The sequence below is a fragment of the Salvelinus fontinalis genome, chromosome 12 (genome assembly GCF_029448725.1).
Source record: "Salvelinus fontinalis isolate EN_2023a chromosome 12, ASM2944872v1, whole genome shotgun sequence".
In the NCBI taxonomy this organism is placed as follows: domain Eukaryota; kingdom Metazoa; phylum Chordata; class Actinopteri; order Salmoniformes; family Salmonidae; genus Salvelinus; species Salvelinus fontinalis.
In genome coordinates this window covers 17229934-17302022 of record NC_074676.1, presented here as the reverse complement: position 1 = coordinate 17302022, position 72089 = coordinate 17229934, and the positions used below count along the sequence as shown (strand labels likewise).

General features: G+C 42.3%; 2 protein-coding genes and 1 pseudogene across 5 annotated transcripts in view; 1 reads left to right on the top strand and 2 right to left on the bottom strand.

Moving 5' to 3' along the window:
* Nucleotides 1-17309: 17309 nt before the first annotated feature.
* On the bottom strand, nucleotides 17310-20562 carry LOC129866505 (uncharacterized). The gene is made up of 4 exons (XM_055939288.1): nucleotides 20308-20562; nucleotides 19666-19872; nucleotides 18507-18698; nucleotides 17310-18230 (listed from the first exon to the last, which is right to left on the bottom strand). The coding sequence occupies exons 2-4, from the start codon at nucleotides 19856-19858 to the stop codon at nucleotides 17902-17904; spliced, it is 714 nt and encodes a 237-aa protein (XP_055795263.1). The 5' UTR covers nucleotides 19859-19872; nucleotides 20308-20562; the 3' UTR covers nucleotides 17310-17901.
* Nucleotides 20563-25478: 4916 nt separating this feature from the next.
* Nucleotides 25479-62217, bottom strand: LOC129867697 (1-aminocyclopropane-1-carboxylate synthase-like protein 1; annotated as a pseudogene).
* A 1633-nt stretch (nucleotides 62218-63850) lies between these two features.
* Nucleotides 63851-72089, top strand: part of LOC129866912 (furin-like) — a 190476-nt gene continuing 182237 nt past the window's right edge. Inside the window, exon 1 of one of the 4 annotated variants that reach the window (XM_055939940.1) lies at nucleotides 63851-64167. The gene's annotated coding sequence lies outside the window, so the exon portion shown is untranslated. Of the gene's footprint in view, nucleotides 64653-72089 lie in introns of all 4 variants that reach the window. The other 3 variants (XM_055939939.1, XM_055939938.1, XM_055939937.1) reach the window with 3 other exon arrangements.

The window sequence follows — 72089 nt, the reverse complement described above, 5'->3', positions numbered from 1 at the left end:
CATTAATCATCTCATATGTATATGCTATATTCTATACTATCTGTTGCATCTTAGCTTATGCCACTCTGTCATTGCTCATCCATATATTCATATTTATATATTCTTATTCCATTCCTTTTCTTAGATTTGTGTGTATTAGGTATTTGTTAGATATTGCTGCACTGTGGGAACTATAAGCACAAGCATTTCGCTACACTCGCAATAACATCTGCGAACCACGTGTATGTGACAGTAAAATTTGATTTGATTTGATCAGTGTAGTGGGCAAATCGTTGGCCACAGGAGAAAAGTGTGAAGAGAGAGGGAAAAACCAGTCATCCTGGTTGTCTGAGTGTGAAAAGAGCAGCATTGTCTGTCAGCTCCAGCCCCCAGGCCCATCAGGCACCCCAACCCCTGATTGTCTCCTTATCTGGTCTCCACTCTCCTGGAGGAAGAAAAACAGAGCTGCTCCCACACATAGATCTGGTTATTATTTTTCTGTCCTTTAACTAAAACATCCATTATGGGAAATGCTAGGACGACCGTGCCCTTTTCAGCAGCGACTGTGTCATAGCTCAGACGGGGGATAATGGCCCTGTGATTCAAGCCGATTCAGGACTGATTAAGAGTGACAGATCTTTAAACCAATTCACAACCTATTTATGTGAGGAGGAGAGCGAGAGAAATATGGGGGCAGGAGAGGGGGAAGGAGAGGTCCTCTAACTCAGTTGGTAGGGCATGACACTTGTAACACCAGGGTAGTGGGTTTGATTCCCGGGACCACCCATATGTATGCACGCATTACTAAGTCGTTCAGGATAAAACTGTCTGCTAAATGGCATGTATCATTATATATATATTGAGGGAGATGTCAATTGAAAGATGTCCGGTCAAGTTGGAGAGAGAAATAACAGGCAGGAGGAGAAGTAGTGGGAGAGCACAGAGAGGTAGAGATGGTTGTCTTCTGGAGGCTGGCAGGTCTAATTGGAGAGAGAAATGACAGGCAAACACAACATGACTCACAGAATCAGTCGTTATCAATACAGCGCCACAATAAAGTTTGATTTGGCTGCTAGGGGGCAAGGAGACCCCAGCTTCGTTAAAATCATTGACAACTACTTGTCGTTTTCATTGTTAAGTAAATGGTATAACTATTTGGTTTTAATATCACCTCTTGAAGAGCATAGTCAAAACTACACATTTTCGATTATTCCACATTTAGCGCTATCATCAGAGTTATACAGCAAGTAAGAGCATGCTTTTTGTAATCAGTAAACATCAATTGATCATGTATTTTCATATACGTGAGGGTAGCCAGATCCATTTGACATGTAGTTAGCTAGCTAAGCAAACAACATGTGAGATTAGGCTTGACATCGGCAAGTCATCGTCCTGGTAAAGTTGTCAGTCATACTACAGTCATCACCACGATAGATGGCAAGCAAATCAAACAATATTTGGATGTAGCCAGCTAGTTTATCCCCTGAAAGTTAGCTGTTAGTTTCAAATGATCATCTTATCAGTGGAACTGTGTTATTTATTACAGCTTCTTTGGTGTTGTTAGCTATCTCTTTGAAAGGGATGTATGTTTGTGAATCATTGTGCATTTAAACTTTAGATCACACTTACTTTGTGTGCTGAATGTGAATTGTTTTTTTGTAATGGGAATTAATTTCGATTGGGAAATGCATAGGATAATAGTTGTGGTTTTGTATTCCTATGATTGGAACCTAGTGGCCTTTTATGTCTGAGTGAATGGGCTGCTTATCCTTTAATGTCATGCTGTGTGTGACTGCTATCTTTCTATTGGCCCTATGTGTTTTACAAAAGTGCATTCTCCTACATGGAGTGCGCTGGCATTACGGTCGCTTTCCTTTCAGCATCACAAGCCTGTGACACACATCCTTTGATGTATCACTGTTATCGCTTTGGTAATTGTGTGATAGTGATGGCATTAGGCTACCATTCCTGAGCGGTATGACGGCTGCGTGGTCCCATGGTGTTTATACTTGCGTACTTGGCTGATTTCTTTTGATTTTCCCATGTTGTCAAGCAAAGAGGCACTGAGATTGAAGGTAGGCCTTGAAATACGTCCACAGGTGCACCTACAATTGACTCAAATGATGTCAATAAGCCTGCCAGAAGCTTCTAAAGCATGACAACCCTTTTCTGAAATTTCCAAGCTGTTTAAAGGCACAGTCAACCTAGTGCATGGTAACTTCTGTCCCACTGGAGTTGTGATACAGTGAATTATAAGTGAAATAATCTGTCTGTAAACAATTGTTGGAAAAATTACTTCTGTTTATGCACAAAGTAGATGTCTGTCCAAACTGACTTGCCAAAACTATAGTTTGTTATCAAGATTATCAAGAAATTTGAGAAGTGGTTGAAAAATGAGTTTTATTGACTCCAACCTAAGTGCATGTAAACTTCCGACTTCAACTGTATAAAGACTGTTCCCCCCGTTCTTCCCTTACTAATAGTGAGCGAGCAACTTTCAAACAATTCGCCCCACTCTTCCCTACAGATGAATCAACAAAATTCTGGCAAAAGCAACAATGTTTGAGGATATTTTTCAATTAAAGTAAAGAACAGTAATGTTAAGTGTAAATTAGGAGGCCCAGGTTTCAATAGGTGATAAGATATTCATGTTTCATGAAAGGAGTGTATATATATTTGGCCTGGTGAAGCAGTTTTATGCACCATCTGAATGGAAGCTGATAATTACTATGAGTTTTTTACCCAGCTGGTCTCATCTGGTCTCAGGAAGAAATTATGAGTCCTCATGGTCCGAGACCGAGTAAAAATGTATCTGACACGGAGACAAGGCCAAGACACTCAATATGTGGTCTAGAAAATGGTGTCTAGAGACCAGACTCAAGACCGGTCTCGGTCTGGAGTACTACCACACTGCTCACATTGAATAAAGGCATAACACCTGCTTAGGAAAGTGTTTTGAGATAGATCCGGAGCCATTGATACTCTGTTGTTTTTCATATCAACATGTTAATATGTTTATCTGACTCCAAACTGAAAGGGTAATAAGGGAATGTGGAGAGATAGGATTGCAAATTGCTTGTTTATAATGTTGATGATAAAAATGCTCTTCTTTCTCTTTCCTGTACTGCACTCTCATTCTCTCTTTCCCATCCTCTACCTCCCTCACTCATTCTAATACGAACAGCTTTCCATTTCCCCCTGTGAAAGACCTGCAGAACGAGGGAGAGACAAAAGGAGCCAGACAGCCGCAGAGAGAGAGAGGCACAGAGAGAGGCACAGAGAGAGGCACAGAGAGAGAGAGAAAGAACACTTTATTTATTCAGTTAGATAGTCTAACGTGGCTTGAATAGATTTGATTTGTGGAAGCTGCCTTTGGGATCACGGGAGCCTGAACTAAATGACTATCGCCCTGTAGCACTCATTACTTCTGCAATCATGAAGGGCTTTGAGAGGCTAGTTAAGGACCATATCACCTCCATCTTACCTGACACCCTAGACCCACAACAACAGAACCACAGACAACGCAATCGCCATTTCACTGCACACTGCCCTATCCAACCTGGGCAACTGGAATACCTACAGTGGGGCAAAAAAGTATTTAGTCAGCCACCAATTGTGCAAGTTCTCCCACTTAAAAAGATGAGATAGGCCTGTAATTTTCTGGTGTCCTTTGACAGCTCTTTGGTCTTGGCCATAGTGGAGTTTGAAGTGTGACTGTTTGAGGTTGTGAACAGGTGTCTTTTATACTGATAACAAGTTCAAACAGGTGCCATTAATACAGGTAACGAGTGGAGGACAGAGGAGCCTCTTAAAGAAGAAGTTACAGGTCTGTGAGAGCCAGAAATCTTGCTTGTTTGTAGGTGACCAAATACTTATTTTCCACCATAATTTACAAATAAATTCATTAAAAATCCTACAATGTGATTTTCTGGATTTTTTCCCCCTCATTTTGTCCGTCATAGTTGAAGTGTAACTATGATGAAAATTACAGGCCTCTCTCATCTTTTCAAGTGGGAGAACTTGCACAATTGGTGGCTGACTAAATACTTTTTTGCCACACTGTATGTAAGAATGCTGTTCATCAACTACAGCTCAGCCTTCAACACCACACTTGCTCAGAGCCTTGGGTCTGAACCCCTCCTTGTGCAACTGGGTCCTGGACTTCCGGATAGGTCGACCCCAGGTGGTGAACGTATGCAACAACACCACCCCCAAGCTGATCCTCAACACAGGGGCTCCACAGGAGTGCGTGCTCAGCCCCCTCCTTTACTCCCTTTTCACCCATGACTGTGTGGCCATGCACATCTCCAACTCAATCATTAAATTTGCTGATGACACAACAGTGGTAGGCCTGATTACCAACAATGACGAGACAACCGTGCCAGGAAAACAACCTCTCACTCAACATCAAGAAAACAAAGGAGCTAATCGTGGACTACATGAGACATCAGAGAGAGCACACCCTCATCCACATCAACAGGCCCACAGTGGAGAGGGTCAAAAGCTTCAAGTTCCTCAGCATGCACATCACTGAAAAGGCATGACAGCGCATCTTCAACCTCAGGGGCTGAAGAAATTTGTCTTGGCTTGTAAGACCCTCACAAATTCTATTTAGAGCATCCTGTTGGGCAGTTTCAACTCCTGGTACAACAATTGCACCTTCCGCAACAGCAGGGTTCTCTACAGGGTGGATAATTAAGCCACCCAAGCCACAGCCTGTTCAACCAAAAACCATATAGAAGGCCGAGACAGTTCAGGTGCATCAAAGCTGGGACCAAGAGACTGATAAACAACTTGTATCCCCAGGACATCAGACTGTTAAACAGCCACCACTAAATGGCCTCCACCCAGTACCCTGCCCTCTGCCCAGTACCCTACTCTGCCCCTCAGTCACTAGCTGGCTAGCACCACGTACTTTACCCTGCACCTAAGGGACTGCTGCCCTATGTACAGTACATTGAACACTGGCCACTTTAATAATGTTCACATACTATTTATATATCTACTGCTGTACTATTTGTTAGTAGTGTGTGCTTGTTGACATTTACTGCTTTGAATGACAGTATCTAGGAACATTTCATTGCACCTGCCTTAACACCTACTAAACTGTGTATTCAACCAATAAAATGTAATTTAAATCATTATCATTTCAAGTTATTGCATCATCATTATCAAGTTATTACCTACCCAAAAATATTATAAGACTCCCCTTTACATTCCGCAGTAAACTATAAGTGTGAAAAGTTAGCGGAGGACACATTTGAGACAGAACAGTGGAAAGTTTCACCTGAGGTTATCATTCTCATCACCTCTTTCTACTAATCAAATGTTTCATACAAGGAAATGTCTGTATTGATATACCTCCCTTCTCCTACAACAGCTCTTTACACTATTCTAAATGACTTCCCTACACAAAACAGTAAATGCTCAAAAGTTTCTGCCACCGGATCTCTGTACCTCTCTCTCTCACCACCACATCTCTCTTTCCCCAACTCTCTCCTCCTCCCTCCTTCAGATACTGTACCTTTGTCAATGTGAACAACAATGTATAGAAAGTGTGTGACTATACTTCAGCAGGTATAGGGCAGAGCCCATTATTTCAAACAGGCCTATAGATGTAGGATCTTAATTTGATCAACCTTTTGTTGCCACTCTTTTCCACTCTTAAGGCTCGGGGGCAGTGTTCGGATGACTGACGTTCCCAAAGTAAACTGCCTGTTACTCAGGCCCAGAAGCTAGGATATGCATATAATTAGTAGCATTGGATAGAAAACACTCTAATGTCTGTGAGTATAACAGAACTGATATGGCAGGCGAAAACCCGAGGAAAATCCATCCGGACATTTTTTTTGAGGTCACAGGCCATAACAATGCTAGCCTATGAGAAAAACAAATAGATAGGACCCAGATTGCAGTTCCTATGGCTTCCACTAGATGTCAACAGTCTTTAAACAGGGTTTCATGCTTGATTCTTGAAAAACAAACATGTAGTTGTAGTTTATATCCAAGGTGTCCCTCATTAGAAAAGTAGTCTTGTTGCGTGCGTGAATAAGGTGCGCGCTCTTTGTTATTTTTCTTCCCTATTGAACATACTATTCTTCGTCGTAAATGTTATTGTTTATTTAGATATTAGAGTACCTGAGGATTAATTTGAAAAATTGTTTGACTTGTTTGGACGAACTTTACCGGTAACTTTTTGGATTCGTTTGTATGCATGTTGAACGAGTGGATTACTGAAATCAATGGCGCCAACTAACTGACTTTTTTGTATATAAAGAGGGACTTTATCGAAGAAAAAAAAAACATTTATTGTGTAGCTGGGACCCTTGGGGTTGCAAACAAAGGAAGATCTTCAAAGGTAAGTGATATATTTTATCGCAATTTGTGATTTTGTGACGCCTGTGCTGGTTTGAAAAGGTATTTTGATGTGGGGCGCTGTCCTCAGATAATCGCATGGTATGCTTTCTCCGTGAAGCCTTTTTGAAATCTGACAACGCGGTTGGATTAACAAGATGTTAAGCTTTTAAACGATTTAAGACACTTGTATTTTCATGAAAGTTTAATATTACGATTTTTGTATTTTGAATTTCGCGTTCTGCAATTTCACCAGAAGTTGTCATAGTGGCACGCTAGCGTGACACCGAACCCAAAGAGGTTTTTAACATTTCAGACTTGATTTGCAGAAACAATTTTTTTATCAATCCCTACAAAAGAAATGCATTCATTATAATCCACATAATAATCCACAATAATTTACATTTCTTGTTGCTGCAGGATTATTTTCCTGCTGTAGGAAACTGGCTCAAATTTAGGCCCTACATCTGTATGAGTAACTTCACGCCACGCGTCTCCAAAGCAAGCACACTCTATATGCAAAGCAGCGGTACGCAGTTAAAGAAACTGGCACTGAGTGATTATATTTGTAATTTAATTTCCTTGGTCGCCAGGAGATAAGGGACGGAAGCGACTGCAGTTGTCCAGGGATGAATAGAGAGATGACAATGGAGCCACAGCCTCATTGTCTGGACAAAGATGTCCAAGAGGAGAGACAAGGATACACACAAACACACAGGCATGCAAAAAATGATACAGACACAAACACACAGGCTAGGGCTATACAAAAAGACACACACACACACACACACACACACACACACACACACACACACACACACACACACACACACACACACACACACACACACACACACACACACACACACACACACACACACACACACACACACAGACAAATAGACACACAATCCCAATGAGACAAAGACACAGTATAAAGGCCTTCAGTATATGCACTACCCACGTACACTCACAACACACATACATACCTTCACACATATAGACATATGACTGTGACCTTTGACTAACAATCTCAGATTTTTTTTCTTTTTTTCTTGAGCTCTCTTCCTTTCTCTATCCGGCTGAAGGGAATGTAATCAGCAGGGGTGGTCTGGACAGGACGGAACGCTAGTCACAAAGAGCAAAGGCGCACTTAACATTCACCGGGAGTGACGGACAGTTGGGGTCCTTTCTGGGAGAGGAACAAGAAGGGAGAGACTGAAGGAAACCAGGACACCGAATTTACTCTCCCCACGTCCCTGTCCACCTTTTCCTCCTTTTTTCTCTCTCTCTTACTCTCTCCCTCCTTTTCTCTGGAAGACCAAAAATCTTCTGATATTCCCATTAGCATACAATCACTATTTACAATGAATGACTAAAATGTAAATTGCAATGGAATTGAAGGTAGAGAGCTGATAGAGAGATCATAATTTTACATTAGAGCAGAGAGAGACAGAGAGAGGAGGAGGGAGGAGAGAGAGAGTGAAAGAGAAAGATGGGAGGGAGGCTTTTTATCAAGACAGGTCTGTGACACAACACAATTCAAACCTTTTGCAGACTACAACTTCAAATGTTAAACCATCTTCGGTCTCTTTCTCTCTCTCTCCTGCTGTCTTGTCTTTCTGCATTTCCTCTCAGTGTCTCTGCTCTAAACGTAACAGTATTGAACTGTCAGAGAAATTACAAATATTCAGAGTGAATTATAGAAACCACAGAAAAATACAACTGCAGTGAGCTCCGATTTTCCTGCTTTATTTAATAAATCATCATCCTCCAAGACATAGCCAAATAAAACCGCCTTCTGACTCCTACCAAATATTCAGAAATATTTTGGGGTATACTTCGTCAGGGTGTCTGTAACAAATCAAAACACACACAAACATGTGCACACACAAACATCCACACACACACACAAACATACACAGACACGTGGCATGAATCAATTTCTGTAATTTCATTACTCATCAAATGACAGCAAAAAAAGAAGATATAACCCCCAATTTCAAGGAGCCCACATATCACGTTACACTAGCACCACCAAAAGGCCATACAACACTAACCATTCCTCTCCCTCTGTCCCTCTCCCTTCTTTTTCATAACCACGGACGTACAACACTAAAAATCAAATTAATTATGTTTTGCCTTGGTAACCGGGGTCCAGATGGTCACCAAAAATGTATACAACTTTTTATTTCGTTACTTCTTTTTTTTCAGAGGGGGGGGGGGTTACAGGTACACTTTTCTTTAAAGCATATAAAGATAACCTCTGAACCATTGCCCCCCTCAGTCCCCATCCACCCGCCCGCATCCTCCCTCCGCACCTGGAAACCTTGATTCCCCCACCCAATCCATCCATCCATCCCCTGAGTCTCCCCTTACATTCCCCCCAATCCCCCCCATAATAACCAGAGACCCATCCCTCCCCGTACCACCGCTTCCCTGTGGGCCTGAAAGCAAAGAAAGTAACAAGTAAAAATAATTATTTATATTTGTTTTTTATGTGTGAGTCAAGAATACACGGAGTGTACAAAACATTTGGAATACCTTCCTAATATTGAGTTGTACCCCTTTTTTGCCCTCAGAACATCCTCAATTCGCCAGGGCATGGATTCTACAAGGTGTCGAAAGTGTTCCACAGGAATGCTGGCCCATGTTGACTCTAATACTTCCCAAAGTTGTGTCAAGTTGGCTGGATGTTCTTTGGGTTTGGGGACAATTCTTGATAAACGCGGAAGCAGTCGAGCATGAAAACCCCAGCAATGTTGCAGTTCTTGACACACTCAAACCAGTGCGCCTGGCACCTACTACCATACCGCGTTCAAAGGCACTTCAAACTTTTGTCTTGCCCATTCACCCTCTGAATGGCACACATACACAATCCATGTCTCAATTGTCTCAAGGCTTAAAAATCTTCCTTAAACCTGTCTCCTCCCTTTCATCTACACTGATTGAGATGGATTTAACAATTGACATCAATAAGGGATCATATCTTTCAGTCTATGTCATGGAAAGAGCATGTTTTGTACACTCAGTGTGTTTATCATGGCCTAAATTGTTCCTTGACCAGCACCATTCATTCTGGCCGTCGATATTTAAAATGTAATAACTTCTAATAGTAACTGTATCAAATCAAATCGTATTAGTCACATGCGCCGAATACAACAGGTGTAGACCTTACAGTGAAATGCTTACTTAAGAGCCCCTAACCAACAACGCAGTTTTAAAAAAATATGGATGAGAACAAGAAATAAAAGTAACAAGTAATTAAAGAACAGCAGTAAAATAACAATAGCGAGACTATATACAGGGAGGTACTGGTACAAAGTGCATGTGCGGGGGCACAGGTTAGTTGAGGTAACATGTACATGTAGGTAGAGTTATTAAAGTGATTATGCATAGATGATAACAACAGAGAGAAGCAGCGGTGTAAAAGGGGGGGCATGCAAATAGTCTGGGTAGCCGTTTGATTATGTGTTCAGGAGTCTTATGGCTTGGGGGTAGAAGCTTTATAGAAGCCTCTTGAACCTATACTTGGCGCTCCGGTACCGCTTGCCTTGTGGTATCAGAAAGATCAGTCTATGACTAGGGTGGCTGGAGTCTTTGACAATTTTTAGGGCCTTCCTCTGACACCATTGGTTAAATGGGAGAGAGTGAGGTGGTGGCCATCTTATAGCCAAAAATGTTTTGCCTGTTAGCAGTAATCTTCTCTAATTGATTGAGAGATTCAAGCGGCTATCATCATTAAGTAACAAAACCGAATGTTGTAACTTTGTCCCAGAAGCATTTAACTGCATGGCACTCCCATGTCATATGAAGGAATGTGCCTGCCTGATTTAGGGGACACAGTGAACAGTTGGGAGTTAGGGCCAATTGTATTATAAAATGTATCCTTGGTGTTAAATAAATGATGTGAACAAACTTAAAATGATGTATACATCATTATGATTCAGATTATAGAATGCCAAGGTCATATTTTTCCATATTCTGTTCAATTTAAAGGGTTGTTCAGATTCAATTATATCTGTGGATATAATTGAATCAGCAGCGGGCTCCGGACTGAAGACCATTGTAGAGGGTGCCACTGGATGGAAGGGCAGCTCCGGACTGACGGGCGACTCTGGCAGCTCCGGACAGGAGGGCGACTCTGGCAGCGCCGGACAGGAGGGCGACACTGGCAGCTCCGGACAGGAGGGCGACACTGGCAGCTCCGGACAGGAGGGCGACACAGGCAGCTCCGGACAGGAGGGCGACACAGGCAGCTCCGGACAGGAGGGCGACACTGGCAGCTCCGGACAGGAGGGCGACTCTGGCAGCTCCGGACAGGAGGGCGACTCTGGCAGCTCCTGACGGGCGGCTCTGGCAGCTACGGACTGACGGGCGGCTCTGGCAGCTCCTGTCTGACGGGCGGCTCTGGCAGCTCCTGACTGTCGAGGCGCACTGTAGGCCTGGTGCGTGGTGCCGGAACTGGTGGTACCAGGCTGGGGACACGCACCTCAGGGCGAGTGTGGGGAGGAGGAACAGGACGTACTGGACCCTGGAGGCGCACTGGAGGCCTGGTGCGTGGTGCCGGAACTGGTGGTACCGGGCTGAGAACACGCACCTCAGGCTGAGTGCGGAGAGGAGGAACAGGATACACAGGACCGTGGAGACGCATTGGAGATCCAGAACATAGAGCTGGCTCAATATGTCCTGGCTGGATGCCCATTCTAGCCCGGCAAACGCGAGGAGCTGGAATAGAGCGCGCCGGGCTATGAATGCAAACTGGAGACACCGTGCGCATTTCTGCATAACACGGTGCCTGACCAGTTACACACGCCCCACGGTAAGCACGAGGAGTTGGCTCAGGTCTCCTACCTGACTCAGCCAATCTCCTTGTGTGTGTCCCCCCCCAAAAAAAATATTGGGGCTGCCTCTCGGGCTTCTGTGATTAGCCGTGTACCTACATATTTTCGCTGTTCCTCTATTTTCCAGTATTTTTCCTTGTAGTATCGTCGTTCCCCTTTCGCTGCTTCTAACTCCTCCTTAGGACGGCGATACTCCCCCGGCTGTGTCCAGGGACCTGCTCCATCCAATATTTCCTCCCATGTCCATGATCCTTTTCTGTCCAGTATTTCGTCCCAGGTCCATTTTTCCACAACGCGCTGTTCCTTCCTATCACGCTGCTTGGTCCTTGGTTGGTGGGTTACTCTGTCACGAACATCGTAGTGAGGAGACCAAAGCGCAGCGTGATGTGAATGCATACTTTTACTGTAAGACGAATGAACACGAAGAACACTAAACAAACTAACAAAATAACAAAACAAACGTGAACGCTATAAACAATGTGTGCAGACATGCAACTTCACATAGACAATAACCCACAAACCAAACTGGAAAATGGCAACCTAAATAGGATCCCCAATCAGAGACAACGATAAACAGCTGCCTCTGATTGGGAACCAATCTAGGCCACCATAAAAATACATATGTCTAGACTAGACACACACACCTAGACATACAAAAAACCCTAGATAAGACAAAAACACACATACCACCCTCGTCACACACTGACCTAACCAAAATAATAAAGAAAACAAAGAATACTAAGGTCAGGGCGTGACAGTGGACCATACTTTTTAAATGGCTAGCTCAGAATATGAGCTTTCCAAAATTTGTGTATATATTATAGAGATCAGTACTTTCGGGAGCCCACATAATTTATTTATAAATCCCATCATTAGATGGTTCGGGAGTTGGGTTTCCCAAGGAACTCCATAGGCCAGCATACAGTGGCTTGCGAAAGTATTCACCCCCCTGGCATTTTTCATATTTTGTTGCCTTACAACCTGGAATAAAAATAGATTTTGGGGGTGTTTGTATCATTCGATTTACACAACATGCCTACCACTTTGAAGATGCAAAATATTTTTTATTGTGAAACAAACAAGAAATAAGACAAAAAAACAGAAAACTTGAGCGTGCATAACTATTCACCTCCCCAAGGTAAATACTTTGTAGAGCCACCTTTTGCAGCAATTACAGCTGCAAGTCACTTGGGGTATATCTCTATAAGTTTGGCACATCTAGCGACTGGGATTTTGCCCATACTTCAAGGCAAAACTGCTCCAGCTCCTTCAAGTTGGATGGGTTCCGCTGGTGTACAGCAATCTTTAAATCATACCACAGATTCTCAATTGGATTGAGGCCTTGGCTTTGACTAGGCCATTCCAAGACATTTAAATGTTTCCCCTTAAACCACTCGAGTGTTGCTTTAGCAGTATGCTGAGGGTCTTTGTCCTGCTGGAAGGTGAACCTCCGTCCCAGTCTCAAATCTCTGGAAGACAGAATAGGGGTGACACTGACATGGCACGGACAGAGATGGTCGCCTCACTTTGTGTTCCCGTAGTCCAGAAAAGACTATGAGAGGCACACAGTACTACATAAAGCAGTGACTACATTCCACATCAGGTAGCTGATGCAAGGAGTAGAATCAGATTGAAAGAAAACTGATAAAAATACATCTTATGGAACAGCGGGGACTGTGAAAAGACACACACACACACACGCCTTAACCTAAAATGTATGAAATCTTTTTTTTTTCATCAATCTACACACAATAGCCCATAAAGACAAAGCGAAAACAGGTTTTTAGAAATGTTTGCAAATTTATTAAAAATAAAAAACAGATACCTTATTTACATACTGTAAGTATTCAGACCCTTTGCTACTAGACTCGAAATAGAGCTCAGGTGCAACCGTGGTAATGTTGGCTTCAGTTTCGATCAGCTAATTGCCAACTACTGTATGTGTGGCGCCATGTTTCCTTTCAATGGAAGGAAAGTGTAATTACACATATAATTACACATGTAGGCCTACACTGTAATAAGGACCCCTTAAAATGAAGTGTTACATAGATAGGCATATACAACGATACACTACTTAATCCTTTTATCTTTGCAATTTCTTGCACAACTAACAGTTTACACACATTTATTTTGGTATTCCACCCCTGAAAACATAATTTGCCTGTTGACATTCAAGTAGAGAAGGAGAGTCTAATTTCACCCAAGATTATTTGTTTCACCGTTTCCTCTCCACACCTCCAATTACCTTTGACCTTGTTCAAAAAGAGGCGAGGAAAACCAATTGAGATTCTCCCATACAAGCGCATTTCCATGTGTCCTCTCCTTGCCTCCGCTCCTTGATTACCTTTGTCCTTTTTCAAAAAGAGGTGAGAAAAGGATAGAGGAGAGGAGGCAAGCAACCAATTGAGATCATACTTTATTTGTGAGCTTGTGAACTAGAGTTTCAACCAAGCATGGAAAACGCCCTTTTATGGTAATAAAAACACCTAATTTGCTGTAGGATTTGGAGATGTTGACACTGGGCCATGACAGTTTCTAAAAGAAAGTGCACTGGCAAATCTGTTCAAATATCTGTAGAGGTGTAGGCAGAATGTTTCAATATTTTGCATGCCACCTATTGTGTTCCAAACACCGGCTGCGCATTCTGCTAGATTCCATCGCATGCCTTGGTATGGCTCTGAGTATAAATAGGCTATGATGTCTCACTCCTATCGCACAGCAATAGGCCTAGCCTACTGTAGCTTACCCATACTGTCAAATATTTTAAATAGGCTACCATCTATTTACTTTTGAGCATGCTTGACTATTGAATCCCCATTGGATAAATGGTAGCCTAATTTATGATGTGGAGAGAATAAATCAGTCATGTTATAAAATGATAGACTGCAAGGCCTGGCACGACTCCAAAACCATCATTACCTTTGCTGATGACACAACAGTGGTAGGCCTGATCACCGACAACAATGAGACAGCCTATAGGGAAGAGGTCAGAGACCTGGCCGTGTGGTGCCAGGACAACAACCTCTCCCTCAACGTGATCAAGACTAAGGAGATGATTGTGGACTACAGGAAAAAGAGGACCGAGCATTCTCATCGACGGGGCTGCAGTGGAGCAGGTTGATAGCTTCAAGTTCCTTGGGGTCCACACCACCAACAAACTAACATGGTCCAAGCATACCATGACAGTTGTGAAGCAGGCACGACAAAACCTATTCCCCCTCAGGAGACAGAAAAGATTTGGCATGGGTCATCAGATCCTCAAAAGGTTCTACAGCTGCACCATCGAGAGCATCCTGACTGGTTGCATCACTGCCTGGTATGGCAACTGCTCGGCATCTGACCGCAAGGCACTACAGAGGCTAGTGAGAACGGCCCAGTACATCACTGTGGCCAAGCTTCCTGCCATCCAGGACCTCTATACCAGGCGTGTCAGAGGTAGGCCCTACAAATGGTCAAAGACTCCAGCCACCCTAGTTCTAGACTGTTCTCGTTGCTACCACACGGCAAGCGGTACCGGAGCGCCACATTGCCCCCCCTCCCCTCTCCACACCACTGCAACTCTATGTTGTCATCTATGCATAATCACTTTAATTAACTCTACCTACATGTACATACTACCTAAACTAACCGGTGCCCCCGCACATTGACTCTGTACCGGCACCCCCCTGTATATATAGTTATTTTTTTTACTGCTCCTCTTTAATTACTTGTTACTTTTATTTTTTATTCTTATCCGTATTTTTTTTAACTGCACTGTCGGTTAGGGGCTCATAAGTAAGCATTTCACTAAGCATTCACCTCTTGTATTCGTGCATGTGACTAATACATTTGATTTGATTTGAGATAGTATATCCTGTAATATAACTATGATTTAGGCATTTAATTAAAGTAAAATAAACGTTTTAGGCTACATGTTGGTATGCGATGTCCTTACCAGCAGCAAAGTTTTATAATTAGGCCTACATTTTAAGGTTTTTATTAGCCTACCATTATAATAACAACTCAAACAACTGAGTCTCCAGCTTCAGTGATTTTTGCAATTCATTCCTGTCATTAGCAGCAAAGAACTGGAAGGAAAGGCGGCCAAAGGAGGAATTGGCTTTGGGGGTGACCAGTGAAATATACCTGCTGGAGCACATGCTGCAGGTGGGTGCTGCTTTGGTGACCAGTTAGCTGAGATAAGGTGGGGCTTTACCAAGCAAAGACTTATAGATGACCTTGAGCCAGTGGGTTTGGCGACGAATATGAAGCGAGGGCCAGCCAACGAGAGCATACAGGTCACAGTGGTGGGTAGTATATGGGGCTTTGGTGACAAAACGGATAGCACTGTGATAGACTGCATCCAATTTGCTGAGTAGAGTGTTGGAGGCTATTTTGTAAATGACATCGCCGAAGTCAAGGATCGGTAGGATAGTCAGTTTTACGAGGGTATGTTTGGCAGCATAAGTGAAGATTGCTTTGTTGCGAAATAGGAAGCCGATTCTAGATTTAACTTTGGATTGGAGATGCTTAATGTGAGTCTGGAAGGAGAGAGTTTACAGTCTAGTCAGACACCTAGGTATTTGTAGTTGTCCACATATTCTAAGACAGAACCGTACAGAGTAGTGATGCTGGACGGGCTGGCAGGTGCGAGCAGCGATCGGTTTAAGAGCATGCATTTAGTTTTACTTGCATTAAAGAGCAGTTGGAGGCCACGGAAGGAGAGTTGTACGGCATTGAAGCTCGTCTGGAGGTTAGTTAACACAGTGTCCAAAGAAGGGAGTTTGTGCTACAGGATGCAAATTTATGTTTGAAAAAGCTAGCCTTTGCTTTCCTAACTGCCTGTGTATATTTGTTCCTAATTTCCCTGAAAAGCTGCATATCGCAGGGGCTATTCGATGCTAATGCAGTACGCCACAGGATGCTTTTGTGCTGGTCAAGGGCAGTTAGGTCTGGAGTGAACCAAGGGCTAAATCTGTTCCTGGTTTTACACTTTTTGAATGGGGCATGCTTATTTAAGATGGTGAGTAAAGCACTTTTAAGGAATAACCAGGCATCCTCTACTGACGGAATGAGGTCAATATCCTTCCAGGATACCCGGGCCAGGTCGATTAGAAAGGCCTGCTCGCTGAAGTGTTTTAAGGAGCGTTTGACAGTGACGAGGGGTGGTCGTTTGACCGCAGACCCTTACGGACGTAGGCAATGAGGCAGTGATCGCTGAGATCCTGGTTGAAGACAGCGGACATGTATTTGGAGGGTAGGTTGGTTAGGATGATATCTATGTGGTGCCCATGTTTACGGATTTGGGGTTGTACCTGGTAGGTTCATTGATAATTTGTGTGAGATTGAGGGCATCAAGTTTAGATTGTAGGATGGCCGGGGTGTTAAGCATTTCCTAGTTTAGGTCACCTAACAGCATAAGCTCTGAAGATAGATGGGGGGCAATCAATTCACATATGTTTCCAGGGCACAGCTGGGGGCAGAAGGTGGTCTATAGCAAGCGGCAACGGTGAGAGACTTGTTTCTGGAAAGGTGGATATTTAAAAGTAGAAGCTCAAATTGTTTGGGCACAGACCTGAATAGTAAGACAGAACTCTGCAGGGTATCTCTGCAGTAGATTGCATCTCCGCCCCCTTTGGCAGTTCTATCTTGTCGGAAAATGTTATAGTTAGGGATGGAAATTTCTGGGTTTTTGGTGGCATTCCTAAGCTAGGATTCAGACACGGCTAGGACATCCGGGTTGGCAGAGTGTGCTAAAGCAGTGAATAAAACAATCTTAGGGAGGAGGCTTCTAATGTTAACATGCATGAAACCAAGGCTTTTATGGTTACAGAAGTCAACAAATGAGAGCGCCTGGGGAATGGGAGTGGAGCTAGGCACTGCAGGGCCTGGATTAAATAATAATATTTTCTTGCAATACAATTGATCAACCACTAGTTATGCATGAGCTGAGCGTGGAGATATGCACACTTTTCCGTCAAGATCAAAATGTATAAATACAGACCTTTGCAGAAAAACTGTCTCATCCAAAGTTTTGAGTATTTTTTGTGTGCACGCTCCTTTGATAAATGAGGTGTCTGGCGGAGATACTAGTTAAAAGAGATTAATAAATAATTCAGTAATACATTAACAGTGGCAATTTATTCATCCGTTTTTAAAAATGTACAACTTCAAGAATGTATTACACACTTATTTAACTTATGAAGATATTCAAATTCACACTTAGATTGAAATTAGACGTAGGCCTATTATGAATGTTCATTAGTTTAACTGTAATGTACCGCTTTGTGAAAATATTACATCATTGGGCCTAATTCATCTAAATTCTATAAGAAGTGGTCCTTTTCATCTGAACAACCCCCCATTTATTTATTTTATAGTTGAATACTTATTCTTTTCAACATACAAACCTTAGTAATGCTCACCGCCTGAGGGCGCTACTGTAACAAATATTTCCTTAATAAGGAAGGAGAACCTTGCTTGGCAACAAACAACTACAAAGAAAACTAATACAGCATTGGCATTTTGTCTCATATCACATTCTCAGAGTGTGTCTGGGAGCATTCTCCTACAGGGGAGCAGTCAGTCTCTGATCCCGACAGGCACGAGAAGCTTCTCTCCCTGGTGCTGCTAGTGTGAACAGGACATCTATCAGCTGTATGTCCAGTCCTGTCCAGTCCTGCAGTCAGCTCAGTCTCTGAGCCTGAAAAAGGCTTCACTAATTCTCTGTCTTCCATTTCTCCTCTCATGGTACTGACATGTACATCTTCAGGCTTCTCTCTACGTCTTCATGACTGTCGTCTTCTTGACAATGTTGATGGCTCTCACTGAATGAGTGTTTGGCGTGCGGTACCTCAGAGGCACGCCGCCACCCCTCGGTGGCCTTCATGAGGTCCGTCCGGATGTCCGGGACCACACATTGCTCCACCAGGAAGACCACGGGCAAAGCAACCAATAGCAGGGCCCAGCCCAGGGCGCCCATCCAATAGGAGGAGCCCAGGCAGGTGAAGTCATCGTTGATCTCCACCCAGTGCTGGTAGGTGAAGAGGGACCAGCTGAGGAGGAAGAAAAATCCTAGAGAGAGAGGTCAGTCAGGTCATTGATCAAGGTCACAACAGCAGGCAATGGCATCTAGGAGTTGATACCAGCAACCTTTCAGATGCCAGCTCACTTCCAGACAAATTTTTCGATTTGGACCCTGGATTTGAACTGGCAACCCTCGCTTCTCTAACTGCTAGGCTCCCTGGCACCCCATCAGCAGGAGGTGGACTTAGAGCTCCTGCCCCAATACTTTACACATGAAGTGCACCCTTACTTCTTTTCAAGTCTGTGGCCCGGACCCATACTGACCTGTGGGTCCCAAAACGAGGAGCAGCAGGACAGTGGGGTAGAGGGCCTGGCCTGCCATAAGTAGAGAGCGTGTGTTGGAGTAGGAGCGCACCGTCTGGGACGTCCAGCAGAGGGCGAACACCAGACACAGAGCCCCAGAACTCACAGCCATGAAGAAAGACAGCACCCCAAACACTTGCTCTGCCTCCAGGGCTGAAGACACACACATACACACACGAAGACAGAGAGGGATTAAAATATGTAAATAGTGACAAGATTTTCAACCTGTCTACATCTGCATGCTATTTCTGAGTTCAACACAGAGGAGAGGGCAATAACAGGCTGTCAACACAATGGCATGTATTGTCAATTTGACTGCTGATCTATCACTCACACTGTCATTCGTTGATGTCATACTAAACAGAAAAAACAGTAAGAGCCAGTTGATGTAATCAGACACCCTAGATGCCACAAACCACAGTTAACAGCTAACCTAATAAACCTACCAGGGAAGTGGTTTGGAGCCCTAAATGCTAATTAGGGGGGGGGAGCCTGCACACAGCTGCTGCTGTGTGTATACAGTATGTGGTTGAAGGAATAAAGCAGGGGAGCAGCATGTACTTTATTCAACTTTTTCTTTCTTTACCATCAGATATTTATTTGGCCCAGCACTGGAGAAATTTGGGGTGTGTGTGTATATAACCTACTTTACACACTCTTTCAGCCCTAAACATTGAACATCCCCCATCTCCGCCTCCTCCTGTTCTCTGAGAATGTGGATGATTGCTACAGGAGCAAGTCCACACCTGTTCACATCACTGCAATCCTATTGTGCATATCTTACTGCTTAGCTGTTTCCCCTCAAGTCATGTTCACTGTGTTCTGAGGAAAAACTCCAAAAGGGCCAAATGCACAAGGCCAACCTCAAGTGTAACTAAACATTTTATCAACACTCACAGTTAAGCTTTCCTTGTACATCTGCTACCTTTAGCATTCCATTAGGTGCAATTTGCTTTGGTTTCATGTAACACACACTTTGAATTAGGAACAGCTGGTATTACCGTACTTGATTTAAATGAACTAAATTGTGTAATCATGTCACTGACATTAATACACCCTGAGTACACAGGGGTGTATTAAATAGATGGACGCTGATGGTCAATGCAGCTTCTTGACTCACTGTTAAAGATAATGCCCCTGGTCTGGTCATTGTCAGTGTTGGTGCTGTTGTCGCCATTAGTCCACAGTCCCTTGTCATTGAGCCAGCGAGGGGTCCACACAGAGTAGGCAACACACAGACACCCTGCCAGTCCCACACACGACTCAGCCAGCCTGAACCGACTCACCGAGTCTCCCACCTCAAACACCTTCATACTGACTCAGAGGGCTGAGAGAACAAGGAGACAGGGATAAAAGAAGAGAGGGAGAGAAGGGGGTGGTGTTATGAGACATTCACAAGTACATCTACTACAGTATAATTCTGTTCAGGAATAGTTCAAAGTTTATAAGGTATATGGGGTGGCAGGTACCCTAGTGGTTAGAGCATTGGACTAGTAACCAAAATGTTGCAAGATCGAATCCCTGAGCTGACAAGGTAAAAATCTGTCGTTCCGCCCCTGAACAAGGCAGTTAACCCACTGTTCCTAGGCCGTCATTGAAAATAAGAATTAGTTCTAAACTGACTTGCCTAGTTAAATAAAAGTGTAAAAAAATGTGTATAAATAACTGAAATTCAAATGGTGCCATAATGAAACATGTACAGTAAATCAGCTTCATGATAACATTAGCAACAGTCAGATTGTATAGGAAATGTTCCTCTTACCTTTTATTTTGTGCTATGAAGCTTTGTGTAAATTCCTCTTGGCATAGGTAAAATAGGAGCTAGTCAGACGTGTGAGAGGGACTAGTGTACAATGAGCTCAGTGCTACCAAACACACTGATACAGTGACACGCACTGCCAGTGTACCACAGGAACACACACACACACACACACAGAGATGGAATATGACACTGTAAATATTTCCCTCCGTGTTGCGCTCCACTTCCCCACTACAGTGGAAACCCCCCTGCTCAGTGGTTGAGTTCCCCCAGAATCCCCTGGCTGTGACACAACGGCTGTGCCGTTAGAAAAGTGAAAGCAGATCTGTCTCGCTCTACTATCTTCACCGAGGCAGTGAATGGATGACAGTCAAATAACTTATTTTTTCAAATCAAATGTTATTTGTCACATACACATGGTTAGCAGATGTTAATGCGAGTGTAGCGAGATGCTTGTGCTTCTAGTTCTGACCACGCAGTAATATCTAACAAGTAATCTAACCTAACAATTTCACAACAACTACCTTATACACACAAGCGTAAAGGAATGAATAAGAATATGTACATAAAAAGACATGAATGAGTGATGGCCGAACGGCATAGGCAAGATGCAGTAGATGGTATAGCGTACAATATATACATATGAGATGAGTAATGTAGGGTATGTAAACATTATATAAAGTGGCATTGTTTAAAGTGGCTAGTGATACATTTATTACATCAATTTTTCCATTATTAAAGTGGCTAGAGTTGAGTCAGTATGTTGGCAGCAGCCACTCAATGTTAGTGATGGGTGTTTAACAGTCTGATGGCCTTGAGATAGAAGTTGTTTTTCAGTCTCTCGGTCCCCGCTTTGATGCACCTGTACTGACCTCGCCTTCTGGATGATAGCTGGGTGAACAGGCAGTGGATTCATTAGTGCATTTTGAATCTTTGTTTTGAAGGGTGAGGATGCTCATAAGCCTTGCCCCTGTTCCCTTCCTCTGCATGGGTATAGCAGAGGACAGGTTGTCATCATGGGAGAAAAAAGAACCCACCCCCATTAACACACAAACACTTAGCGCTTCACAATCGCCCACCAGTGTAAGTGGCATGATGCTTTCACTAAGTCACAATCAGCCACACACCACATTCTCCAACTCAGTCATGACGTTATGGCTGCTATGTGTAGGTGAACAGAAGGTCTTACATTGTGTGTGTGTGTGTGTGTGTGTGTGAGAGAGAGAGAGTGTGACTCAGCTCAGGAAAGAAAACCCCACTCTCTCACACACACACACACACTGTGTAGCGCCACACAAATCAAGACCTCCACCTTCCTCCTCTAGTCCCCAGTCAGTGCACGGTCATTATGGAAAAACCCCAACAACCCATAGCCAAACTGTAATTAACAGCCTGGGATACATACTGTATGAAACTTTTACTGCTCACTTACTATGTATCAAGAGTCAGGCAAGAACAGACTTTGCTGTGTCCTTGGATTACCTACAGTAACAAAAATAGGCAACATTATACTTAAATCATTAGGGCTTCAAAACTATTTCATGTCAGTTTCACTTCCTTTATTTACCAATTAAATATTTAGGCTTTCACTAGAATTGATCTGGAAAAACACACATTGTACTTCTCCATAAGTGGTCAAAATAAGGCATTTCTAGAAAGTTGACCAATTTATATAAAATATTCAGAAACATTTACTGTACATTTATATACAATATTACCAACATCTTTCTTAAAAGAGGAAATGAAGAGGAAATGTTCTGTAGATAGCCACATTCCATTATAATATAACCATATTCAAAAGTGAATCATTATAGTACATTAGGAACAAGAGCACAACCAGAAAATGAGTTATAACTGTGTAACAAAATGTATTTGACAGACTGAAACTTAACTTAAAATGAATTTGAGTCACCTTTGGCATTCAATGAACAGAACTGCATAGATTACAGCACAGCCTGATATACTGACTTCTGGCTGAAATAGTCAAGAACAGCTCTCAACACCAACTGCATCTCAACACCAGCTGCTTCATGATCAATTAGACCTGACTGCATCTTAAAAGCTCAGGAAATGTTCTGTAGATAGCCACATGTCAAAATCATATAACCATGGCAGTGAGGATGACCACTGCTCTGGACTGATGTGTGGTATGGGCTTTTTTCCACTGTAGCAGCAGCAGAGGCATTACCCAAGTGGTTGCTACATGTTGGTTGTGGAGGACTACGAAATCCAGGCTAAAGAGAGCCTGAGCTGAGAATGACATCAGTGCCAGTAAAACAACTCCAATCACCTGGCATCACAGGCTACAGAGAGGCCGAGGATAACATCAAGCCAACTGCATCACCATCATCTGGCATCACCATCATCAAATCATCATCAGTTTAGGAGCCCAAGATCGCTGATCTACTGAGGGAGTCCTGCTGTATGACTATGAAAATGTTGTCCTGTCCTTTGTTTTGTTATGTGTTCACCACTTGACTTTCTCCACATTTTGTTGTGTTACAAAGTGGGATTCAAATTGATTTAATTGTCATTTTTTGGTTAACGATCTACACAAAATACTCTGTAATATCAAAGTAGAGAATTTTTAATAAAATCAATGGAAAAAATAAAACACTAATATATTGTGATTAGATAAGCATTCAACCCCCTGAGTCAATATATGTTAGACTCACCTTTGGCAGTGATTACAGCTGTGAGTCTTTCTGGGTAAGTCTCTAAGAGCTTTGCACACCTGGATTGTACAATATTTGCCCATTATTCTTGAAAAAAAGTGTCAAGCTCTGTCAAGTTGGTTGTTGATCATTGCTAGACAGCCATTTTCAAGTCTTGCCATCAATTTTTTAAGCTGATTTAAGTCAAAACAGTATCTAGGCCACTCAGGAACATGCAATGTCATCTTTGTAAGTAAGTGTATATTTGGCCTTGCATTTTAGGTTATTGTCCTGCTGAAAGGTGTATTGTCTCGCAGTGTCTGTTGGAAAGCAGAGTGAAGACGCTTTCCCTCTAGAATTTTTCCTGTGCTTAGTTCTATTCCTTTTCATCCTACACAATCTCACTTGTCCTTGCCGATGACAACCATACCAATAGCATGATGCAGACACCACCATGCTTGAAAATACAAAGAGTGTTACTCAGTGATGTGTGTGCGTTGGATTTGTCCCAAACATAATGCTTTGTATTCAGGACAAAAAGTTAATTTCTTTGCCACATTTTTTGCTGTATTAGTTTGATATTTTTATTCTGTACATGCTTCCTTCATTTCACTTGGTCATTTAGGTTTGTATTGTGGCGTAACTACAATGTTGTTCATCCATCCTCAGTTTTCTACTATCACAGTCATTTAACTCTCTAACTGGTTTATAAATCACCATTGGTCCCATGGTAAAATCCCTGAGTGGTTTCCTTCCTCTCCGTCAAACGAGTTAGGAAGCTCGCCTGTATTTTTGTAGTCACTGGGTACATTGATACACCATCCAAAGTGTAATTAATAACTTCACCATGCTCAAAGGAATATTCAATGTCTGCTTTTTTTACCAACAGATGCACTTCTTAGCGAGGCATTGGAAAACCTCTCTCGCCTTTGTCATTGAATCTGTGCTTGAAATTCACTGCTCAAGTGAGGGACCTTACAGATAACTGTGTATGTGGGGTACAGAGATGGGGGTAGTCATTCAAAAATCATGTTAAACACTTATTGCACACAGAGTTAGTGCATGCAACTTATTTTATTTGTAAACATGTCTAAAAACATAATTCCACTTTGACACACTTTGACGTGTGTCAATCAGTGACACAAAATCTAAATGTTATCCATTTTAATTTCAGGCTGTAACAACAAAATGTGGAAAAAGTGAAAGGGTGTGAATACTTTCTGATGGCACTGTTTGTGTAACCCAAGTATGCCTTGTAGGTGTTACGAGATGTCGCCAAGCCAATAGATGGCGTTGCTGTTATGTGTACCTGAGTGTGATACTATATAGTACTAGCGAGCCAAGTTAGAGATGACTTACTATGCACTGAATGGAGCTGTATGCATGCTACAGAGTGATGCTTAAGTAAAGACTTTCTAATCAACATTACATTGGTCTTGTATACAACAAATAGCACACAAAACATGGTGTCAGAAGTCAGAACCAAATGGGTATATCCTTGATGAATCAAAATGACACACGGATAAATGCACAGTAGGAAGGGAGGTGACAACTAGCTAACCAGCTACAAAAAATTATAACGACAACAATGGCTTACCCAGTAATTCCAGTACCAGAGCCTATGGACACGAAGGGTGATACATACAACAACTTGACATTTTTTCGAGCACAATGAGAAAACTATGAGATAGCTACCGGTCTGTACAAAAAGGAAGCAAAAGTCCGCATAGCAACTCTGCTAACCGTAATGAGAAAGGAATGTCATCTCTTACAGCGGCATCTTCATATGCCAGAAGCAGAGAGAACTGACCCGGTAAAGGCGCTACAGAAACACTTTGAGCCATCCAGGAACGTGATCTATGAGAGGTACATGTTTAATGCTTGTCAACAGTTTTTACCCCAAGCCATAAGACTCCTGAACAGGTAATCAAATGGCTACCCAGACTATTTGGATTGTGTGCCCCCCAACCCCTCTTTTACGCTGCTGCTACTCTCTGTTTATCATATATGCACAGTCACTTTTACTATACATTCATGTGCATATGTACATACTACTCAATTGGCCCTACCAACCAGTGCTCCCGCACATTGGCTAACCGGGCTATCTGCATTGTATCCCGCCACCCACCACCCGCCAACCTCTCTTTACGCTACTGCTACTCTCTGTTAAGCATGTATGCATAGTCACTTTAACCATATCTACATGTACATACCACCTCAATCAGCCTGACTAACCGGTGTCTGCATGTAGCCTCGCTACTTTTACAGCCTCGCTACTGATTTTCACTGTATTTTTACTGTTGTTTTTATTTCTTTACTTACCTATTGTTCACCTAATACATTTTATGCACTATTGGTTAGAGCCCTGTTGTATTCAGCGCACGTGACAAATAAACTTTGATTTGATATAGACAGCTGGGAATGCCATTTGGAATCAAGCCAGCAGCTGAAGAATACCAGCGAAGACAGTGTGAAGCACTACAGGGACTGAAAGGAGTGAGTGTGATCGCGGATGAAATTCTACTCTATGGATGTGGTGACAGACACGAAAAGGCAATGGCAGATCATGACAGAAACCTTACAGCTCTCCTGCAGAGAGCAAGAGATGTCAACATGAAGCTGAACAAAAATAAACTCTGGTATGCCTAGTAGGTGTTATTGAGATGTCGCCAAGCCAATAAAACATTTTCTCAATAGGGGGTGCTGTTTTCACTTTGTAAAAATGTCATTCCCATATTAAACTGCATCGTACTCAATTCTTGCTCGTACAATATGCATATTATTATTACTATTGGATAGAAAACACTCCCTAGTTTCTAAAACCTTTTGAATTATATCTGTGAGTAAAACAGAACTCAAGTTGGAGCAATTTTCCTGTGAGGAAGTGAGAAATCTGAAATCAGGCAGGCTGTTCTGAGGTCCTTTTTTCGCCATTCGCCATGACGCAAGACAGGCCTTAGATTAATTTGCATGTCTTCTATTGGTCGAGATGCACTGCATACGCCTTCCCCTAGATGTCAGCAAATAGTGAGAATTTGAATGGTGTTGCTAGGCAGATCTGAGGCCATATAAAGGGTCTTGGAACGTGGGGTGCAGTCTTTTCAACATTCGCCATGACGCAAGACAGACGTCAGGATTGCGTTCTGGAAAGCTCCCGTTATAGGCCTTAGATATATCCGGCTCTGATTTTATTCGATATAGGTGTTAAAGACATCATAATGTTGTTATTTTAAACCGAGTTATATCAGTTTATATCAGTATATTGCGATCTTCGGATATTTCTTTGTGCTGCGTTCTAGTGAGTTGGGCACGTCTGGGCCACATGGCTAATGTTTACTGCTAATTCCAAAGTTGAAGGTGACAATCTACAACCGAGCAACGATTCTTTTTGACAAAGGACAACTTGCCCAAGATTCTGATGAAAGCTCATCAAAAAGTAAGAACTATTTATGATTCATTGTTCTGTTGAAAAATGTAAAACTCCAATTCGAACAAACTCTATATGTAATGTGTAATATGATGTTATAGGACTGTCATCTGAAGAAGTTTGAGAAGGTTAGTGAAAAAATTTATATCTTTTGCTGGTTTATTCGTTATCGCTATTGTTGGCTTGAATCAATGCTGTTGTGTGGTTGGCTATTGTAGTAAGCTAATATAATGCTATATTGTGTTTTCGCTGTAAAACACTTAAAAAATCTGAAATATTGTCTGGATTCACAAGATCTTTGTCTTTCATTTGCTGTACGTTGTGTATTTTTCATAAATGTTTTATGGTGAGTATTTAGGTAATTCCCGTTGGTCTCTGTAGTGATTCTAGTTGCTTTGGTGAGAGTTGTGATGGTGGCTGCGATGTAAAACTATGATTTATACCTGAAATATGCACATTTTTCTAACGAAACATATGCTATACAATAAATATGTTATCAGACTGTCATCTGATGAAGTTGTTTCTTGGTTAGTGACTATTTATATCTTTATTTGGTCGAAATTGTGATAGCTACCTATGCAGGAAAAAAATGTTGGAGAAAAAAAAAGTTGTGTCTTTTGCTATCGTGGTTAGCTAATAGAAATACATATTGTGTCTTCCCTGTAAAACATTTTAAAATCAGAAATGATCGCTGGATTCACAAGATGTGTATCTTTCATCTGGTGTCTTGGACTTGTGATTTAATGATATTTAGATGCTAGAATTTACTTGTGACGCTATGCTAGGCTATGCTATTCAGCTCTTTTACTGGTGGGGGTGTTCCCGGATCCGGGATTGTGATGAAGTAGAAGTTAAAGCTGCCAAGTGTGACATACTTGGGTCATCTTCTCACCACAGAGAGCCTTCGCCCTGACCCAGAGAAAATAACAGGCATTCAGAACATGGATACACCGACTGATGTCAAGTCACTACAGCGGCTGTTGGGGTTTGTGCAATATCTGGCATTATTCACGCTTCTAAAAAAAGGCTGCAATGGATGGTGAAGACCCATGGAAAGCAGTGTTGACATGGCGTAATACTCCAAGAGGCACTTAACAGTTCTCCGGTACAGCGACTCATGTCCAGACGCACACACACAATCCATCATGAAAAAACTGCTCGAACCCCAAGCGGTACAAAATGTAATTCAAAGAAAACAAGCAAAAAGGGCTGACAGCAAAACACCACTATGACACACATGCCACCGACATTCCCAACATCATCCAAGGACAAACAGTAAGGTTTCTTCTCCACCCCAACAACTCAGCCAGCAATTGGACGCTGGGCATATGCACTGATCAACTCAGTGGCCGGTCAAATTAAGTACTAGCAATGGTAAAGAATACAGAAGAAACAGAAAAGACATTCGTGCAGTGACTGAACAACACGGAAGAGGATGACTGGGGTCCATGGAACGAACCTGCCATCCAAGCAGGTGGTGAACAACAGACTGCTGATATGGAAGCAGCCACACTGCCTGAAAATATAACTCCAGAACCAGAACCAGGGCAAATATCAGGCCGCCCGTGAGATACTCCAGAGACTATGTTGTTTAATCTCTTGCTGTAAGAGGGAAAAAACAATTGTAAGAGGGTAGTCTGCTTATTGACTTTAAAGTTGATGCTTATTGAAGGTACTTGACTAAGAACACAGTTATGTTTTTTGTTAACAGTGTAATGTTTTCACTGGCAAGGGTCTAACACCAGTTCTCCTGTTTATGAGTCGAGGAGCAGTAATCTTAGTTTGTTGTGGAAAGGAAGATGTTACGAGATGTCGCCAACCCAATAGATGGCGTTGGTATTATGTGTACCTGAGTGTGATACTAGTACTAGCGAGCCAAGTTAGAGATGACTTACCATGCACTGAATGGAGCTGTATGCATGTTACCAAGTGATGCTTAAGTAAATACTTTTTAATCAGCATTACCTTGGTCTTGTACACAACAAATAGCACTCAAAATGTTTATACATTTTTATGAACAATTTATTCAAAGCTGCAATATGTAACTTTTTGTGTGACTTGAAAAAAAATCACAAAGAAATGTCAGTTATAGATCTGTCATTCTCCTTGAAAGCAGGTCTAAGAAGCGGTAGATCTGGCTATTTACGGTCGAAGTCGGAAGTTTATATACATACTTAGGTTGGATTCATTCAAACTCGGTTTCCAACGCTTCCACAAATTTCTTGTATGCAAACTATAGTTTTGGCAAGTTAGTTAGGACATGTACTTTGTGCATGACAAGTAATTTTTCCAACAATTGTTTACAGACAGATTATTTCACTGTATCACAATTCCAGTGGGTCAGAAGTTTACATACAGTAAGTTGACTGTGCCTTTAAACAGCTAAGAAAAGTCCATAAATGATGTCATGGCTTTAGAAGCTTATGATAGGCTAATTGACATCATTTGAGTCAATTAGAGGTGTACCTGTGGATGTATTTCAAGGCCTACCTTCAAACTCAGTGCCTCTTTGCTTGACATCATGGGAAAATCAAAAGAAATCAGCCAAGACCTAAGAAAAAAAAATGTAGACCTCCCCAATCTGGTTCATCCTTGGGAGCAATTTCCAAATGCCTGAAGGTACCACGTTCATCTGTACAACAATAGTACGCAAGTATCAACACCATGGGACCAAGCAGCTGTAATACCGCTCAGGAAGGACGTACCTTCCTGAGAGATGAACGTACATTGGTGGGAAACGTGAAAATCAATCCCAGAACAACAGCAAAGGACCTTGTGAAGATTCTGGAGGAAACAGGTACAAAAGTATATATATCCACAGTAAAACGAGTCCTATATCGACATAAACTGAAAGGCCGCTCAGCAAGGAAGAAGCCACTGCTCCAAAACCGCCATAAAAAAGCCAGACTACAGTTTGCAACTGCACATGGGGACAAAGATTGTACTTTTTGGAGAAATGTCCTCTAGTCTGATGAAACAAAAATAGAACCGTTTGGCCATAATGACCATTGTTATGTTTGGAGGAAAAAGGGGGGGGGTGGCAAGCCGAACACCACCATCCCAACCGTGAAGCACGGAGGTGGCAGCATCATGTTGTGGGGGTGCTTTGCTGCAGGAGGGACTGGTGCACTTCACAAAATAGATGGCATCATGAGGTAGGAAAATTATGTGGATATATTGAAGCAACATTTCAAGACATCAGTCAGGAAGTTAAAGCTTGGTCGCAAATGGGTCTTCCAAATGGACAATGACCCCAAGCATACTTCCAAAGTTGTGGCAAAATGGCTTAAGGACAACTAAGTCAAGGTATTGGAGTGGCCATCACAAAGTCCTGACCTCAATCCTATAGAAAATTTGTTGGCAGAAATGAAAAAGTGTGTGCGAGCAAGGAGGACTACAAACCTGACTCAGTTACACCAGCTCTGTCAGGAGGAATGGGCCAACATTCACCCAACTTATTGTGGGAAGCTTGTTGTTTAAATGTATTTGGCTAAGGTGTATGTAAACTTCCGACTTCAACTGTATATGCTTTCTGTTCTGAGGTTTATTTTTTGCATCATTTACTTTTGGTTTTGTACACCATCTTCAATAAACTGAAAATACAATATTTTAGGTAGGTGTAGGTTAACAGTTAACAGTAAAACCTTGAAATCAGCCCTTGCCTTAACAGGAAGCCAGTGTAGGGAGGCTAACACTGGACTAATATGATCACATTTTTTGGTTCTAGTCAGGATTCTAGCAGCCGTATTTAGCACTAACTAAAGTTTATTTAGTGCTTTATCCGGGTAGCCGGAAAGTAGAGCATTGCAGTAGTCTAACCTAAAAGTAACAAAAACATGGATCAATTTTTCTGCATCATTTTTGGACAGAAAATTTCAGATTTTTGCAATGTTACGTAGATGGAAAAAAGCTGTCCTTGAAACAGTCTTGATATGTTTGTCAACAGAAAGATCAGGGTACAGAGTAACGCCGAGGTCCTTTACAGTTTTATTTGAGACGACTTTACAACCATCAAGATGAATTGTCAGATTCAACAGAAGATCTCTTTGTTTCTTGGGACCTAGAACAAGCATCTCTGTTTTGTCCGAGTTGTTTAAAAGTAGAACGTTTTCAGCCATCCCCTTCCCACTTCCAGGCTTCTAGCGAGGGCAATTTTGGGGCTTCACCATGTTTCATTGAAATGTACAGCTGTGTGTCATTCGCATAGCAGTGAAAGTTAACATTATGTTTTCGAATGACATCCCCAAGAGGTAAAATATATAGTGAAAACAATAGTGGTCCTAAAACGGAACCTTGAGGAACACCGAAATGTACAGTTGATTTGTCAGAGGACAAACCATTCACAGACACAAACTAATATCTTCCCGAAAGATAAGATCTAAACCAGGCCAGAACTTGTCCATGTAGACCAATTTGGGTTTCCAATCTCTCCAAAAGAATGTGGTGATCGATGGTATCAAAGGCAGCACTATGGGCTAGTAGCACGAGAACAGATGCAGAGCCTCGGTCTGACGCCATTAAAAGGTCATTTACCACCTTCAAATCAAAATCAAATCAAATTTTATTTGTCACATACACATGGTTAGCAGATGTTAATGTGAGTGTAGCGAAATGCTTGTGCTTCTAGTTCCGACAATGCAGTAATAACCAACAAGTAATCTAACCTAACAATTCCACAACTACTACCTTATACACACAAGTGTAAAGGGATAAAGAATATGTACATAAAGATATATGAATGAGTGATGGTACAGAACGGCATAGGCAAGATGCAGTAGATGGTATAGAGTACAGTATATACATATGAGATGAGTAATGTAGGGTATGTAAACATAAAGTGGCATAGTTTAAAGTGGCTAGTGATACCTGTATTACATAAGGATGACAAGATGCAGTAGATGATGTAGAGTACAGTATGTACATATACATATGAGATGAGTAATGTAGGGTATGTAAACATTATATTAAGTGGCATTGTTTAAAGTGGCTAGTGGTACATTTTCACAAGTGCAGTCTCAGTGCTATGATGGGGTCTAAAACCAGACTGAAGCATTTCGTATACATTGTTTGTCTTCAGGAAGGCAGTGAGTTGCTGCGCAACAACTTTTTCTAAAAATTTTGAGAGGAATGGAAGATTCGATATAGGCCGATAGTTTTTTATATTTTCTGGGTCAAGGTTTGGCTTTTTCAAGAGAGGCTTTATTACTGCCACTTTTAGTGAGTTTGGTACACATCCGGTGGATAGAGAGCCGTTTATTATGTTCAACATAGGAGGGCCAAGCACATGAAGCAGCTCTTTACATTTACATTTAACATTTACATTTAAGTCATTTAGCAGACGCTCTTATCCAGAGCGACTTAAAAATTGGTGCATTCACCTTATGACATCCAGTGGAACAGCCACTTTACAATAGTGCATCTAAATCTTTTAAGGGGGGGGGGGGGGGGATCAGAAGGATTACTTTATCCTATCCTAGGTATTCCTTAAAGAGGTGGGGTTTCAGGTGTCTCCGGAAGGTGGTGATTGACTCCGCTGTCCTGGCGTCGTGAGGGAGTTTGTTCCACCATTGGGGTGCCAGAGCAGCGAACAGTTTAGTTGGAATAGGGTCCAGTATGCAGCTTGAAGGTTTAGAGGCCATGATTATTTTAATCATTGTGTCAAGAGATATAGTACTAAAACACTTAAGTGTCTCTCTTGATCCTAGGTCCTGGCAGAGTTGTGCAGACAGCTGAGCTTTGGAGGAATACGCAGATTTAAAGAGGAGTCCGTAATTTGCTTTCTAATGATCATGATCTTTTCCTCAAAGAAGTTCATGAATTTATTACTGCTGAAGTGAAAGCCATCATCACTTGGGGAATGCTGCTTTTTAGTTAGCTTTGCGACAGTATCAAAAATACATTTTGGATTGTTCTTATTTTCCTCAATTAAGTTGGAAAAATAGGATGATTGAGCAGCAGTGAGGGCTCTTCGATACTGCACGCTACTGTCTTTCCAAGCTAGTCGGAAGACTTCCAGTTTGGTGTGGCCCCATTTCCGTTCCAATTTTCTGGAAGCTTGCTTCAGAGCTCGGGTATTTTCTGTATACCAGGGAGCTAGTTTCTTATGACAAATGTTTTTAGTTTTTAGGGGTGCAACTGCATCTAGGGTATTGCGCAAGGTTAAATTGAGTTCCTCAGTTAGGTGGTTTAACTGATTTTTGTCCTCTGACGTCCCTGGGTAGGCAGGAGTCTGGAAGGGCATCAAGGAATCTTTGTGTTGTCTGAGAATTTATAGCACGACTTTTGATGCTCCTTGTTTGGGGTCTGAGCAGATTATTTCTTGCGATTGCAAACATAATAAAATGGTGGTCCGATAGTCCAGGATTATGAGGAAAAACATTAAGATCTACAACATTTATTCCATGCAACAAAACTAGGTCTAGAGTATGACTGTGGCAGTGAGTAGGTCCAGAGACATGTTGGACAAAACCCACTGAGTCGATGATAGCTCCGAAAGCCTTTTGGAGTGGGTCTGTGGACTGTTCCATGTGAATATTAAAATCACCAAAAATTAGAATATTATCTGCTATGACTACAAGGTCCGATAGGAATTCAGGGAACTCAGTGAGGGACGCTGTATATGGCCCAGGAGGCCTGTAAACAGTAGCTATAAAAAGTGATTGAGTAGGCTGCATAGATTTCATGACTAGAAGCTCAAAAGACGAAAATGTCTTCTTTTTTTTGTAAATTGAAATTCACTATCATAAATGTTAGCAACACCTCCGCCTTTGCGGGATGCACGGGGGATATGGTCACTAGTGTAACCAGGAGGTGAGGCCTCATTTAACACAGTGAATTCATCAGGCTTAAGCCATGTTTCAGTCAGGCCAATCACACCAAGATTATGATCAGTGATTAGTTCATTGACTATAACTGCCTTTGAAGTGAGGGATCTAACATTAAGTAGCCCTATTTTGAGATGTGAGGTATCACGATCTCTTTCAATAATGACAGGAATGGAGGAGGTCTTTATCCTAGTGAGATTGCTAAGGCAAACACCGCCATGTTTAGTTTTGCCCAACCTAGGTCGAGGCACAGACACAGTCTCAATGGGGATAGCTGAGCTGACTACACTGACTCCACTAAGCTGGTAGGCTGGTAGGCTGCACTCTATTTCATTGTGGAGCTAGAGGAGTTAGAGCCCTGTCTATGTTGGTAGATAAGATGAGAGCACCCCTCCAGCTAGGATGGAGTCCGTCACTCCTCAGCAGGCCAGGCTTGGTCCTGTTTGTGGGTGAGTCCCAGAAAGAGGGCCAATTATCTAAAAATTCTATCTTTTGGGAGGGGCAGAAAACAGTTTTCAACCAGCGATTGAGTTGTGAGACTCTGCTGTAGAGCTCATCACTCCCCCTAACTGGGAGGGGGCCAGAGACAATTACTCGATGCCGACACATCTTTCTAGCTGATTTACACGCTGAAGCTATGTTGCGCTTGGTGACCTCTGACTGTCTCATCCTAACATTGTTGGTGCCGACGTGGATAACAATATCTCTATACTCTCTACACTCGCCAGTTTTAGCTTTAGCCAGCACCATCTTCAGATTAGCCTTAACGTCGGTAGCTCTGCCCCCTGGTAAACAGTGTATGATCGCTGGATGATTAGTTTTAAGCTTAATACTGCGGCTAATGGAGATGCCAATGACTAGGGTTTTCAATTTGTCAGAGCTAATGGTGGGAAGCTTCGGCGTCTCAGACCCCGTAACGGGAGGAGTAGAGACAAGAGAAGGCTCGGCCTCAGACTCCAACTCGCTGCTTAATGGGGAAAACCGGTTGAAAGTATTTGTCGGCTGAATGAGCAACACCGGTTGAGCATTCCTACAGCATTTCCCCCCAGAAGCCATGAGAAAGTTGTCCGGTGCGAGGGGATTTATACTACTACTACAATGTAGAAAATAGTAAAAATAAATAAAAACCCTTGAATGAGTAGGTGTGTTCAAACTTTTGACTGGTACTGTATGTAAAAGTGATATTTCAGTAAACAAATATATACAGTACATACATTTGCAAAATAATTCTAAAAAACTGTTCTTGCTTTGTCATTGTGGGGTATTGTGTGTAGATTGATGAGGGAAAAAACAAAGTAGTCAATTTTAGAATAAGGCTGTAAAGTAACAAAATGTGGAAAAATTCAAGGGGTCTGAATACTTTCCGAATGCACTGTATCTATCTACTGTATCTATTACAAAAAAATAAGACATCCTGATGTGGACAAACTAGGGAATATTTGTCTCCTTTCCTGCCACCTCTCCTGACAGATATCCTTTATTACCTCCTTTTGATCCCCCCTCCCTTCACTCCTCTCCTCTACTTCCATGGCTCTATCCTGCAGATCTTTGAACACATCTAGCAGCTCTGGTTCCTGCCCGGCCGAGAGTTCAGGAGTGTTCTTCTCCAGCCAATCAGAGGAGTGGATCTGTTGCCTCAGGGCACCAATCAGGGAGTCCAGACTGCCTGTGGGATGGGACGTCTAGCAGTCCAGCAAGACAAAGTCTTCATTGGCTAATGGGATGGCATCAGGGTCGGGGTTATCCTTCTCCCCTGGCTCTTCTGATGATGAGGTGTTCTTGGGCAAACGCGTTGACTTGACAGCCACAGCTTTGTGTGAGCCTGTTGTGTCCCACTTTGATGTCATTTTTGTCCCTTCCTTCTCGGGGGCCTCGTTGGTTGTGCCATTGTCAGGGGTTGATGTGGCCTTATCTGTCTCCTCCAGGGCCTTCCTGATCCTCTGCATACCTACAACAACCACACATAACACAATGAAGAGATGGCAAGTAAAGGAAAATAGGACAGAGAAAGGGAGTAAAAGAGAGGAGAAAAATATCTGTTTCCTGCCTCTATCATCATAAGAGGAGAAAAACAGATGAACTAATTGATGAAGGTACCGAGCGTCAGCTATTGCTGTCGGTCCGTGAAGATGATGCAGAACCAGCCTGGAGTGGAGCAGTGGAAGGCTTGGCCACAGCTCAGCACCACCTTGTGTTTCAGTAAACACCTCCACAGAGACAGCTCCTCCACAAACGATGGTTCACGCAGGTACTGACAGACAGGGGGAAGGAGAGAGAGATGTTGTTGCTGTTAATGTTATTATCATTACCACTACTACTAGGCCTACTATTATTATTGCTTTATTACTGTTAGTCCGACCATTGTTGTTATATGTGTACTTTGACAATGTAAGTAAATTTAACTTGACATGTCAATAAAGTCTATTAAATTGAGAGAGCGTGAGAAAGAAAGAGAGAGAGGAGGAACCATGTCAGTAAGAACCAATACTGTGGCTCCTCATTATCTAGTCTTCTAACCCCAACCCTGTGTCAGTGTCCTTACCTTCCTGAGGTCAGCCCAGATGTAGAAGCAAGCAGACCGGTTGAGGTAGTGGACTCCCAGGCTCTGTAGCTCCTCAGTCATGTATCTATGAGCGGCCTGCATTCTCAGCCTGTTATCTGGAAGAAATATCCCATCGATCCAATCTACAATAGAAAACAGGTATGTTAAACTCCCTAATCAGGGTGATACAGTATGTCCTCTCATCTAGTGTGTGTGGTGTGTGGTGTGTGGTGTGTGGTGTGTGGTGTGTGTGTGTGTGTGTGTGTGTGTGTGTGTGTGTGTGTGTGTGTGTGTGTGTGTGTGTGTGTGTGTGTGTGTGTGTGTGTGTGTGTGTGTGTGTGTGTGTGTGTGTGTGTGTGTGTGTATGTGTGTTTGTGTGTGTATGTGTGTCCCTTCACCTGTCCTGGAGCAGCCTTGCCATCTGATGCTGTATTGGATCAGGGACACCGTGGAACATCCACAGCTTATCCAGAGCTTCGACCAAGTCCCTGTTGTCAGAGTACACAGTGCCCACACACACCCTGCCATCGCAAAGTCCTGCACAAGAACAACACAAATGAGACAGGGGTGAATCTAAGAGGGGGGCCAGATAGTACATACATGTTGTTGTGGGGACTAACACATTCAGACACGTATGCTCATGCACTCACACACAGTGCATTTGGAAAGTATTCAGACCCCTTGACTTTTTCCACATTTTATTAAGTTATAGTCTCATTCTAAAATACATAAAAGTATTTGTTTCTCATTAATCTACACACAATACCTCCTTCTTAGCATACGTATTTAACATAAATACCTTATTTACATAAGTATTCAGACACTTTGCTATGAGACTCGATATTAAGCTCAGGCACATCCTGTTTCCATTGATCATCCATGAGATGTTTCTACAACTTGATTGACTCCACCTGTGGTAAATTTAATTGGACATGATTTGGAAAGGTACACACCTGTCTAAGGTCCCACAGTTGAAAGTGCAGAGCAAAAACCAATCCATGAGGTTGAAGGAATTGTCCGTAGAGCTCAGAGACAGAATTATGTTGAGGCACAGATCTAGGGAAGGGTACCAAAAAACTTATGCAGCAGTGAAGGTCCCTAAGAACACAGTGGCCTCCATCATTCTTAAATTTAAGAAGTTTGGAACCACCAAAACTAAACTGAGCAATCGGTGGGAGTAGGGCCTTGGTCAGAGAGGTGACCAAGAACCCGATGGTCACTCTGACAGAACTCGTGAGTTCCTCTGTGGAGATGGGAGAACCAACCATCTCTGCAGCACTCCACCAATCAGGCCTTTATGGTAGAGTGGCCAGACGGAAGCCACTCCTCAGTAAAAGTCACATGACAGCCTGCTTGAAGTTTGTCAAAGGCACCTAAGGACTCAAGATTATCTGGTCTAATGAAACCAAAATGGAACTCTTTGGCTTCAATGCCAGGAGGAAACCTGGCACCATCCCTAAAGTGAAGCATGGTGGTGGCAGCATCATGCTGTGTGGATGTTTTTCAGCAGCAGGGACTGGGAGAGTAGTCAGGATCGAGGGAAAGACACTCCCCATCCAACCAGACAAAGCTTAAGAGGGTCTGCAGAGAAGAATGGAATAAACTCCCCAAATACAGCTGTGCCAAACGTGTAGCGTCATACCCAAGAAGAATCGAGGCTGTCATCGCTGCCAAAGGTGCTTCAACAAAGTACTGAGTAAAGGGTCTGAATACTTACATAAATGTAATATTTCCGTTTTTTTATTCATTTTTAATTTGTAAACAATTATTTATTTTTTTACTGTTTTTGCTTTTTCATTATGGGGTATTGTGTGTAGATTGATGAGGAATAAGGCTGTAATGTAATAGAATGTGGAAAAAGTCAAGGGGTCTGAATACTTTCCGAATGCACTGTATGCATGTGCAGGCAAACGCACACACACTCACTTTAGACTCAAACCTTGCTGATCCCCCACATCACATGTGTTCCTGTCGGTCCAGAAAGCTGCAAGCACAACATTGTTAATGTACATTCAATAGGAAGGGCTTGCGTGTGTGTGTGTGTCATACCTCTCCATGCCTCTTCATACACCGTCAGCATGTACACCTCATCTACAATGGTGTGCAACTCATGCCTGAGACAGGGGGAAGGAAAGGAGAGAACAGGGAGGAAAAGCGAAATAATGCATTATGAATTTGTATTGCACTGTTTTACGATGTTTATTGTACTTTATTACAAAGGCAATGCAAGCAGGCAGTTTAAACACTGTCGGTAGGCAGCCTGAGTGTGTAATAGAACAGGGCTGGTTTATGGTTACTGCAACTCAGTGCATGGGTAGTAGGTCTGTAGAGGGTGTTAATGCTGAGAGCGCCACTAAAACTAGAACAGATGGTTTTGGGAGAGTCCTCAGCCCTTAGATGTACTTTACAGTAAAACTACAGCCATGATACATGGCGTTTTATGCGCTGAGGGAAAAGAAATTGTGGTGTGAGGGAAAAAAATACCTCTTGGCATACTCCAGGAAGCCAGTCCTGAGGGGAGTGGACCTCAGCCAGGGGGTTATGGGGGTTCACCAGGATCATGACTCTGACATTCACCCCCTGGCAGAAACATAACAAGGGACAGTTATACCGATGATGATTCTGGTGCCTCTCTCTTAATTTATGAATTGATAACTATTTCAGTTGGGTGGGAGGGTAGGGGGGTTACCTCGCTAGTGGCCTTCCCCATAGCTTCCTCCAGTCTTTCCACAGCGAGGTGGAAAGGCCGACTGCCAAAAGGTTAAAACACACACAATAAGCACACAACAAATACACAAATACAACCAAAGGTGGTACAGTGCATTCAGACCCCTTGACTTTTTCCACATTTTGTTACCTTATTCTAAAATTGATTAAATTGTCGCCCTCCCCGATCAATCTACGAACAGTACCCCATAATGAAAAAGCAAAAACAGGTTTTAGACGTTTTTGAAAATGTATACAAATTAAACTGAAATATCACATTTACATAAGTATTGTGGCCCTTTACTCAGTACTTTGTTGAAGCACCTTTGGCAGTGATTACAGCCTCGAGTCATGTTGGTTATGAGGCTACAAGCTTGGTACACCTGTATTTGGGGATTTTTTCCCCCATTCTTCTCTGCAGATCCTCTCAAGCTCTGTCAGGTTAGATGGGGAGCGTTGCTGAACAGCTATTTTCAGGTCTCTCCAGAGATGTTCAAATCGTGTCTTAGTCCGGGAATTGGCTGGGCAACTCAAGGACATTCAGAGACTTGTCCCGAAGCCACTCCTGCGTTGTCTTGGCTGTGTGCTTAGGGTTGTTGCCCTATTGGAAGGTGACCCTTCGCCCCATGTCTGAGGTCCTGAGCGGTCTGGAGCAGGTTTTCATCAAGGATCTCTCTGTACTTTGCTCCTCTCATCTTTACCTCGATTTTGACTAATCTCCTAGTCCCTGCCAGTGAAAAACATCTCCACAGCATGATGCTGCCACCCCCATGTTTCACCGTAGGGATGGTGCCAGGTTTCCTCCAGTCGTGACACTTGACATTTAGGCCAAAGAGTTCCATCTTGGTTTAATCAGACCAGAGAATCTTGTTTATCATGGTCTGAGAGTCTTTAGGTGCCTTTTGGCAAACTACAAGCAAGCTGTCATGTGCCTTTTACTGAGGAGTGGCTTTCATCTGGCCACTCTAAAATAAAGGCCTGATTGGTGGAGTGCTGCAGAGATGGTTGTCCTTCTGGATGGGTCTCCCATCTCGACAGAGGAACGCTGGAGCTCTGTCAGAGTGACCACCTCCCTGACCAAGGCCCTTCTCCCCCGATTGCTCAGTTTGGCCGGGCGGCCAGCTCTAGGAAGAGTCTTGGTGGTTCCAAACTTCTTCCATTTAAGAATGATGGAGGCCACTGTGTTCATGGGGACCTTCAATGCTGCAGAACTGTTTTGGTGCCCTTCCCCAGATCTGTGCCTCAACACAATCCTGTCTCGGAGCTCTACGGACAATTCCTTCAACCTCATGGATTTTTGCTCTGACATGCACTGTCAACTGTGGGACCTTATATTGACAGGTGTGCCTTTCAAAATCATGTCCAATCAATTGAATTTACCACAGGTGGACTCAAAATCAAGTTGTAGAAATATCTCAAGGATGATCAATAGAAACAAGACGCACGTGAGCTCAATTTCGAGTCTCATAGCAGAGGGTACGAATACTTTTGTAAATCGGGAATTTCTGTTTATTTTTTTATACATTTGCAAAGATTTCTAAAAACCTGTTTTTGCTTTGTCATTACAGGGCATTGTGTGTGGATTGGTGAGGAAAGACATGTATGTAATACATTTTAGAATAAGGCTGTAACGTAACAAAATGTGGAAAAAGCTTTCTCGAATGCACTGTATATGGTATTCCGTATATTGTTAAGAATTAAGGCCTACCTCACAGTCGAGGTGAACATAGAAGAGCCAAACACCACTGTAGAGATGCACATCCTCAGTGACCACTATAGAATGGCGTTGAAATAAGGGCTGCATCTAAAACACACACACTGAGTCTGAGTACACTTCTCTAACAAACTCAAAATCCATTAATTAAATACAGTACCATGTATTTCACAGTATGATAAGGCATGGGTGACATTTAAAGCTTCAGTTTCAGTATGTTATGCTATCCATAAGTGAAACTGGACATACTATTTGAGTGTACTTTAGGTGAGTTGAACTAACCTTGCAGGTCACAAAGCACTGCGGCTATGGATGAGAAGAGGGAGCCACAGCCATTCATCACCACAACCTGAACCCCCCCACACACACAAATAAGACACTAGCTTTATGAGTAAAAACATTCTTCATAATTTAAAGGTTAAGTAAGTACAATTTTTCTCCACAAATGTACCAAAACATTACGATCAGCGAACACCATAATGTAGTTATTTTGTTAGATACTATAAGCTGAAATCATATTTTTTTCAAAGCCATTTTAGCTGTCGCGCTAGCTGTTCGGTCTCAACAGATTCACAAATCATGTTTTGAAGTGAGATATAAGAAAGATCATTTTTTAAACTGGTACTGGGCTACCTCTAGCCTAGTGGTTAGAGTATTGAACAAGTAACCGAAAGGTTGTAAGATCAACTCCCTGAGCTGACAAGGTAAAATCTGTCGTTCTGCCCCTGAACAAGGCAGTTAACCCACTGTTCCTAGGCCATCATTGAAAATAATAATTTATTCTTAACTGACTTGCCTAGTTAAATAAAGGTAAAATACATTTTGGAAATACCTTCAGACGAGTCTTGTGAGGATTGTGGGAGTCCTAGAGCAAAACAACCAACATTTTTGTGTTCGAGACAGTCCGTATAGGGGTCATAATAGTTTGTAGACCAAACCGACCGATTTCCGGGACATTTCCTGGTCTGACAAACACAGCTGTAGCTCCACTGCAGATGCAGAAGGCCGACATGTGGTGGATTGAGATGCAACCCATGCAAAAAAAACTGTCTATTTAAGATATCAGGTTATGGGAATTGATGTATTATGCTAATTAGATTTCCGCGGGCATCAACTCTAGGGGGTTAACTAACTTACCAGGCTAGCGCATCATGCTTTGTGACATTATGTTAGCTAGCTATCCCCAGTTAGATAATGTGTTTTCACTTATTTGCATCTGAATGCTTGTTGCGTTCTCCCTGGTTTCCACTAGTTACCACAGCCACAAAGTCAAAATTGACTTTTTGGTCTTAATTTAAGGTTAGGGTTAGGCATAAGGTTAGCAGTGTGCTTAATGTTAGGGTTAGGTTTAAAATTACATAATAGACATTTTTAGAAATAGACAGGCTATACGACTTTGTAGCTGGGGTAACTAGTGACGACCTTTCTCCCTGGTGCACTTGTTCGTCGTGAGTCGGCTGCTCATTCTAAATAGTATCAGCTAATCTGTTCAAAACAGTGGCAACGTGCAGCAGTGGTCATTCGGTTTTTGACATGCAAAAGCGAAATAGGTGTATTTATGCTGTTGCTCAAATGCACAGATCACTTTATATATCGTCTCAAAGAACCTACTGGTAGTTCAAAAACTTGGCATCATATTTCTTTCATGCTGCTTTGTTGACAACTCCCAACCACCTTGCGCCCGGGTATTCAGCCAATCAGCAGCCACCACTGTCTTTAACTATTCATACCAGTAGATTAATAGCCTACAGTCCTTGATGAATACAATCCATTTTCTGTGGGCCCAAGCACTTTTACTTTCATTAATTTGGTAAATGAAAGTCATTAATTGAGTCGAGTCCACTGGTATCACAGGCCTAAATGAGTCGCTATACTTATAATACAGTAATAATATAATGAAGTAGTCTATAAATCACAGCACTCCTTAAAGGCCAGGATTAGGAGAGGCAGTTTACTCACCTGGGTCAGGGAAACTACAGTAGTGAGACAAGAACCTGGACACCTCTTCTCTCAGACTACAGATCGTATATCGTCGTCGTCATCATCACCACCATTATTACCATCACCATCATCCTAATCGCTGCTCTAACAAACATCTTCCTTCTGTGTAATAAATCTTATCGAATTGTAGTCTCTAATGAATACATGTACCATAACCATCCTTTTCAAATAACACATGACATATGGAGTCCTATACAAGGAGATTCCTTACAAGTGGTGGCCTTTCCAGTCAGGATACTACAGCAAGGCTGGGTCGATATGTTGCATGTCAGGCTGGGTCTTCTGTGGCAGTGAGGGACACAAAAGGGATTCGTTTTCTGGACAGAGAGAGAACGGTTACATTCAATAGAAGTGTCATGCACAAGACCACAGATTAAATATAGCTACGGCAAGTACAGAACCACATCTCTAATGGACGTCTCACTTGCTGGTCAACACCATAGAAAAAATGCTTTATTCTGATTGACAAAGTCAGCGATAAGCAGTGGTGTAAAGTACTTAAGTAAAAATACCGAAGTACTACTTCAGTAGGTTTTTGGGGTATCTGTACTTTAATGTTCATATTTTGGACAACTTTTACTTTACTACATTACTAAAGAAAATAATGTACTTTTTCCCTGACACCCAAAAGTACTAGTTCTATTTTGAATGCTTAGCAGGACAGGAAGATGGTCCAATTCACGCACTTCTCAAGAGAACCCCCTTGGCATCTCTACTGCCTCTGATCTGAGACTCACTAAACACAAATGCTTCATTTGTAAATGATGTCTGAGTGTTGGAGTATGCCCCTGGCTATCCGTAAGTAAATACAATAAACAAGAAAAGGGTAGGATCAGCATGAACGAAGATGGGTCCAGAGGTGAAACGTCCCTTGAGCTCCATCAATGCCCTGTTAGCCTCGGGGGTCCAGCAAAATTGGGTCGGAGACTTGCGGGTTAGGACCGTGAGTTGTGCTGCCACAGCACCAAAGTTGCGTATAAAAACACCTGTAAAAATTGGCAAACCCGAGGAACCACTGGACCTGCTTGAGTGAGGTGGGACGGGGCCAGTCGGCAACCGTGCTTCAAGCATTGAGCTGTTTATGACTTCAAGCGTATCAACTCCCGAGATTAGGCTGGTGTAACCGATGTGAAATGGCTAGCTAGTTAGTGGGGTGCGCGCTAATAACGTTTCAATCGGTGACGTCACTCGCTCTGAGACCTTGAAGTAGTTGTTCCCCTTGCTCTGAAAGGGCCGTGGCTTTTGGGGAGCGATGGGTAATGATGCTTCGAGGGTGGCTGTTATCGATGTGTTCCTGGATCGAGCCCAGGTAGGGGCGAGGAGAGGGACAGAAGCTATACTGTTACTGTCACGTTCCTGACCTGTTTTCCATTGTTTTTGTATGTGTTGAGTTGGTCAGGGTGTGAGTTGGGGTGGGCATTCTATGTTATGTGTTTCTATGTTGGGTTTAATGTGTTGCCTGATATGGTTCTCAATTAGAGGCAGGTGTTTGACGTTTCCTCTGATTGAGAACCATATTAAGGTAGGCTGTTCTCACTGTTTGTTGGTGGGTGATTGTTCCTGTGTCTGTGTCTACCACACGGGACTGTTTCGTTTGTTCGTTCGTTTGGGTAGTCTGTTCCTGTTTCATGCGTTCTTCGTGTTTATGTAATTTCTTATGTTCAGGTCAGTCTACGTCGTTTGTTATTTTGTAATCAATTCAAGTGTTCTTCGTGTTTCGTCTTTAGTTAAATAAATCAGTATGTCATCATACAACGCTGCGTTTTGGTCCGACCCTTACTCCTTCTCCTCATCCGAGGAGGAGGAATTAGACAGCCGTTACAGTTACACTGGCAATACTAAAATGCCTATAAGAACATCCAATAGTCAAAGGCATATGAAATACAAATGTTATAGAGAAATAGTCCTAATAATCCTACAACCTAAAACTTCTTACCTGGGAATATTGAAGACTCATGTTAAAAGGAACAACCAGCTTTCATATGTTCTCATGTTCTGAGCAAGGAACTTAAACGTTAGCTTTTTTACATGGCACATATTGCACTTTTACTTTCTTCTTCAACACTTTGTTTTGCATTATTTAAACCAAATTGAACATGTTTCATTATTTATTTGAGGCTAAATTGATTTTATTGATGTATTATATTAAGTTAAAATAAGTGTTCATTCAGTATTGTTGTAATTGTCATTATTACAAATAAATAAATACATTTTCTTTTTTTAAGAAAACCGTACGATTAATCGGTATCAGCTTTTTTTGGTCCTCCAATAATCGGTATTGGCATTGAAAAGTCATAATCGGTCGACCTCTACTATAAACTCTCCTTCCATACTCACATTAAGCATCTCCAATCCAAAATTAAATCTAGAATCGGCTTCCAATTTCGCAACAAAGCATCCTTCACTCATGCTACCAAACATACCCTCGTAAAACTGACTATCCTACCGATCCTTGACTTCGGCGATGTCATTTACAAAATAGCCTCCAACACTCTATTCAGCCAATTGGATGTAGTCTATCACAGTGTCATCCGTTTGGTCACCAAAGCCCCATATACTACCCACCACGGTGACCTGTATGCTCTCGTTGGCTGGCCCTCGCTTCATATTCGTCGCCAAACTCACTGGCTCCACGTCATCTATAACTCTTTCCTAGGTAAAGCCCCGCCTTATCTCAGCTCGCTGGTCACCATAGCAGCACGCACTCGTAGCATGCGCTCCAGCAGGTATATTTCACAGGTCATCCCCAAAACCAACTCGTCCTTTGGCCGCCTTTCCTTCCAGTTCTCTGCTGCCAATGACTGGAACGAATTGCAAAAATCACTGAAGCTGGAGTCATATCTCCCTCACTAACTTTAAGAATCAGCTGTCAAGAGCTGACACTGCCCTGTGTAGGGTGCCGTCTTTCGGATGGGACGTTAAACGGGTGTCCTGACTCTCTGAGGTCACTAAAGATCCCATGGCACTTATCGTAAGAGTAGGGGTGTTAACCCCGGTGTCCTGGCTAAATTCCCAATCTGGCGCTCAAACCATCATGATCACCTAATAATCCCCAGTTTACAATTGGCTCATTCATCCCCCTCCTCTCCCCTGTAACTATTCCCCAGGTCGTTGCTGCAAATGAGAACGTGTTCTCAGTCAACTTACCTGGTAAAATAACGGTAAAATAAAAAAATAAAAATAAAAAGAGCAGCTTACCGATCATTGCACCTGTACACAGTCCATCTGTAAATAACCCACCCAACTACCCCATATTGTTATTTATTGTTTGATCGCGAGAAAGAGAAAGAGGAGATGGAAGAAGACATCACAAACACTTATTTTTCTTATTGAATTCATACTTACTGATTTTCAAAGCCATCGTGCTCCAGATACAAATGTCTGAAGTAGAGCCCTGCAAGTGCATGACTTTTAAGCCCGAGACCTACCCATGCCCACGACCTTCAGCCCCAACCCTACCCTGGTACAATTGCTTCTGCCAAATTTAAGGCCCTGCCCGAAACCAGAAATAACTTCCTCCATTAACTACTCCTCTCGGTCTGTCACTCGCTCCCTGCAAGCAGCGCAATCTGCATGTGCTCTGCTCATGGCGGCTCTGCGTCTGTGAGTATCTGTCATGATCGTCTTGACGTGGAAGAGAGGACCAAAACGCAGCGTGTGAAAAGTACATCTTTTATTAGATGACGAAGACGTAACACGAATACTTAATCAAAACAAAACAACAAACGACCGTGAAGCTACAAACGTTAGTGCATACACAAGCTACAAACGTTAAACATAGACAATTACCCACAAACACCTAAAGCCTATGGCTGCCTTAAATATGGCTCTCAATCAGAGACAACAATAAACAGCTGTCTCTGATTGAGAACCAAACCAGGCAACCATAGACTTTCCTAAACACCTACACTGAACACAACCCCATACATCTACAAAACCCCCTAAACAATACACACACCCTAAACTAGACAAAACACACAAACAACATTTACATTTACATTTAAGTCATTTAGCAGACGCTCTTATCCAGAGCGACTTACAAATTGGTGCATTCACCTTATGACATCCAGTGGAACAGCCACTTTACAATAGTGCATCTAAATCTTTTAAGGGGGGGGGGGGGGGGGCAGAAGGATTGCTTTATCCTAGGTATTCCTTGAAGAGGTGGGGTTTCAGGTGTCTCCGGAAGGTGGTGATTGACTCCGCTGTCCTGGCGTCGTGAGGGAGTTTGTTCCACCATTGGGGTGCCAGAGCAGCGAACAGTTTTGACTGGGCTGAGCGGGAACTGTACTTCCTCAGTGGTAGGGAGGCGAGCAGGCCAGAGGTGGATGAACGCAGTGCCCTTGTTTGGGTGTAGGGCCTGATCAGAGCCTGAAGGTACTGAGGTGCCGTTCCCCTCACAGCTCCGTAGGCAAGCACCATGGTCTTGTAGCGGATGCGAGCTTCAACTGGAAGCCAGTGGAGAGAGCGGAGGAGCGGGGTGACGTGAGAGAACTTGGGAAGGTTGAACACCAGACGGGCTGCGGCGTTCTGGATGAGTTGTAGGGGTTTGATGGCACAGGCAGGGAGCCCAGCCAACAGCGAGTTGCAGTAATCCAGACGGGAGATGACAAGTGCCTGGATTAGGACCTGCGCCGCTTCCTGTGTGAGGCAGGGTCGTACTCTGCGGATGTTGTAGAGCATGAACCTACAGGAACGGGCCACCGCCTTGATGTTAGTTGAGAACGACAGGGTGTTGTCCAGGATCACGCCAAGGTTCTTAGCGCTCTGGGAGGAGGACACAACACCCATGTCACACCCTGACCTAACTAAACTAATAAAGACAATCAATATAACAGAGGCCAGGGTGTGACAGTACCCCCCCAAAGGTGCGGACTCCGGCCGCAAAACCTGACACAGAAGGGGAGGGTCCGGGTGGGCCTTCCTATGGCGGCGGCTCGGGTGCGGGACGTGGACCCCCCTCCACCATAGTCACTACCCGCTTTGGTGGCGCCTCTGGAATGGCGAGTCCCGGACTGAATACCATCCCAGAGGGCGCCACTGGACTGAGGGGCAGCTCCGGACTGAGGGCTCTGGCGGCTCCTGGCCGGCTGGCGGAAGGCTCTGGCTGCTCCTGGCCGGCTGGCGGAAGGCTCTGGCGGCTCCTGGCCGGCTGGCGGAAAGCTCTGGCGGCTCCTGTCTGGCGGAAGGCTCTGGCGGCTCCTGTCTGGCGGAAGGCTCTGGCGGAAGGCTCTGGCGGCTCCTGTCTGGCGGGCGGCTTTGAAGGCTCAGGACAGACAGGCGGCTTTGAAGGCTCAGGACAGACGGGCGGCTTTGAAGGCTCAGGACAGACGGGCAGTTCAAGCGGCGCTTGGCAGACGGACAGCTCAGACGGCGTTGGGCAGACGTGCAGTTCAGGCGCCGCTGGGCAGACGGTAGACTCTGGCAGGCTGAGGCGCACTGTAGGCCTGGTGCGTGGTGCCGGAACTGGTGGTACCGGGCTGGGGACACGCATCTCAGGGCTAGTGCGTGGAGGAGGAACAGGGCATACTGGACCCTGGAGACGCACATTAGGCCTAGTGCGTGGTGCCGGAACTGGTGGTACCGGGCCGAGGACACGCATCTCAAGGCTAGTGCGGGGAGCAGGAACAGGACGCACAGGGCTCTGGAGACGCACAGGAGGCTTGGTGCGTGGTGCCGGAACTGGAGGACTGGTACGAGGGGCTGCCACATGAGAGCTAGTATGTGGAGCTGCTACAGGAGGTGCAGGACTAGGTAGGCTTACAGGAGGCCTGGTTCGTGGGACTGTCATTCCCAGACGGTTAGCACGCACCTCAGGACGAGCATGGAGAGCTGACTCAGGTAACATCACTTCCCGCACTCGCTCTGTCGGGTGGATTTTGTGCCTCACGCACCAACACAGCAGCGAATGGTCAGGTAATTGGTTAGGGTAGCCTTTCTCATGACTCCAATGCTACATTGGAGTAATTTCACATCCCTTTTGATTAGCTGAGGTGAGTTGGTCAAGTGTGAAACACTATATAGAAAAAATGTAGCCCCGATTGTCATACGGTTTTTGAAACCTTGAACACTCAACTTAATTATTATCCAAAAATAACTTTACAAATATGAAAGATACAGTTACAGGGCTGCCAACTTTTGATGAAAGCTTAGAGTGAGATTTGCAATGTGAATGTCATTGCCTCCTAGCACAACCCCCTAGACGTGGGAAAAACTTACTGTTTAAAAGCTAATTTCGTGCATTTCTATGAATTTTTGCATGGCTTAGGCCTAATTGGACAACTTCGATACTTTGTAATTATTGGGGGATGAAATTTAAAGTACGCTAATATTATTTATTTATTTTATCATATTTTTTGGGGTGGTTTGACAGACAGTAATTAAATGAAATAGGGAGACATGCAAATGCTAAGAAACAGTGGAAGTCTGAAAGCGGGGATTGATCCCTGTTCTCAGGTGGAAAGATGTACGCGAAATGTGCCAGGGAGTGTTACCACTACACCAAGGCTCTGCACAGGAAATAGTAATGGTTGATGGCAGTGGGTAACCAAATCATAGCTTTCAGTCTCCTTGTCTATAGACTGCTTTCAAGGTAAGGACACAAACATTTTGTAATTTGGGTGAACAATCTCTTTAAGGGCTGGATGAAAATCCTGCTTGTTCTCGAGGAGGGTTGGCCATCCCTGATCTGTTTCCCAAGTGCTGGGTGTTTGAAAATGTTCTTGTTATAACAATTAATTTATCAAAATCACCAAACCTTCAAGAAAAATCTAATGAATATCAATATTCAGGTTGTTTATACCTACTAGTTGAAGATCCTTTCCATCATCTTACTCTACAGAGACAAAATATTATATGTTTATGAGTTGCCTAAAATGTACACAATACTAAAATGTCAAATTATATTTGATTCTTGGAGCATTTAATATCCAACGCCTATTTGTATGACGTATTCAAAACTTTTTATGAATGGCTGCAAAAATACATAGCCTCATAAGTCATTTTTAAAGACACAAGTAGGCATATGAGATTTAAAATATGTGATTACACTGGCAAAATTGGAAAGAAGTAGAATAATATAATAAGTGTGGGGAATAAAAGCAATGTTCTTGCTGACAAGCACAGTAATTACCCTATATTTTAGCCCATTGTTAACAATGCAAATTGTTCCACTGGTCAGACTAAATAGATAATACATCTCCTGAAGACAAGATGACATTAATTCTACCCTATGCCCTAACCAAATTATAATTTGTTATGTTATCCCCCCTCTAAAATTTAATTTACACTTTTGGATTCACAATCTGCTTGACAAAATTATTTTTATAGATAAAAAGCAGGTCACCCTACCAAATTCTCTGCTAAAACATACTGGTCTGTCTGCTGCCTTTTCGTTGTCACAGCCTAAATGCCAAACGAGGGGAACTAATGCAAATGTGGTTTAAATCGACTTTTGTACATGTTGTCAAAAGGTTGCATTCTGCAATAGGGATGGGGGTAAAAGCAATCTAATTTTGTTGACAAACAAACTTCAGAATGTCCACTGACTACCCTTCTATTGTAACGATTGTCCTCCTCTTCGTCCGAAGAGGAGGAGTAGGGATTGGACCAAAGCGCAGCATGAAAGTTTGACATAACGAATTTATTAAAGAAAAGACGAAAACTAAACACACTTGAGAATTTACAAAATGGCTGGTCATGGCCCGCTGACGGCTCTGGCTGGTCATGGCCCGCTGACGGCTCTGGCTGGTCATGGCCCGCTGACGGCTCTGGCTGGTCATGGCCCGCTGACGGCTCTGGCTGGTCATGGCCCGCTGACGGCTCTGGCTGGTCATGGCCCGCTGACGGCTCTGGCTGGTCATGGCCCGCTGACGGCTCTGGCTGGTCATGGCCCGATGACGGCTCTGGTCTATCTTGGGTTAGTTCCAAAAATCTTTGGTCGTACATGTTGGCCCCAGTCAATTGTTCAAATGAGAACCCTATGGCTGTATGGCCTTGTTTCCCTGGAGCTAAGGTTGGTGTTACGGATACAAGTATTATGTGTGTATCCTGTGTGTTTCTGTTCTCTCCTTCTCCCCTACTCACAGATGACAATCATCATTCCCCAATCAGTCATCAATCAGTCGCTAATCGGAAGACACCTGCTCCTTTTCCCTTACCCAATCACATTCCCTTTCCCTTGGTTTAAAAACCCTGTCAGTTCTTTTCTCTGGAGCTCAATCTCTCTGTCAATGCCATCTGTCTATAGATCTCTTGTTTGGTTTGCAACTACATGTCACTTTGTCCCCACCTGTGAGTATTGGTTTCGTTATGGTGTTTGTTTGACGGTGGGAAAAGGGGGTACTAAGATAAGTCGCCCATGGGCATACTTTACCCGTAGGAATACTTTGTTAAATACACTAGTTAGAACTGGGTGGACCACCCACTGTATTTTTGGTTAGTTAGCTGTTGTTGAAATAGGCTAGTCTAGCTTAGGGCTGTTTTTGGATACTTATTTATTTCCTTGGGTCCAGCTCAGCCCCTTTTCCTGCTCCCCCCTTTACCGTGTGTTTAGAAATAAACCCTGTGTGTTTGACGGTAATTTAGTTGTCTGTGGTTATTTTGTTCTCACTGTTACGTTTTCACTATTATAATTTGCGTGAGTTGTGTTACGGGTCCCATTACCATCCCCCCTAGACCGTCGGGCCAAAGGGATTCGTAACAGTTGGGATAGGTTTAAAGGTCCAATGCAGCCGTTTTTATCTCAATATCAAATATTTTCTGGGTAACAAAGTACCTTACTGAGATGGTTTTCAATTAAAATGGTCAAAAAGAAACAAATAGCTTCTTTGCGAAGGGCAATTTCTCAGGCAACAATTTTGCAAGGAATGTCTGGGGAGTGGTCTGAGTGGGGAGGGGAAAAGAGAACATTTTCTGTTATTGGCAGAAAGGTTTGGAACTCTTATACACTAATTTACCACATGGTGATGCCAAAAAATATGGTGGAAGGAAAGTCTCGCCCATATTTACGCCAATCCAATGCTTTTTTTTTACTGTAAGAAGAATCAAGTTAGGTACCTAGATGTTTTTCCCTCTTAGCTACTGATAGCTAGAGATAGTGATGCAAAAGCTAGGCCTTTTTAAACATTGCCATCTCCTGGCCGCCATAGCCACGGAAAGGTGTTTGGGAGTGCTGCTTTAAGGGGTGCTGCAGCACCCTCAGCATCCCTACTTCCTGTGGCTATGCTGGCCACATTTACCCTCCAGATTCAGTAGCAAACCCTCCAAAAGCCAAATGAAAGTATAACAGTTATTTTTATTTTACATTATTCATGATGGATGTTATTTTATTTTTGTTTGTTTTCAAGTCAATGATAAGTTTCACTATAGTCTCAGTTTTTCAAACAGGTTTGTTAATTATTCACTTTCAGTTTATTTTTCATGATTCGTTTTCGTTTTGTTTACTATAGGCTAATAAACTTGGTTGGACAGTATGACTCGGGTCAGGTAGCAGAGCTCTAATCTGAAGTGTTTTAACAATTGAACATCTTGGCCATGTTCTGTTATAATCTCCACCTGGCACAGCCAGAAGAGGACTGGCCACCCCTCATAGCCTGGTTCCTCTCTAGGTTTCTTCCTAGGTTCTGACCTTTCTAGGGAGTTTTTCCTATCCACCATGCTTCTACCCCTGTATTGCTTGCTATTTGGGGTTTTAGGCTGGGTTTCTGTACAGCACTTTGTGACATCAGCTGATGTAAGAAGGGCTTTATAAATACATTTGATTGATTGAAGTGCATCTGAAATCAGCATATCAACTAATTTATGTGCACAATCAAGAGTGTAATCATGTACGCGATGTCATTGTACACTGATTCATGTTTTCTTTTAAAACCACAATTTGGATCACTCCACAGCCTGTTTATAAATTATATGAGCAAAAAATATTCAATTTTATTTGGAAAGGCATGCCAGACAAAATTAAACGGGCCTATTTATATAATGAATTCGGAGGGCAGAAATTATTAAACATTAAAGCATTAGACCTATCTCTAAAGGCGCCATTCATACAAAAGTTATACTTACATCCAAACTGGTTCTCTAGTATATTAGTAAGAATGTCTCATCCCATGTTCAAAAATGGCCTTTTTCCCTTTATTCAGATTACAACCTCATTCTTTCGGTTATTTAAATGAAATAATCTCAAATATCGCTATTTTTAAAACAAGCCACTGAAATTTGTTTCAGTTTTAATTCACCAGAAAAGACAGAACAAATAATACAACTAATATTCTGGTTAAACTCCAAAACACTAAATGATTTTTAAAAATAAACCTTGTTTTTTGAACAAACTTTAAAAAAAAAAAAAGTATAATCTTTGTAAATTATATCATAAATAGGACTGGTGGAGTTAAGTCACACATGCAGCTAACAAAAATGTATGGCCCTGCATTAAAGACAAAAATTGGTTAAAGAAAATTGTGATAACAAAAAAAATATACCAGTTTCATTCAAGGAACAAAAAATTGACAGCTGAGCCATATAGATTGCAAAATCTTTGGGAAGAGATTTTGATGTACCGATACCATGGTTTATGAACTGATCCACAACTACGCCAGGTTCAAAACTTAGAATTATATTATTATACAAAATTCTTGCAACCAATAAATGTTGTGTGTGTGTGTGTATATATATATATATATATATATATATATATATATATATATATATATATATTAGGGATACAACCATCCCAGCTCTGCAGATTTTGCTGCGAAAAGACAGGATCATTTGTTTTAGTACTGTCCATATTTAGCTTGTTTTTGATCGTCGGTCCAAGAATGGCTGAATAATTGCAACATTTGCCTGGAGATAACTCTGCAGATAGCAATACTGGGTGATTTGAAAAGTCAATCGATCAATAATATAATAATACTTTTAGCTACATTTTTATCTTTAATTTACAGTCTGTAGCAACTGAGAATAGAAAGGGTGAGAACTTTTGTGAAACATCACAGCACATTTGAAAAATATATGGCAAATTGAAATCCAATATGGATGGTGTGTAAGGGATAGATGGGAGGGGTTGAGTGGAGCTGAATGGTGGGACTAATAACAACAAGATAACTTACGTAAAATATGTGTCCGTAAAATGTATATAGGTTCAGAACTTTTGTGAAATAGCACAGTTAAAAATATATGGCAAATCAAACTGGATGGACATCAGAAATAGATGGGAGAGGTTGAGGGTAGCGGAAGGATAGGAGTAAAAACAAATAAAATATAACTATTGTAAAATAGATTCTGTGAAATGTATGAAGTGTGTATAAGATGGAATAGAAGTCTAAGTGTTGTCCATTAGTTTACTCCAATTAGGGGAGAAGTGGAAGGATTAGTGGAAAATAATAAAGGAAAATGTACAGTGGCAAGAAAGTATGTGAACACTTTGGAATTACCTGGATTTCTGCATAAATTGATCATCAAATTTGATCTGATCATCTAAGTCACAACAATAGACAAACAATGTGCTTAAACTAACACACACATTAATGTATTTTTCTTGTCTATATTGAATACATAGTTGTCACAGTGTAGGTTGGGGAAAGTATGTAAACCCCTAGGTTAATGACTTCTCCAAAAGCTAATTGGAGTCCAATCAATGCCCTGTAAAAAACACTCAAAATTTGAGTTTGCTATTCACAAGAAGCATTGCCTGATGTGAACCATGCCTCAAACAAAAGAGATCTCTTAAGACCTAAGATTAAGAATTGTTGACTTGCATAAAGCTGGAAAGGGTTACAAAAGTATCTCTAAAAACCTTGATATTCATCAGTCCACGGTAAGACAAATTGTCTATAAATGGAGAAAGTTCAGCAGGAGTGCCGTCCTGCAAAGATGAATGCAAGAGCACAGTGCAGAACCTCAACAAGGTTAAGAAGAATCTTAGAGTCAACTAAATACTTACAGAAATCTCTGGAACATGCTAACATCTCTGATGAGTCTACGATACGTAAAACACAACAAGAATGGTGTTCATGGGAGGACACCACGGAAGAAGCCACTGCTGTCCAAAAACAACATTGCTGCACGTCTGAAGTTTGCAAAAGTGCACCTGGATGTTCCACAGTGATACTGGCAAAATATTCCGTGGACAGATGAAAATACAGTTGAGTTACTTGGAAGGAACACACAACACTATGTGTGGAGAAAAAAAGGCACAGCACACTAACATCAAAACCTCATCCCCACTGTAAAGTATGGTGGAGGGAGCGTCGTGGTTTGGGGCTGCTTTGCTGCCTCAGGGTCTGGACAGCTTGCTATCATCAACGGAAAAATGAATTCCCATGTTTATCAAGACACTTTGCAGGACAATGTTAGGCTATCTGTTCGCCAATTGAAGCTCAACAGAAGTTGGGTGATGCAACAGGACAATGACCCAAAACACAGAAGTAAATCAACAACAGAATGGCTTCAACAGAAGAAAATACGCCTTCTGGAGTGGCCCAGTCAGAGTCCTGCCGTCAACCCGATTGAGATGCTGTGGCATGACCTCGAGAGCAGTTCACACCAGACATCCCAAGAATATTGCTGAACTGACAGTTTTGTAAAGAGGAATGGTCCAAAATTCCTCCTGACCGTTGTCTGATCCGGTCTGATCCGCAACTACAGAAAACGTTTGGTTGAGGTTATTTCTGCCAAAGGAGGGTCAACTAGTTATTAAATCCAAGGGTTCACATACTTTTACCACTCTGCACTGTGAATGTTTACATGGTGTGTTCAATAAAGACAAACTTATAATTATTTGTGTGTTATTAGTTTAAGCAGACTGTTTGTCTATTGTTGTGACCAAGATGAAGATCCGGTCAAATTTTATGACCAATTTATGCAGAAATCCAGGTATTTCCAAAGGGTTTTTCTTGCCAGTGTATATATGCAGTACCAGTCAAAAATGTGGACATACCTAGTCATTCAAGGGTGATTCCATTGTTATTATTTCATAGTTTTGATGTCTTCACTATTATTCTACAATGTAGAAAATAGCAAAAATAAAGAAAACCCCTGGAATGAGTAGGTGTCCAAACTTTTCCTCATCAATCTACACATAAAACGAAAACACGTTTTAAAAAATGCTTGCAAATTTATTAGAAATAAAAAAACAGAAATGCCTTATTTACATAAGTATTCAAACCCTCTCTGGTCTGATAAAACCTAGATTGAACTCTTTGGCCTGAATGCCAAGCGTCACGTCTGGAGGAAACCTGGCACCACGTCTGGAGGAAACACTGTGCAGCGACGCTCCCCATCCAACCTGACAGAGCTTGAGAGGATCTGCAGAGAAGAATGGGAGAAGCTCCCCAAATAGAAGTGCCAAGCTTGTAGCGTCATACCCAGTAAGAATCGAGGCTGTAATCACTGCCAAATGTGCTTCAACAAAGTACTGATTAAAAGGTCTGAATATTTATGTAAATGTGATATTTCTGTTTTTTATTTTTAATACAGTTGTGTGTACTATGAGGGTCAAAAATGATGTAATCCAGGCTGTAATGTAATAGAATGTGGAAAAAGTCAAGGAGTCTGAATACTTTCCGGATGCACTGTATGCATGTGCAGGCGCACGCACACACACTCACTTTAGACTCTTACCTTGCTGATCCCCCACATCACATGTGTTCCTGGTGGTCCGACAAGCTGCAAGCACACCATTGTTAATGTACATTCAATAGGAAGGGCTTGTGTGTGTGTGTGTGTGTGTGATACCTCTCCATACTAAGGATGCTGTGGAAAGTGGCTGTCTCTTCAAACACCATCAGCACGTACACCTCATCTACAATGGTGTGCAACTCATACCTGAGACAGGGGGAAGGAATGGAGAGAACAGAAAGGAAAAGTGAAAAAAATGTATTGAGTAAAGGGTCTGAATACTTACGTAATTGTGATATTTTTGTTTTATTTTAATACATTAGCAAACATTTCTAAAAAAACAGTTTGTTCGTTGTCATTATTAGGTATGTGTGTAGATTAATGAGGGAAAAAAAGCTATTTAATTAATTTTAGAATAAGGCTGTAATGTAACAAAATGCTGAAAAAGTGAAGGGGTCTGAATACTTTCCGAATGCACTGTAGATATTTACCAAAAAATATATGGGGGATTGGAAATGATGCAGACAATTACGAGTATGGAAGCTACAATCTATCTGCAATATTAAAGCTTATCTACCCCATAAGAAGAAAAAAAAGGGAAATAAATTGTAATTATGTGGTGTGTTTATACAATAACAAAGTCCAGTTCGAAGAGCCTTGAAACATCCCCATTGAATTGTACAATAATACAGTTTCCTACGGTAGGCTATTACTACGGTAGGCTTGCTGTTGCCAGCTAATTTGTCCTGGGCTATAAACATTGGGTTGTTTTACCTGAAATGCACAAGGTCCTCTACTCCGACAATTAATCCATAGATAAAAGGGTCAACCGAGTTTACTAGAAACAATCTCTCCTCCTTCAGGCTTCTTCTTTATCTTTCAATATTTATATGGCAGTTGGCAACCAACTTTAAGGCGCATTACCACTCCCAACTGGATTGGAGTGTGGACCTCAGTTCATCTTTCAATCCGACATGTGGATATATGCTCCTTAAAACCAATGAGGAGATGGGAGAGGCAGGACTTGCAATGTGTCACAAATTGTCACAAATAGAACCACGCTACGCAGACACTCGTTGAAGCGCGAGAGCAGTATGGGTGCAATGATTGAATAACATGTAACACGACATGAGCAGTGTGGTCAGCATGTTACAAAATAAATGTACACATACATGTCATTCAATCTTTGCACCCACACTGCACACGTGTGTCAACGACCCACTGCGTAGCCAGGCGATAAATTAGAACTTGGCTCTATTTGTGACGCTTGACGCGCTGCAAGTCCCACCTCTCCCATCTCCTCATTGGTTTTTAGGAGCATATACCCATGTGCCATCTCCTTATGTAAGTGTTGGGGCTAAAAATAAAAGTTGCATCTACCCTAACTTCTGATAACATTTCTGAATGAATATCCATGCAAAATAATACAGGAGATTAGGCCAATCAACCTCATCTGCTATTTTAGCCAACCTGAAGTAGAGAATTGCACGCTCGCCATACGCTCTTCTCACACCATCTCGACTGAGCCCTCTTGACCCAGTCCGGCAGACTTCCCATTGGTGTCATGCTCATCTCCAAACCCGATATGGTACAGCATCTCTTGGGGCGCCGTGTCAGAGTTCAGCAGTCAATTCTCGGACTCTGCATCCTAAAAATGTATCTCCAGCAGCTCCCCCAGCCTGGGCGGATGACCAAAAAAACAAAGAAGAACCCGCCCGAAGCAGTGGAACCAAAGGCACCACCTGGCAGACCATGGAGGTATGCGCCTGCCCCACTTGGGGAGCTCTGGACGACCTGGTTGGCTATAACAGTACTGCGCAAAGAGAAGTAGACTATGGCTGGTTGGTTTGCTAAAACTTGGTACATTACATCATAAGACTTCCACGACCTCCCGCCGCCGGTACTCCAGTTGAATCTTTTTGATATTCTCCCTGCAATGGTCGCCGGTGCGATAGATGCCTTTCTCTCGCAGGACGTCCGCTATTTGGTTGAAAACATGTTGATTTCTGAGGGAACTCTCCCGCTCTAGTTGGACCAACTCATCTGACCACCCCTGGAGGTGTTCTGCCACCTGGGTCAGACCAGTTGCTGCCCGCTTATATTTTCTTCCACGGAAGTTCATTTTAGATGCCACTTTGACAGATGGTAGGTCCTCTGAGTTATCTTTTCTATGGAAATAAAAACAACCCTGTTATTATTATTTTTTTTATCAAATAACCAATCATTAGCCTGAGTTTGGCTAATGTAGCCTAATAGGCCTTAAGCCTGCTAGCATAGGCCTATATTAAATAAATTAGCTAATAAATAATCAGTAGGCTAAAATAAATAGTTATAATCATACTATGAAGCATTCAACTAAAGTAATAACAAAATGGGAGACTACAGCATCAACACAGAGGTGTGTTATGCTTACAGTAGGCTGCCAAGATTCAGTTCGCTCTCTTCAGTTTACGGACACTGTCTAGCCCGGTCTAGAACATGTTCTTTTTTTGACGGAGTTAGCAACAATAGCATATGTAAAATAAAATGTGGGGAAGAGAATCCTAAAAATTCTACATCCGGGTTGATGGATAATTTTGGACCCTATTAACAGCAGAGCCACTGGAAGCGGGCTGGCTGCTTGTCATTGGGTTTGTGTGTTAGCAAGCGAGTCAGAATGAACAGGATCGCTCTTTTGCGCCCTCTACCATACAATATTGCATGGAAGCCATTATTTATGCATGCACGGTATAAATCCGGTAGATGCCGCTCGTAGACAGTTTGGGAATGTGGTGGTACCACGTATGATCTAACCAAAGACAGTAAATTATGAAGATAGACTAAGGGTGTGTTCGTAAATTCCCTCTCGAGTGCGCTCCCGTCGTTCGTAAATTCAGAATCGTCAGATTGTCTGTTCATAAATTCAGAGCGATTCGCTCCAGGAGCGTTCAGAGCGCAGACTGGACGCTCTGGCGGAGTTGATCTGAGCGTTTTGACCTCACAACGCCAGTCAAGCACCCAAGTTAACTGGCTTAAATTGGCTAGCTTGCTAGCTACTTCCTGACAAAAATGAGAGAACACATTGTGACCATTTTACTCGCTCTAGCAGAGCTAGGCTGTTTTCATGTTATCTTGGGCGGTAGTGACTAACTGCTGCTAGCACCAGTTAAATTCCGTTTTTTCCAACCTTTACTGACACCTATCATATTCAACGGGTGTTGCGCATTCATAAATGCATCAGTTATTCTGCGCTCTGGCACACTCAGACGAGAGAAAGGAGAAGATATCCGAAATTAATTTACGAACGCACCCTGAAATTGTCATGGCGACATTGGCTGGCATTGGGTCTAACGTTCGCCTCGCGAAGAACTACGCATGTGCCACTATATAAGGTCACGTTCACAAGGTTGGAGTAATAACATGTTCAACTACTTAAGTCATTGGGTGGAATCTAGGTTGTGCTTTTTTAGATTTCGAGAAATTTAACAACTAAGGAAGAATTGTTCACTTCTCTCATTTACTATTGTTGTGACCAAGATGAAGATCCGGTCAAATTTTATGACCAATTTATGCAGAAATCCAGGTATTTCCAAAGGGTTTTTCTTGCCAGTGTATATATGCAGTACCAGTCAAAAATGTGGACATACCTAGTCATTCAAGGGTGATTCCATTGTTATTATTTCATAGTTTTGATGTCTTCACTATTATTCTACAATGTAGAAAATAGCAAAAATAAAGAAAACCCCTGGAATGAGTAGGTGTCCAAACTTTTCCTCATCAATCTACACATAAAACGAAAACACGTTTTAAAAAATGCTTGCAAATTTATTAGAAATAAAAAAACAGAAATGCCTTATTTACATAAGTATTCAAACCCTCTCTGGTCTGATAAAACCTAGATTGAACTCTTTGGCCTGAATGCCAAGCGTCACGTCTGGAGGAAACCTGGCACCACGTCTGGAGGAAACACTGTGCAGCGACGCTCCCCATCCAACCTGACAGAGCTTGAGAGGATCTGCAGAGAAGAATGGGAGAAGCTCCCCAAATAGAAGTGCCAAGCTTGTAGCGTCATACCCAGTAAGAATCGAGGCTGTAATCACTGCCAAATGTGCTTCAACAAAGTACTGATTAAAAGGTCTGAATATTTATGTAAATGTGATATTTCTGTTTTTTATTTTTAATACAGTTGTGTGTACTATGAGGGTCAAAAATGATGTAATCCAGGCTGTAATGTAATAGAATGTGGAAAAAGTCAAGGAGTCTGAATACTTTCCGGATGCACTGTATGCATGTGCAGGCGCACGCACACACACTCACTTTAGACTCTTACCTTGCTGATCCCCCACATCACATGTGTTCCTGGTGGTCCGACAAGCTGCAAGCACACCATTGTTAATGTACATTCAATAGGAAGGGCTTGTGTGTGTGTGTGTGTGTGTGATACCTCTCCATACTAAGGATGCTGTGGAAAGTGGCTGTCTCTTCAAACACCATCAGCACGTACACCTCATCTACAATGGTGTGCAACTCATACCTGAGACAGGGGGAAGGAATGGAGAGAACAGAAAGGAAAAGTGAAAAAAATGTATTGAGTAAAGGGTCTGAATACTTACGTAATTGTGATATTTTTGTTTTATTTTAATACATTAGCAAACATTTCTAAAAAAACAGTTTGTTCGTTGTCATTATTAGGTATGTGTGTAGATTAATGAGGGAAAAAAAGCTATTTAATTAATTTTAGAATAAGGCTGTAATGTAACAAAATGCTGAAAAAGTGAAGGGGTCTGAATACTTTCCGAATGCACTGTAGATATTTACCAAAAAATATATGGGGGATTGGAAATGATGCAGACAATTACGAGTATGGAAGCTACAATCTATCTGCAATATTAAAGCTTATCTACCCCATAAGAAGAAAAAAAAGGGAAATAAATTGTAATTATGTGGTGTGTTTATACAATAACAAAGTCCAGTTCGAAGAGCCTTGAAACATCCCCATTGAATTGTACAATAATACAGTTTCCTACGGTAGGCTATTACTACGGTAGGCTTGCTGTTGCCAGCTAATTTGTCCTGGGCTATAAACATTGGGTTGTTTTACCTGAAATGCACAAGGTCCTCTACTCCGACAATTAATCCATAGATAAAAGGGTCAACCGAGTTTACTAGAAACAATCTCTCCTCCTTCAGGCTTCTTCTTTATCTTTCAATATTTATATGGCAGTTGGCAACCAACTTTAAGGCGCATTACCACTCCCAACTGGATTGGAGTGTGGACCTCAGTTCATCTTTCAATCCGACATGTGGATATATGCTCCTTAAAACCAATGAGGAGATGGGAGAGGCAGGACTTGCAATGTGTCACAAATTGTCACAAATAGAACCACGCTACGCAGACACTCGTTGAAGCGCGAGAGCAGTATGGGTGCAATGATTGAATAACATGTAACACGACATGAGCAGTGTGGTCAGCATGTTACAAAATAAATGTACACATACATGTCATTCAATCTTTGCACCCACACTGCACACGTGTGTCAACGACCCACTGCGTAGCCAGGCGATAAATTAGAACTTGGCTCTATTTGTGACGCTTGACGCGCTGCAAGTCCCACCTCTCCCATCTCCTCATTGGTTTTTAGGAGCATATACCCATGTGCCATCTCCTTATGTAAGTGTTGGGGCTAAAAATAAAAGTTGCATCTACCCTAACTTCTGATAACATTTCTGAATGAATATCCATGCAAAATAATACAGGAGATTAGGCCAATCAACCTCATCTGCTATTTTAGCCAACCTGAAGTAGAGAATTGCACGCTCGCCATACGCTCTTCTCACACCATCTCGACTGAGCCCTCTTGACCCAGTCCGGCAGACTTCCCATTGGTGTCATGCTCATCTCCAAACCCGATATGGTACAGCATCTCTTGGGGCGCCGTGTCAGAGTTCAGCAGTCAATTCTCGGACTCTGCATCCTAAAAATGTATCTCCAGCAGCTCCCCCAGCCTGGGCGGATGACCAAAAAAACAAAGAAGAACCCGCCCGAAGCAGTGGAACCAAAGGCACCACCTGGCAGACCATGGAGGTATGCGCCTGCCCCACTTGGGGAGCTCTGGACGACCTGGTTGGCTATAACAGTACTGCGCAAAGAGAAGTAGACTATGGCTGGTTGGTTTGCTAAAACTTGGTACATTACATCATAAGACTTCCACGACCTCCCGCCGCCGGTACTCCAGTTGAATCTTTTTGATATTCTCCCTGCAATGGTCGCCGGTGCGATAGATGCCTTTCTCTCGCAGGACGTCCGCTATTTGGTTGAAAACATGTTGATTTCTGAGGGAACTCTCCCGCTCTAGTTGGACCAACTCATCTGACCACCCCTGGAGGTGTTCTGCCACCTGGGTCAGACCAGTTGCTGCCCGCTTATATTTTCTTCCACGGAAGTTCATTTTAGATGCCACTTTGACAGATGGTAGGTCCTCTGAGTTATCTTTTCTATGGAAATAAAAACAACCCTGTTATTATTATTTTTTTTATCAAATAACCAATCATTAGCCTGAGTTTGGCTAATGTAGCCTAATAGGCCTTAAGCCTGCTAGCATAGGCCTATATTAAATAAATTAGCTAATAAATAATCAGTAGGCTAAAATAAATAGTTATAATCATACTATGAAGCATTCAACTAAAGTAATAACAAAATGGGAGACTACAGCATCAACACAGAGGTGTGTTATGCTTACAGTAGGCTGCCAAGATTCAGTTCGCTCTCTTCAGTTTACGGACACTGTCTAGCCCGGTCTAGAACATGTTCTTTTTTTGACGGAGTTAGCAACAATAGCATATGTAAAATAAAATGTGGGGAAGAGAATCCTAAAAATTCTACATCCGGGTTGATGGATAATTTTGGACCCTATTAACAGCAGAGCCACTGGAAGCGGGCTGGCTGCTTGTCATTGGGTTTGTGTGTTAGCAAGCGAGTCAGAATGAACAGGATCGCTCTTTTGCGCCCTCTACCATACAATATTGCATGGAAGCCATTATTTATGCATGCACGGTATAAATCCGGTAGATGCCGCTCGTAGACAGTTTGGGAATGTGGTGGTACCACGTATGATCTAACCAAAGACAGTAAATTATGAAGATAGACTAAGGGTGTGTTCGTAAATTCCCTCTCGAGTGCGCTCCCGTCGTTCGTAAATTCAGAATCGTCAGATTGTCTGTTCATAAATTCAGAGCGATTCGCTCCAGGAGCGTTCAGAGCGCAGACTGGACGCTCTGGCGGAGTTGATCTGAGCGTTTTGACCTCACAACGCCAGTCAAGCACCCAAGTTAACTGGCTTAAATTGGCTAGCTTGCTAGCTACTTCCTGACAAAAATGAGAGAACACATTGTGACCATTTTACTCGCTCTAGCAGAGCTAGGCTGTTTTCATGTTATCTTGGGCGGTAGTGACTAACTGCTGCTAGCACCAGTTAAATTCCGTTTTTTCCAACCTTTACTGACACCTATCATATTCAACGGGTGTTGCGCATTCATAAATGCATCAGTTATTCTGCGCTCTGGCACACTCAGACGAGAGAAAGGAGAAGATATCCGAAATTAATTTACGAACGCACCCTGAAATTGTCATGGCGACATTGGCTGGCATTGGGTCTAACGTTCGCCTCGCGAAGAACTACGCATGTGCCACTATATAAGGTCACGTTCACAAGGTTGGAGTAATAACATGTTCAACTACTTAAGTCATTGGGTGGAATCTAGGTTGTGCTTTTTTAGATTTCGAGAAATTTAACAACTAAGGAAGAATTGTTCACTTCTCTCATTTACTTCTCAAACCCCGGACTGGTCTGTTTCGCAAGCGTTCCCGGAAGTCTCGCGATGTTGCGCCTCTGGTTCAGAAACTCTGTGATCTAACGATGACGTAGGGCTGGGGCGTGTGGATTTACTTCCTGGGATTTGTAGCTTGTAAATGCAGCGTTCATGTAGTAGTCAGAACTAGGAAACTCGGAATTATCCGATGTACTAATTCGTTGAACGTGGCACGTGATTAACCACAACCAGTTAGCGAGTCGGAAATATCAGAGTTCCTTAGTTCCAACTAGTACTTGAACGCGGCACGATTCCTAGCCAAGTGGACGATGTCAGTTTCTCGTATAAAGGAATTTATGACATTTTTAGAATTTTACAACATGCTTTAAATATAATAGTTTGTTCGAATAGAGCAGTATGCATGTCACGGAATTGTGTTGAATGCCCTAACGTTACATAGGGGGGGAAAAAACGTGTTGGAAGTCCTAGCTAGCTAGTTAACGTTACTCGGACGGAGGCTAGCTGAAACGACCACCATGAGAGACAACGAGAAGACGTGGAAAGTTTACTCCGAACCAAAGATAACAGAGGTGTGATAATATTGCAGTACCACGATACACCGGGGGACTTGGTGTCTGGGTATGTCACATGAGTAACTCCACAGAGTTCCGAGCCACGCCTCGGGACGAGAGAGAGCTGTCAACCAGGCAGCAGAGACATGACGTGGTTCTTTCATCCGACAGAATGGTACATGTCATAGCCAACGTGTGTTGTTTTGCTCTTTTGAGAAAAGAGGTTGGAGTTGGAGGTAACTCGATGTGGGTAGTGCCTTGGGCTGGGAGGGAACGAATTAATGAGAGGCATAGGGTAGCATAAGAGCGCATTCTCTTCCCGTGTCTGACAGCGCTGTCAATACTTCACTTCACAATTTGGAGCTAGGACTCGGGAGTTCGGCGAACATTGGTGCTCTAGCTACACAGGACCAGCTAGCTGTCTGATGTTTTATTTGATGAAATTAAACCAGCTCTACGAAGCTTGCTTATTGGAGTGCAGGTCCTCAAAGAGATAACTCGTGGTAAGATCTTGGCATAATATATTTTTTGTTTGTTTCTAAAGTAAGACTTGCACCATACTTGCCTTCAACATAGTCGATTGTGTGTTTTTATTTGTTCCTTCATTTGATTTGTTCCCCCTATATAAATGCCTAAATCACTTTTGTATGATTTGTTTTGCATAAATATTGCTATTTCTTATTACTATGTTATTGGCATTTTGAGTAGCCTACGTCATTGATAATAAGATCAGGAGTTACAATGAGCCTACATAATATGGCTGGTCTGAAGATAAGTATCAAAGAAACAAATGCAGTCCTGTATGACAAGCTTATAGGAGAGTCAGTTTTTGTTCTAAAAATGAACTTTCTGTGACCCAGTTAATCCATCCTAGAGCTTTTGTATATCTGATCATTCATGCCCATAGGAATCTCAGCAGGGTAAAACGAAGGTCTGACATTACTGTAGAATGCAAAACAACTTGAAGTGTGGTGGAGTTGTACTGTACATATGCAGAGTTTTCCAATAGGATTAACACTGCATGACACGATTTGCACTTTTTAAAGTAGATGTTTTGGTTTCTTATCAGGTCCAACGTCTTAGCCTTTTAGTTCTACGTTCAGGAGCGGTTGTTTTGTTTAATGGTGAACTTCTCTGACTGGCTAACTCTGGCTGTAACTGTTGAACATATTGACCGGATGGTTTCTAGAGTAACCTGAATCCTATTGAAATGACACTCACTTGGGAATGGCCTTTATTTAGGTGACACAGATCTGCAGGGAGGGCCTAGATGTTTTGTTCATTGGTTCTAAGGAGGTATAGAGTCACTGTCAGGGTGATATAATGGTAATGCTGACATTCAACCCTCCTGAGGAATCCATTGACCCAGGCTGTATCAGTAGATTAATGCACCATGCAGTACTATGGGCTGGTGCTTGTCAGTGGCTGGCAGCATTCACTCACTCTCTTTGTGTTTTCCTTAGTAAAGCCAGTCAGGAGCTGAGTCAGACTGAAAATGAAGGGGAAATCCAGCAACTCTTCAAAGACAAATAAAGTTAACTTCCAAAAATTTTATTTTGTGAGTTTAAAACAAAAAAATGTAAGTGCACTTCCATTGTCCTCCAAGAGTTGCTGCATTCTTCCTTAAGTATGCTCCTCTGTACAAAGTGAGCTTAGCTCAGAGAGAGAGAGTAGACAGTGATACCTAACCACGGCAGTCTCAGTGACTCACCTTTACACAGCAGATCCACACACTGAAGATGAGAACCGAGGTCTCTGCCTGCCATGTGGAGGCCTTCAGGTGTGTGTGTGTGTGTGTCTCTCTCCCACTGCTGTGATGATTTTTGTTCCACTCCCTGAGCATTGTGTGTCTCTAGAGAGGATGTGTGGTGGTATGCTCTGTTTCACTCCTCTGCGGTTCAGTAGAAACTCCTGGAATATAAGCCTTTCTAAGAATGAGTCGGCCAGAGCTAAGACACAGGGCTCAAACCAAAACACTCGCATTTGCGACCCTTTGACTTGGCAGTGCTACACCCTTTTAAAAAATGTTTTTATTGGTCTCTAGGGTGGCATAGAAATTGTTTTAGCTGGTCACGTTAGTTTTTGGTTCACAATTAGCTTATTTTTTATTATCAAGATGTATTCAAACGGCAATGGGTATGCAACAATGGGTATGTAGACCAGGTATTCAAAAAGTTTGGTCCAAAGGCTTGGTTGAATCTCTGTGATGCGCAATTCAGTCGTCATGCGCTGTTTGAATTAACATTTCTAAAGGCTTTCCCCAAAAAACCTTCCTCATCAAATGTTGACTGCAAAGTAGGCCTACCTAGCCGAATGATATCATGATGATTTGTACCAATTGCAGGGGCATTTGTTTTGCAAACGATGTCATAAAACTTAGCCTACACTGCACATTGTACAGTACAAAAACACCGCCGGCCAAACACAACACAATGATCTCTTGATAGGCGTGCAATTGAAGTAAAGGGCATGTGCACCATCAATTTTTTTTTTGGGGGGGGGGGGTTCCCAGACCTGAAAAGTGGACTCCTGATGTGGTTTGAAAACCTGTGGGGGAGAAGAAAACTCAGAAACGTGGAAAATAGAATTTACCAAAACATAACCTGATTTTATAGGGCCCTGGGTCAATAACATGACGTGTCCATTTTGGTGTCCGAAGCAAATTTACAGTATTATAAAAATACATTTTTACAAACACTGCATTATAAGACTTAACTTTCCCCTATTTATAGGCATAAGAGTATTCATTGTGAATAATGGGAATTCAGAGAGCTAATAGAGCTCAGAAGTAGCAAAATGCCATTAAGATTAACTGTCCACAACTAAAATCAATATGCATAGATTTTTTAATAAACAACAATAAAAATCCAATAAACTCCTCTGGCATAATTGTGAGGGTATCTGTATTGATAAATTAAAAATAATGGCGAGGATCCTAAACCTTATTACATTTTATGCTTTAAAAGACTTTTGTCCATACATTGGGATTTCATTAAATGTCATTCAGTATAACAGACATTCAGGAGCCATTTCAGACAATGCTTTGCGATAGCACATGACAGGATATTGCATCAGAAAGAAGATTCAGAAGACCTCCACACAGTGCAGAAAGGTCAGTAAGTCTCTCCTAAAATGTTGATTATTTCACCTTTTTGGTCACTGGTACACTATAATGTCCTGTCATACGATACAACTCTTTAAAATCATTTTTATTTTAAAATGTCATATTTGATGTGAAATTACTTTAAAAAGCTGTAGATCAAGGTCATAGTTTTTTCATAGGTGGATGGGCCTGTAGAATAAGTTCAATCAATCAATCAATCAAATGTATTTATAAAGCCCTTACATCAGCTGATGTCACAAAGTGCTGTACAGAAACCCCGCCTAAAACCCCAATCAGCAAGCATTGCAGGTGTAGAAGCACGGTGGCTAGGAAAGACTCCCTAGAAAGGCCAGAACCTAGGAATACACCTAGAGAGGAACCAGGCTATGCGGGGTGGCCAGTCCTCTTCTGGCTGTGCCGGGTGGAGATTATAACAGAACATGGCCAAGATGTGCAAATGTTCAGAGATGACCAGCAGGGTCAAATAATGGTTCAAGCTGTTTTTTGTCATACGGAGTGTCGATTATGTAATTCTGTATAACTGTTATTCCACAATGTCATTCATTACTTCACATGACACATAATGTATATATAGTTTTTGTGTTTTTAGGACTATTCTTAAGCTTTTAAGGAATGTAGTGTATGTTTTATTGATGACATACTTACAGTTGAAGTTGGAAGTTTACATACACCGTAGCCAAATACATTTAAACTCAGTTTTTCACAATTCCTGACATTTAATCCTAGTAAAAATTCCCTGTCTTAGGTTAGTTAGTATCAACCACTTTATTTTAAGAATGTGAAATGTCAGAATAATAGTAGAGATAATTATTTATTTCAGCTTTTATTTCTTCATCACATTCTCAGTGGGTTTATAGAAGTTTACATACACTCAACTAGTATTTGGTAGTATTTCCTTTGAATTGCTTAACTTGGGTCAAATGTTTCGGGTAGCCTTCCACAAGCTTCCCACAATAAGTTGGGTGAATTTTGGCCCCTTCCTCCTGACAGAGCTGGTGTAACTGAGTCAGATTTGTAGGCCTCCTTGCTCGCACACGCTTTTTCAGTTCTGCCCACAAATGTTCTATATGATTGAGGTCAGGGCTTTGTGTTGGCCACTCCAATACCTTGACTTTGTTGTCCTTAAGCCATTTTGCCACAACTTTGGAAGTATGCTTGGGGTCATTGTCCATTTGGAAGACCCATTTGCGACCAAGCTTTAACTTCCTGACTAGTGTCTTGAGATGTTTCTTCAATATATCCACATCATTTTCCTACCTCATGATGCCATCTATTTTGTGACGTGCACCAGTCCCTCCTGCAGCAAAGAACCCCCACAACATGATGCTGCCACCCCTGTGCTTCATGGTTGGGATGGTGTTCTTCGCCTTGCAAGCATTCCCCTTTTTACTCCAAACATAATGATGGTCATTATAGCCAAACAGTTATCTTTTTGTTTCATCAGACCAGAGGACATTTCTCGAAAAATACGATCTTTGTCCCCATGTGCAGTAGCAAACCGTAGTCTGGCTTTTTTATGGCGGTTTTGGAGCAGTGGCTTCTTCATTGCCGAGCGGCCTTTCAGGATATGTCGATATAGGACTTGTTTTACTGTGGATATAGATATTTTTGTACCTGTTTCCTCCAGCATGTTCACAAGGTCCTTTGCTGTTGTTCTGGGATTGATTTGCACTCCTCACAAGTACGTTCATCTCTAGGAGACAGAACGCGTCTCCTACCTGAGCGGTATGACGGCTGCGTGGTCCCATGGTGTTTATACTTGCATACTATTGTTTGTACAGATGAACGTGGTACCTTCAGGCATTTGGAAATTGCTCCCAAGGATGAACCAGACTTGTGGAGGTCTACAATTTCTTTTCTGAGGTCTTGGCTGATTTCTTTTGATTTTCCCATGATGTCAAGCAAAGAGGAACTGAGTTTGAAGGTAGGCCTTGAAATACATCCACAGGTACACCTCCAATTGACTCATATCATGTCAATTAGCCTATCAGAAGCTTCTAAAGCCATGACATTTTCTGGAATTTTCCAAGCTGTTTAAAGGCAACACTCAAATTAGTGTGTGTTCTGTTCTACTTAGTGTATGTTCTGTAACTTCTGACCCACTGGAATTGTGATACAGTGAATAAGTGAAATAATATGTCTAAACATTTGGGTAAAATGACTTGTGTCATGCACAAAGTAGATGTCCTAACCGACTTGCCAAAACAATAATTTGTTAACAAGAAATTTGTGGAGTGGTTGAAAAACAAGTTTTAATGACTCCAACCTAAGTGTATGTAAATTTCCGACTTCAACTGTGTATGTATTTTTATGTGTTAAGGAATATTTTGTCTATCTATTACATTGTGAAAAACAAAAGTAATGACAACATTATCATAATTATTTGTCTTTTGTGAAGTCACATATTCAAGTCATAAGAACTTAATTAATATAATGTTTTATTAATGCTTTATCAGTACAGTTTTGATGTTGAGGGAATATATGTACTTATAGATGCCTCTATCCAACAAAGAGAGAGCTGCACTGTTCAGGGCCCGGAAGAACTCAGATCCTCTTGTTAGGGAAGAGTGGCATCTGAGCAGGAAGCCTAGTTATTATAGTGGTCATGCAGTTAAGTGACAAGTGCAGTTCAGTAACCAGCAAACCTGAATTAAGACTAAGTTCAATTAGGTTCACACTCATTTGAAGAAGGCTAGATCTTTTAGGTAATCAATACAATGTATGAGTGTCAGACTAAGTTGTGGGCTATTACGCAAAGGTTGTTTACAATAGCGTTTAGGAAATATTAATGTAAAAACAAAAGACAGGCGCATGGCAGGATCTGAACAGAATCCTGAAGCAAAAACTCGACCTGCTCGCCAAGTACCATTTCATCAAGTTGAGAAGTGCCGAAATCTTAAAGAAAACATCGGTGACAATGAAGTAGTTGTTCATATGGACTTCTCAGAAAACTATGCATGTAAATTGCATACTAGTGTGTTGTACACGTTTCAGGGGTGCCAGTCATATGCTACATTATCAGATAGCCTCCGCCACGATGAAAGAGCCATGTGAGCACACCTTGACGCTATTTTGAAGGAAGTGAAGGGGCAAAATTCCTCTATAACTACTCTTCACTTCATGAGTGGCTATCCTGTCACACAGTACAGGAACAAAAATTATATTTTACCTATTCAGCACACTTCCATTTCATGGAACTTCTCAGAGAAGGGATACGGTAACGGTGCTCCTGATGAAGTCGGTGGAGCAGGCAAACGTACGTAGTGCTGATGACATGGTGAAAATGGGAGCAGATATCCAGACCACAAAAGATCTGTACAGCAAACTACAGGAAAACACAAGCTCAAGCGTAAAGTACTTTTGGATATCTGAAGTTGACGTGTGTAGATATGACGATGCAGTGTAGAGTCAGTTGCAAGTGGTTAAAGACACCATGAAAATACATCAGATTGCCTCACAAACCTTTGGGAAGATAAGTCAGAGAGCTGTCCTGCTTCTGGAGCCACGGAGAGAGACATTGTGACTGCAATCAAGAAGGATCTGAGGAGCTCAAAGTCAACACTGCAGCCTGCACAAAACAATACACTGGATTTAGTTGGGAAGTTTGTTATTGTGATGTACGATAACCAACCTTTTGTCGGCCAAGTCCTTGATCTGGTGGAGAATGAAATTGTGGTGAGCTGCATGAGACAAACTTTGTGAAAGAACTCAATCATGTGGCCAGAAACAAGCGATGTGATCTTTTACCACATATCTGATGTGAAAGAAGTCATCAGAGCAAACCACTAATCACAGCTCAAAACTATGCAGCCCGGATTGGAAAGAATTCAGAGACGTTGTAACTCAAAGGCTCCACCTAAAATGGGGGAGAGTTCACCAGAGATTGGCTATTTTGTAGCTTAATTTAAAGTGATGGTTACAAGGCCATGTAACAGAAGTTAAATGTGAAGTTAATTTAAGTTTTAAAACAACATTCCAAGTGCTTCATTCTATAGCTAGAGGACTCCTGATATCTCCAGGAGTGATTTTTTTTTTTTTGTCTTTATCTGTTGTGGTCACACCACTCTCTCACTTGAGTATCTTACCTAATTATTTACAGATTACCTAATTTTTCTATTTTGTAGCTTCATCAACTATGTGTGTTTTCTATACCTGTTCGCACCTCTCTCTGTAGGCTTTACAGACACTCCCAACCCCTTGGCTGCAAAGCTTCTAATTTAGTGTGCTCTTCGTGCACAACCCAGGTGGAATTCCGGGTCTCTGCCAGCGTTTGGAACTGCCCTATGCTGCCCTTCAGTCCGATTTACTTTTTGGCCCTGGCGGAGATATGGTTCACCCCAGAGAACACCGCTACTCCAGCTGCTCTTTCTTCATCTGACTATGTTTTCTCTTATAGTCCGAGAGCATCTGGTCGTCACAGTGGTGGCACAGGTCTACTCATCACCTGTCCATCTCCTCATTTGAATTCCATGCTGTCATTGTCACTTGTCCACTCAAGCTTAACATTATTGTCATCTATCACCCACCAGATGCCCTTGGAGAGTTCCTCAATGAGCTTGACCCCTTGCTAAGCTAATTTCCTGACGATGGCGCACCGCTCTTCGTACTTGGCGACTTTAACCTCCTGACGTCTGCCTTCCATTAATTTCTTTCCAACACTTGAGTGTGCTGTCTCAACTTTCTCCTTATCTCTCTCAGAACGATCTTCTTAACCCAAACCACTCATGCTTCAAGACGGGTCACTCAACCGAGACTGCTCTTGGAGGCTCTCTACACTGCCAAAGCTAATTTTCTCATTCTCCTAGATCTATCCACT

What these genes read in the sequence shown, in the direction of transcription:
- LOC129866505 (XM_055939288.1), bottom strand. Translation starts at nt 19,858, where the DNA reads ATGAAGGTGTTTGAGGTGGGAGACTCGGTGAGTCGGTTCAGGCTGGCT. An exon ending in CAGGGGCATTATCTTTAACA is followed by an intron (nt 18,699 to 19,665) that starts GTGAGTCAAGAA and finishes GTGTGTCTTCAG; the next exon opens with CCCTGGAGGCAGAGCAAGTG. An exon ending in CCTCGTTTTGGGACCCACAG is followed by an intron (nt 18,231 to 18,506) that starts GTCAGTATGGGT and finishes CTCTCTCTCTAG; the next exon opens with GATTTTTCTTCCTCCTCAGC.